At 39.1% G+C, this 72,089-nt stretch overlaps 2 protein-coding genes and 1 pseudogene across 2 annotated transcripts in view; all 3 read left to right on the top strand.

Annotated features, from left to right (window-relative positions):
• Window positions 1-12,584: 12,584 nt before the first annotated feature.
• On the top strand, window positions 12,585-33,556 carry LOC122666327 (cytochrome P450 71AU50-like). Its single transcript, XM_043862526.1, has 2 exons — window positions 12,585-12,896; window positions 32,695-33,556. The coding sequence occupies exons 1-2, from the start codon at window positions 12,597-12,599 to the stop codon at window positions 33,544-33,546; spliced, it is 1,152 nt and encodes a 383-aa protein (XP_043718461.1). The 5' UTR covers window positions 12,585-12,596; the 3' UTR covers window positions 33,547-33,556.
• A 16,284-nt stretch (window positions 33,557-49,840) lies between these two features.
• Window positions 49,841-51,535, top strand: LOC122665731 (annotated as a pseudogene).
• Window positions 51,536-70,187: 18,652 nt separating this feature from the next.
• Window positions 70,188-72,089, top strand: part of LOC122665732 (cytochrome P450 71AU50-like) — a 3,800-nt gene continuing 1,898 nt past the window's right edge. The window contains exon 1 of the mRNA XM_043861878.1: window positions 70,188-70,856. Coding sequence (XP_043717813.1) covers window positions 70,188-70,856 — 669 coding nt within the window. The remainder of the gene's footprint in view (window positions 70,857-72,089) is intronic.

A 72,089-nucleotide genomic window follows, 5' to 3' on the forward strand; every position in this document is an offset into this window, starting at 1 on the left:
CAATACGCCCACTCCTCCCGTCTCTTATCACCTACGTACTTGTGTGTCAACCTAAATGCTAAAAAAGGAAGAAGAAAAAAATGAAGAGGGACTTCTGTGGTTTCACGATAGCCCATATCCAGATATATTTCATTAAGAAATGCAGCCACCATGCTCTGATAGGAATATAAAATTTGGCCACCATGATCCTCACAATCGATATGTAAAGTATAATATATCACTTCGCAATTCATCAGACCCATCATATCATATCATACTATCATATAAGTGCATGAACTCATGTTTCGTGGTTACTTTTTCACTTGACTATTTTATCCTTCTTATTTATTTAGATACTTTCAATCTCTTATTTTCTTTCAATTAATTTTCTCTTGATTTATCCAATTTCTTGGTACCCTTTCTTAGTATTTTTTCATATTTTTATTTTAATGTAATATATATACCATTTCTCCATCCATTGATATCAATCGAAAAAGCTTAACCAAAAAAATATATATATATCAATCGAAAAAGGGTTTACCCAAAAAATATATATATATATCAATCGAAAAAGGAAAAGAAAAATGGAATCCTGGTAACAACCTCTTTCTTGCCCCCTTCCAAGCCGTTCTGCTTCCAAAAATAAAAAATAAAAAATCCTTGGTGATGGCTGCCAAGGATTTGGAAGTAGAGGATCTGGATCCTCTCTCTCGCCCCTTCCATGCCGGTGTTTTGCTTTTCCAAAAAAAAAAAAGGGTAAAGTACACGTACCCCCCTATAATGCACCCAATATTCCTTGTACCCCCCTAAGCTTTTGATAAGTCCACGTACCACCCCTGTTTTACCCCCCTAATGCCATTTAAGTCCACACTAGGTATAAAATGCTAAAAAATTACCAAACTACCCTTTCTTCTACCTTTTCTAAATTTTGAAAAGACCTAATTGCCCTGACCTATTTGCTAAATTTTGAAAAGACCAAAATGCCCTCATCTCCCCAAATCATCATCTTCTTTTACAATGTAAATACCCATCACCACCATCACCGCCGCCACCCACCATTCATCAAAGGCTTCTTCACTATATGACTGCACTTATCGTTTTTTTAAGTAAAGCAAACCATTGAAAATTAGGGTTTTTTTTGCAATAAATTACTAAAAGGATCCAATTACATTGTAGATTAGGGTTTGGAATGAATTTCTAGATTATCGCGACCTCGATCAGGTTCTCGTATCCGATCCTAAAATCTCCTCTTCATCTGATTATTCTAATTTATTGACAACTGAATCGAGAATCATCGTGAGTTGCTCTCGATCATAAAATCTCTTTATCTAATTATTCTAATTTATCGAGAACTGAAGGGGGAAGAAGTGCAAGATTTTATCTTGTTAATATGCGGGGATCGCAGAAATCAAAAAGGGTGTCTTGGGCCTCAGATGTTAACCTTTGTCAGGTAAAACGCCGATATCTTTATGGAAATGAGTTTTTCTTCTGCAATAAAGTCCTTAAATCTGCTTTGCATGTTCTGTATTTTTTTTCCTTGCCATTGATGTTTATTCTGTTTCAGTTTCCTTGCCATTGATGCATTAAGAAGTATGCAATACGAATCCTTTTCGAGAAAAAAAATCTGTTATTAAAACTGATCTAACTGTGGGAAAGGAATTCTGTGGTTCGTACATTTTATTCGACATTTTCCATGTCTTACATGAGCAGGTGAAGAAGATGGAGAAGAAGCCTTGATGATGAATGGTGGGTGGCGGCGGCAGTGGTGATGGTGGGTATTTGGATATGTAAAAGAAGATGATGATTTGGGGAAGATGAGGGCATTTTGGTTTTTTCCAAATTTTATGAAATAGGTCAGGACAATTAAGTCTTTTCAAATTTTAAAAAAGATAGAAGAAATGGTAGTTTGGTCATCTTTTGGCATTTAATACCTGGTGTGGACTTCAATGGCATTAGGGGGTAAAACAAGAGTGGTACGTGAAATATTGAGTGGTGATACGTGGACTTATCAGAAGCTTAGGGGGTACGAGGAATATTGGGTGCATTATAGGGGGACACGTGTACTTTACCCAAAAAAAAAATATCGAATTCATGTAATCTCTCTCTCTCCAAAACGGTATTATTCTTTCTTTCAAGGAAAAACGCTACCGAATCCTGTAATCTCTCCCTCTCTATTGTTCTTCTTTTCAAGAAAAACCCTTCGGAACCCCTTGCAATCTCTCTCTAATTAAAATGATTCATTGGAGTTGGTAAGAATGGGTATGGGCAAAACTCTCCAACGTCTTTTCTATCGAATTTGTTATCCAGACCGGTGATAGCAGGCAGAAGAAGTATAAACAGGTCTGTACAATCTTATTCTGTTTTCCTTTTTATTCAAATGGTTCTCTCTTGTTTTGGTTAGATTCTGCATTTTAGTTAATTTTTCTGTGTTTGAACCAAGGTTCGAGAACTCGCGAGATCTCGCCGAGTTTCTCGGTTTTGGGCAAAACCGAGTCGAGATGCTAGTCGGTTCTCAAAAGTGCACTTTCTCGACCGAGATCTCGGTGATATCTCGAAGGTGAAAATCAAGATTTTTTTAGTACAAAAAAAACAATATCTCGCCGAGATCTCGGCGATATCTCGGTTGGGCCCAAAGGTGCTATTTACTTGTATTCAGCCCAATTTTCACCCAAAAACCCATTTCCAACATAAGAGAGAGCAGGAACAGAAGTTCTTAGGCTCTAAACCAAGGGGAAAAACACCTCTCCTTCAAATTTCTTCTTCTTTCTTTCGATTGTTGGATGGAATGCACTGTTTGGAGTTAGATTGAAGTGCCAAAGTGAAAATTCAAGTGCCAATTTGGAGCATCATCACCTATTTGCAAGATTTCAAAGGTGTTTTCTATTTCTTCCCCAATTCTATTTTTTCCAAAAAAAAAATTTGTAATCCTTGTTAGATTCATGTGGTTTTAATATATGTTGAACATCTTTGCCCGATCTATCACTTCATGGAGTCGGATTTTTTTTTCAGTTAATAAATTATTTATTATAATTTTTGGAAAAATAAATGATTTATTTGAAAAAAGAAAATGAAAAAAATAGGAAGAATAGTGATTGTTTGAAAATGATTTTGATATATATTAAACTACTTGGGATGCTCTACAGCCCCATGGATTAATTTTTTATTTTCACCCATTAAAAAAATTATTTTATTTTTCAGATTTAATAAATATATTATAAAAATTAAAAAAATATATATAATATTAAGGAAAAATACTTATTGCTTATGAAAAATTATGTACAACATATGTACATAATATTCAATTTCAAATGGTGTCAAATTCATCATTACATTATATTTTTCTTATACTTTAAGGTATAAATAGTTTTAAAAAAAATTCAAAATATTATTTTTAATTAACAAATAAATACTAGGGTTAGGGGATAAATAAGAGATAGTTATTTCATAGTTCTAGTAGCTTGACATTACGTTTAAGAGTTATGAATAGCATACTTTAAGTCTTGAATACCTTACTTTAAGTGATCCATGGTTATTAATACATGCTTTTTTATGTAACAGTGTAAAACATAAGACATTTTGTATACAATGTCTGATATAGCATAGCAACATGGAGTTCCCATGTCCGCAGACAAAAAGAAGTCTAAATGCAATTATTGTGGGAAGTTGCTATCTGGAGAAGCCACCAGGTTAAAGCAACACTTGTCTGGTACAGGCAAGGATGTTTCATCATGCCCAAATGTTCCTATCCAAGTGAAAGTGGCAATGACACAACATTTGAAAGGAGGAAGATTAAAAAAATCTGAGAGGGAAAGAATGCAACAAGAGTTTAATGAGGCAATACTAGAGAGGGCTGGTGCAGAGGTCCCTGGCGAAGATGATACTGACATTGGGCCTCCACCTGGTGAGTTTCAATCAAAGGCTGAATGGAGAATTTACCAGCAGACTTTGGCTGATAGTAGACAAAGTTTTCATTTTGATAATATAAGAGCATATGAGCAAGCAAGAGGAGTGGTGGATCGCTCATTGCACTGATGCAAGAAGATGAGAGGAGGAGAAGCACTGGGACAAGAAATATACCACGACCCCAAACCCGACCACGAGTACAAGGTCCAGAACCCATTTTTGAGCAGGATCCCACCACTTTTAGGCAACAAGATGCCTACCAGCCAACCATCCCACAAGTATTTGGTGGTAAACAAGAGAAAGCACGAAAAGCCTTTAGCAAGTTCATGCTTTACCATGGCATTCCAGCCAATGTAGCACAAGGAACATACTATAATGCATTCCTTGATGCTGCAGGGAGGGCTGGTGCAGGATGGAAGGGACCTTCACCATTTGAATTATACAATGTATATTTACCTCAGGAGGTAGAGGAGCTAAAAGAATACATTGATGGTTTGAAGCCAATGTGGGAGACATATGGGGTTACTCTTATGGCTGATGGTTGGACTGGACCTACTAGGCTGTCCATCATAAATTTCATGGTGAGTTGCAATGGAAAGGCTATATTCTTAAAGTCTATCGATGCATCAAAGCATATAAAGGATGCATCATACTTGTATAAGGAGTTGAAGCAAGTGGTGGAGGAGGTAGCACCAAGGAACGTTATCCAAATTGTGACGGATAACGGTTCCAACTATAAAAAGGCTGGAGAGAAATTGATGAATAAGAAGAGTAAGAGGATCCGGATCTTTTGGACCCCATGTGCAGCCCATTCTATTGATTTAATGCTGAAGGACATGGGGAAAAAGACTTTGGTGGCGGGTGTGGTAAATATGGCAAGACAAGTGACAACTTTTGTGTACAACCATTCTTATGCTTTAGCCTTGATGAGGGAGAAATGTAATGGAGATTTAGTGAGGCCTGGTGTCACTCGATTTGCCACCAATTACATTGCATTGAAGAGCTTTCAGAGTAAGGCGATAGGTCTAAGGTGTATGTTTGCAAGTCATGAATGGTTTGGTTGGCAAGGTTCTAAGTCAGAAGAAGCAAAGGTAGCACAACAGACCATTGCAAATGATGGATTTTGGAAGGACTTGGGAAAAGTGGTTGGCATATTAGAGCCAGTGGTGGCAGTACTGAAGATGGTTGATACAGAGAAGAAGCCTACTTTGGGCCACATTTATGCTGCCATCCAAAAAATGAAGGAAATGGTTAGAGCTGCTATACCTCGAAGTGCAAAGTCCTACACTAACATCATTGATGAGCGGTGGGAGAAGCACTTGAGTCATCCATTGCATAAGGCTGGTGAGTTCAACATACTTTATACTTTAAATGTTATAACTTTTTTACATTTATATATTCAAAACCCTAAAGGCATTAAAGCGATTAAGTTACTAACAAATCATATTTGTGGCGTTTACTTTACTAGCATACTATTTGAATCCAAAGTATCACTACTCCCATGATCTTGGGCTAGACATAGAATTGTTAGAGGCAGTTCAAGCTGTTACTCAAAAGTTGGAACCCCATCCAAAGACACAAGCTGCTTGCAATGATGAGGTGAGAGTATGGGACTTTGGCACTTTGGTAGTTAGTTTATGAATGTAATTACTAAATAGGAAATACTAATGCCTCAAATTGAAAATAGATCAAATACTTCAGAGAGGCCTCAGCAAGTTTCGGTCGACTAGCTGCAGTGGAGGGTAGACAAAAGTCAGACCCTAGTAGGTGGCATGATATTACATTTATGAATTATAATTTTATCTCTTTAGAATGTACATATTCTTACTATTCTATATTTGTAATGCAGCCGACTGGTGGGTGCTTTATGGTACAAGTTCACCCAACCTGAGGAAGGTAGCAGTGAGAGTGCTCTCACAAACTTGTTCATCCTCCGGATGTGAGCGCAACTGGAGTACATTCTCATTGATACATTCAAAGAGGCGGAGTAGGTTGGGTAGCGAACGACTGGAGCAGCTTGTGTATGTGCACTACAATATGAGATTAAGGATGAGGCACATACGTGAAGGAATTGAGGCCAATGATAAAGAACCCATTGAACTGTCCAACATTTTTCAAGAGGACTCTGATGACGATGAGGATCCCCTATTCCAGTGGGTGAGGGATCGTGGTACACCTGATATGGATCAATGCGGGGTAGGCCCGACCCCACCATTGCGTCTGTAACCGGCAAGCGATGTTGATGAATATATGTCGACGCAAGAGGGGCGTGCACATGCAGAGTCACCGAAACCTTTTGAGCCTGCTGTAGGAAGTCCTGCTGATGATGATGATGGTGGTGGTGATGACACTGGTGATGCTAGTGATGGTGATGGTGATGGTGATGGTGGTGAAGCTGCTGCTGCTAGTGGCATGCGGAGTGGCGGTTATTATGATGATCGTCATGAGGGGATGCGCGAGCAGTACGAGCAAGAAGTTGGAATGCAGGAGGACCCTGTGCGTTTCACTGGTGAGTCTCAGTTTACGCATGCCACTCAAGATCAAGACCATGGTGGCCACCCTAAAACATACAACAGAAAGAAGGGTCGCAAACACTCACATCAGTCATATGCTCAGGAGGAGGACAACAGCAGTATGAACACCATGCTTACAAGTTTCGGAAGCATGAGTATAGATACTACTAGTGAGCATCAGTCATGGCAATCATCTCAGCATCATCATGGCTATGACTATGGCCAGCAGAGCACCGGTTCTGATTATAGTGCCTATGGTCAGTATGGGCAGTCAGCAGCTGAGTATGACAGTCAAAGCTCTAGGTCAGGTGTTGGGTATACATTCCTAGTCCCAAACCAGTCATACATGCCTCAAACTCAATATGACGATGAGCAGTGGATCTTACACCTCATACCAACAACCTCCCATGTACCCTAAGATAGGGAGATTGGTATATGTTGATCGAAGACTTATATGGAAGTCGTGTCACACTATTTGCAACACTATAGCAATTCCATGACATGGGAATTCTATATGGATCGATATAGGGATGAATTTCTTGTTCAATCTCATTTTATGTAACAAATTAAGTGAACATTGATGTAATGTACATTTTATTTGAATGTTTTGATTGATGTGTGCTAATTAGAATGTTTTGATTGCTAATTTGCTATGTTTTACTAAATTATATATTGATTATGTTGTTTTAGTACGACTCGTCGCCTACCAACCTATGGTCCAAAGTGAAACTCATATTTGGACTTGTTTTTTGACAAATCTGGGCATGCCATTGTGTTTAAATGGCCTGAAATAGGCTGGATACCAAGTTTCAAACCCAAAATATGTGTACAACCCACCGAGTTGGGGGTCCGAGTCCAAAAAAAAAAAAATGCATCAACTCGCCGAGATCTCGGCTCGACTCAATTTCTGGCCTGACCGAGATGCCACCGAGACCCGAGTTCTCGAACCTTAGTTTGAACTAGGGAAGCATCCAATGAAGTAGCTTGGGTTCTGCAAATGGCTATTTTTATTCATTTTGTACCTTTTTGTTCTCTTTTTGGAACCTCAGGGGTCGTTCACACCCAAGAAGTGGGTGCAAGTACTTCAAAAACAAGATCCGAATGACATCTGTCATTGAATTAATGATTTGGAGAATTAATTAATTCCAGGGTTGAAAGCATCTGTTCTTATTTCTTTTTGTTACTCTTTTATCTTTAATTTTAGGGAAATTTATGAAACACCCCCTGTAAATGGATCGATACTCAGATCACCCCCTCATATTTGAAAATACTCAGATCACCCCCTGTATTAAAGCCCTATACTCAAATTAGACTCTACCATTAGTTAACTGATGATGAAATCAGCTAGTTAAATTTTTTGAAAACCCTAAACTACCCTTGAGAAAAGTATAATTACCATTTTACCCTTAGATCTAAAAACTCAATATATACTCTTTTTTTTTTTTTTAATTAAAATAAAGAATCGGAGAGGGAATATTCCCTCTCCTCTACAACTACCATTGCCCCAGCCACCGCCGCCACCACCACCACCACCCCCAAAGACCCAGACTTGGCCCAACCTCATCCGCTAGGCATTCCTTAAAATTGTTTGCCACTTTCCTCCTCCCTCCCACCCTTCCTCCGCCGTCACGGTCAGAGGCTCAGGCAGGACCCGAAACCTTCGACGCGCCACCTCCTTAACCCATTGAACTCTGATAGGGACTCCCATATAGCTAGCTGCCCTCTCAATTCTTAAACTCAATCCATACATTCTCCTATCACTCTCCCCTCTCTCAGGCAACAATAAGAACAAGAAGAAGAAGCTATATACCTCTTCTCGAGTTTTTTCTCCTTTCAATCTTTTTCTTCAGAATCCGGAAAACTAAACACACAGACAGTCCCCTTCATTCATTCTTTCAATTTTTGAGTGAATTTTTTTTGCCCTTTCTTCCCGTCTCCTCTTTTATTTGATTTGGTATTGGATTTGATCGTTGATCTCCTTGGGTTTGGGAGTTTGGGTCGTTCGGGACCGCTGCGGCCATGGCGGACATCATGAAGCAGATCCTGGCGAAGCCGATTCAATTGGCGGATCAGGTGACCAAGTTCGTCGACGATGCCCAAACCTTCAAGCAGGAGTGCGCCGAACTTAAATCCAAACAGAAAAACTCGCTGCTCTCCTCCGCCAGGCTGCCCGTGCTAGCTCCGACCTATACGAGCGCCCAACTCGCCATATAGGTCAGAAATTATGAGGTCTGAGCTTGGCCGCCGGCCGCCGTTAAATCGCAACAGATAAGAAGAATAGAGAGTGGAGAGTGGAGAGTGGAGGGTGGAGAGTCTCGGCAGAGAAGAAGAAGGGGCGGCAGACACAGCAGTTAGGGTAGGGGTGAAGCCGTGAAGGGCGAGGGTTTGGGCCTGCAATCACCCCCTGGCCACCCGGTGGCCGCCACCGTGAATGGAGACGGAGATGGGGTTGAGCAATGGGGCAGGGGTATCACCATCGGGCATCGGCTAGGGTTCGAAGAAACACAAGATGAGAAGAAGAAGAAATGGTAGTATTGTAAATTTAATTCTAATGATTTAGTACAAGGGTAAAATAGCCTTTTTACATCAATAACTAACAGCAGACTAACACCATTAGTGTAGAGGGAGTGATCTGAGTATTTTCAAATATGAGGGGGTGATCTGAGCATCGACCCATTTTCAAGGGGTATATCATAAATTTCCCTTAATTTTATTGCGAATATTACCCCACTCCTTGCAACCCACCCAAAAAATAAAAGTGTGAGCAAGAGTGATGAATTTCTGGGGTTGTCCATTTATGTTGTACTCAACAGTTTAATGTTTGGATCCAGGCAATCCTAAACATGGTTATGGCACTTGCCGGTAATAAAGCTGATCTGGAGACAAAAGGAAGGTGACAGCTGAGGTAAGCAATCGCCTAATTGAATTCTCCAATCTCTGGATGTGCTTAAAATTGGATTACGGATATAGAGTAGAGGGGTTTTGGAATTTCTGGCTGTAATTTGAATTTCAATTAGTTTCCTGTTGAATTGTTTATTTACAGTACTAAGCTGTTTGGACAGTAGTAGTCGTATTTCTCCAAAAATGACATAACCTATGCAAAAGAACCATAAGGCCCTTAAAAGTTAGGCAAATGACAGGATTGTCTTTGTCTTCAAGCTCTAGCGTGGACCGAACAGACCCTGTAATTAAGGGTTTCTGTCCAGTTTCTGATTCTGTTCTTAACAACACCCCTCCCCATTAGAGTTTAGACTAAATCATGTTGGTGTTGTCCGATTGACTGTTTTTGTTACTGATTTCTTGATCAATTTAATCTCCGGGGTTTCAATTACTTATATGATTGAGGGGTTCTCCCTAGTCTACCCAGATAGGGAATTTGTTGTTGAATTGAAATTCTGAACTTGAGAATGGAACAGATATGAGGGGATCAAAGAGGTAAGGTTGGAAGGTGCTAAAGGAGAGGGGTGGGGACAAGTGGGTTGCAGGAGGAAGAAGAAGACAAAGAAGTGAGGGTTTTCACGTTTGGAGGAGAAGAATGGGAATAAAGGTAAAATGGTACATAAAATAACTCATTAAAATAAAAGGTAAAATGATCTTTTTACTTACAAAATTAACAGTTTACTAATACCATGAGAAATTAGGGATTTTTTTGAAATAGTAAAATAAGGGGAAGTTGTTTTGATATTGTTTTAAACTACAACAACGGGTGTATGTAATTTACTCAAAGGAAAAACTTTTGAAAAATTTATACATATCACTCCTGAGGTTTGATTAAAGAATATTTTCACCTCATAGTTTTGGAAAAGTCTGTGTACCCTTCTGAGGTTTGTAAACGGTAACAAATAAGTCCATTCCGTCAATTCATGACTAACATTGTTAAAAATAAAAGGTGAAATAACAAAATTACCCTTATAAAAAATGAAAAAAAAAGACATTGATAGTAATAAATTCTGAAAGGCACAAATAAGTCCATTACGTCAGTTTAAGACTAACAATGTTAAAAATAAAAGATGAAATGATAAAATTATCCTTATAAAAAATGCAAAAAAAAAAAACATGGATAGTAATAAATTCTGAAAGGCTAAATCAGGAATTTCCGAACTAGGTTATTCTATTTTTCGGGAGACACCAAACAGAAGATAGTAAAATGAAACAACGGTCACAGTTGATTAGACGTGAAGGTGGCTTTAAAAAGCATTGACTGTCACACAGTCCCATGCGTCTTTTCAACTTAAAAAATTTCTTAATCTTTTCTTTAACCAACCAACCACAGCCAAACTCCACGTTATATCATTTTTGTGTACAATCTCTCTTTCTTTCGTTTTTTTTTTTTTTTTGTTTTTTTTTTGGAGGGTGAAATTGCTTGCACAGCTGCAATTTACTTTACTGTTTGATGCATCACTCTACTCACGAGCCTAATTCGCTTGTTGGAACCGCCATATATGCTATCCACCTCCGCCCACCGCCCACGGCAAGTAAGGAAGACCAGTTGAAAAGGGTGGAGGGTGGAGGGTGGAGAATTTTTATTCTATGTTGTAACTATACGATGCTGTACTGTATTGTGCGACAACTGTAAAGATCATGTGCACTATATAGGGTCTATTGTGCCACATGATCTGTGTAATATTGCTCGATACAATTCAGTACCGTGCTATAATAGGAGAAGATAACGATTCAGGGAGTGGGGTGATTAGGGGTAGGGGGTGGGGGTGGGGGTGGGGGTGGGGAGAGGTAGTGAGTGAAGGACGAGAGAAGGCCAACTGGCTGGCGAAGAACGAAGAAGTTAGGTCTGAATCACTGAGGAGGGCCATCTGCCTGTACCTGCATTCACACAGCTGGACCATCATTCAAGACTCTCTCTCTCTCTCTCTCTCTCCATAATTAACAAGGGTTTCAAGGGAAAGTTAAAATACAAAAAAAGGGGTAGAGAAAGCAAGCCGGGATATGATTAAACACAGTTATACTTGAAATAGAATTCTGCTGTGCATCCAACACGCCACCACCCTGTCATGCCGCACTATATCACAATCCTCTCTCTGTCCAGACTCTCCCTTTGACCCTCCTTCCTACCTCACTCACTAGCTGTAATAGTAGTTGGAGTAGCAGTACTTACTGCCCCCCACCTCTCACCCTACTCTCTACCTATATCTGTTTCATAGCTGTTCTTTTTCTCTCTTCCTCTCAAAAGCAACCCCACGGGTAACTCATCGAGTACGGATGCTCCTAAACGAATACGGATGCGGATCGAATTTGGATTTTCGATTATCCATTTACAGTTCTACATAAAACCTGCAACTCATCTTCCCCAATCGATTGGGGAAGATGAGTTGCAGGTGTTTTTTTTTTTTTCTTGTAAAGGCAATTCCGTCAGTTCAAGTCTTATTTTTAACAGTGTTAGTCATGAACTGACGGAATTGGCTTATTTGTTACTGTTTGCAAACCTCAAGGGGGTACGCAGAATTTTCCAAAACTGGGGGGTAAAAATATCCTTTAGTCAAACCTCAGGGATGGTATGTGTAAATTTCCAAAAACTTTTTAGGAGGGTGAGACAAAAGTACAAAACCACAGTGCGGCATGCACATGTTTGAGAACACATCAGCATAGTCCGATCATTAACATTAATCATGCATTCTTTACGAGAGTCCAATCATAAATCCAAATTATAATATATCTCTTCATAATTCACCCATGTCTACTTCTATATATATCTATATTTGTTCAATACTACTTCCAAGAGGAGAATCTGAGAAAAGATTTTATGTCCAACAATAAGTGGCAGTATCCTTTACTCTCCCCTTTCCTAATGTCTTCTTGGACCATTGCAGTTCTCTTAGCAGCACTACTTGGAGGGCTCAGGTATTTATTGATCCATCTCCGGCATGGATCAAGGGCCAAGCAACGAAGTGATGATCATCGATTACCGCCGGGCCCTTGGGGGATTCCGATTCTCGGCAATCTTCTCATGTTGGGTGATCTCCCTCACCATACCCTCCATCAAATGGCCCAGAAATATGGACCCATCATGTCATCAAGCTTGGCCTCGTACCAACTGTGGTGGTATCATCTGCTCAGGCAGCGGAGTTGTTCCTCAAGACCCATGACAACGTCTTTGCTAGTCGACCTTACACTATGGGTCCCTAGTATGTAAATTATGGGAACAAAGGCTTGGTTTTCGCACAATATGGTACATATTGGCGTAGCATGCGCAAGCTGTGCACCATAGTGCTGCTAAGTGCAGCAAAGGTTGATTCATTCAAGAAGATGAGAAGGGAGGAGGTGGGCCTTTTTGTTGGATCTCTTAAGGAGGCTGCCGAAGCTGGTGCAATGGTTGATATGACTGCCAAGGTGGGATCACTGATTGATGATATCACCTTCCGAATGCTGATTGGTAGCAAGGTCGATAATGTCCACCTAAACTCAGTTGTTGAGGAATACCACAATCTTCTTGGGACTTTTAACCTGGCTGATTTCTTTCCCTATATCGGAACACTTGACCTTCAGGTAAGCAAGTCTCTTTAATTAGCACTACAGTAAACATAAGAGCTCATTTTTTACACTAAGGTAATGAAAATTTTCCTATTGGCATGAAGCTAGGTATGTAATTTTTTCTATTGCATAGTATTTTTTTTTTCGAAAGAGAATTTACTAATGATGATAAACATGTGTATAATTACCTATGGCTTCAGACTTACAAAGTTTAGAGAGCCACGAAATAGAATGCGGTCATTCTATCCTGCACATGACAGACAAGGCCTTCCTAGCTAACAAGTAGAGGAAATAGAATGAAAACGGATAATATTACTAAATATATACTAAAGTAGTGGAATATATAGATGGACATGGTATGGATTTGTGATAGGGTCAAATTCCAGCCTGTAACTAGTTTCATCACCTGGCGTGCTTTGACAAGTACTCTATCTACCCAGGAATCCCTTTTGCCCTTGAATCTGTCCATCCTCAATTGCTGCCTATGCTGGAATGCGTTTGAAAATATTGACTACGTATTTTTTAGTGGCCATGTTGCCCTCACTCCCCCTTCCTTTAAAAGAGAATTGAGATGGATCAGACAAGAATTCAAAGGAAAGTCGATTTACAATCGGGTTGTTAAGATAATTTTTTGTGTCTCGATCTACCACATCTGGTAGGAAAGAAACAAACGTAGTGCTATTAGGTTTGATGTTAGATCTAACGTTAACAACCTTCATGCCTCGGATAATGATTTCCCCAAGAATCGGCATATTGTTTCTTCTTGGGGTTTTTAAATTATGCATTGTTAGCTATCCTTTGATGTATTTTGTCCAGGCTCGGCCTCTTGTTCCCTTTGGGCTGTTGTATTTAATTTCTCTTCTCTCTTTTTATAAATTCTTTATTAAAAATAAAAAACAAAAAAGAAGAAGAACAGGAGGTGGTTGTTAAAAGCATATTTAAACTTTTATACATTAAACTACAAGAATGAAATTTCATTGTCTTAAGGGAATCTAATAGCATTGATGTGTTTAATTACTTCATTGTTTTGGGTTGCCATGCATTCTAACACAGTATTCTTAATCTTTATAAATATATTAATTAGGGATTGGGTCGACACTTGAAGGAAATTAGCAGAGTCTTTGATGGGTTTTTGGAGAAGATCATTGATGAGCACATAACCAATCCTAAAGAGCGTAACGAGAACCAGAAGGACTTCATTGATGTGATGTTGTCTTTGATGGTGGAATCAGAACATATGCAGGCAGAAGAACAACGCTACATGATCGATCGGGCTAGTATAAAAGGAATCATTTTAGACATGATTTTGGCTGCAATAGATACGTCGGCTGTCACAATTGAATCGGCCTTCTAAGAACTCTTAAAGAATCCTAAGGTGATGGAAAGACTCAAGGAGGAGTTAAAGAATAATGTTGGCATAGACCGACTAGTGGAGGAAGAGGATTTAGTTAAACTAGAGTACTTGGACATGGTGGTGAAGGAAGCCATGAGGATTCATCCTGTTGCTCCGTTGCTAGCTCCCCGTGAGTCCTTGGAAGACATAACAATTAATGGATATCATATATGCAAGAAGTCTCGTGTAATTATAAATGCTTGGCCAATTCAAAGGGACCCTAATGTGTGGTCGACTTATGATGATGCTGAAAAATTCTTGCCTGAAAAATTTAAAGAAACTAATATTGACATCCATGGACGTGACTTCCAACTTATCCCATTTGGATCAGGTCGTAGAGGATGTCCTGGTATAAATCTAGGCCTAACAGTTGTGAAACTAGTACTTGGACAATTGGTACATAGCTTCAATTGGGAGTTAGCCAATGGCATGTCACCTGACGACTTGGACATGACTGAGAAGTTTGGCCTAACTGTTCCAAGAGCCAAGCATCTACTTGCTGTTCCAAGTTAACGTCTTTGCCTTTGTGGCAACAATTTGTAAGGAGTGTGCTGGCCAGGTAGTATTGTGAACCTATTTAGATTTGTGTGTGATTTTGCTTTATGTTGTCTCTATTGGCGTATAGCTTATATTTCCTAGTCACAATCTGATTTCATGTAATGTGTTTTCCTAGTAGTAGTATATATGTGTCTTGATTAGGGTTACTTGTGTTGCTATATAGATAAATCTCTTGTAAACAATATACATGTACAATAAAAAGAATTCTGTTCTAGAATGGTGTTATTCCTAGATTGACACTGAGAAGGGGGTAAATTAGTGTTTTTAAAAAATTTCTCCCACTAACAACCTTCAACCCTGATGCAGCCCAAGTGCATCCATCTATGTTATATTTTGGGCTTTCTTTTCTTCTTTTAATCTCAACCGTTGATACATCATTAAGATCGAGGGTTATGATGTTGCAGTCACTTTTAGGGTTTTCTTTACTTACCTATAAAAGGCCTATCTATGTTGCTTGTAAGGCATCCTATTGTTGAATAAAATTGTCCATTGTTATTTCAAGTACTCTTGTGAACCAAGTTGAGTTCCTCCACCTGAAACCAAGTTGAATTTCCAGCCTTTAATCTTGAAGAATTGAAGAAATCTCCGATGACTTCGAAGTGTTGCCTTCATCAACCTTGAAGAGTTGATAAGTCTACCTCTACCAAAGGACCTAGAAGAGTACTTTCTTGGAGTTATTCTCATCTTCATGATGTAACACTTTATTAGATGTCACAAACTCAGGTCATGAGAGAATAACAGTTACAAGAGTGAAATCTCAAATCCTGACAGATTGACACTACTGTAGTAAAATAAGGATAACTTTCAGTATATAACTCGGTTTGAGTGATTCAAGTTGGGGATGAAATATAACAAATAGGGCTAAAACTTTTGTTCTGTGGGCTTTTTGAAATTAGAAATAAAAGAGGGTGATATGGGATTGTGAAGTTGAGGTCACTGCATAGATCCGAATCTGGGAAACTTATAGAATGAGTTCCCAAACTTGGTGTGCAATATAGAAATGAAAAGGGGTTATTATGAGCTCGGTTTTAGGTTGAAAATGATGATATAGATGAAACAAAAATATCAGAAATTGAGAGGAAAAGGTACAGGATAGGTAGGGATGATAGTAACTCCAAGAAAGTACTCTTCTAGGTCTTTTGGTGGAGGAATACTTATCAACTCTTCAAGGTTGATGAAGGTACAGTTCTTCAAGGCTAGATGAAAGACCAACTCTTTAAGAAAAAGAGAAACTCAGCTTGGTTTCTATGGAGAACTCATCATGGTTCAAATGTGCACTCAATAGAGCAACAATGATTTAAACATTCAACTTCTCTTATAAACAAGATAGGCACTACAAGAAATCCTATTTTTGCCGACGGTAAGAAATATGATCCGTAGCCAAAAATGATTTTCAACGACGGATAATAAAGTAACATAGCAAAATATTATTTTCCGTGTCGGTTCTTAAGTAACCGTCGTGGAAAATATAATTGGGCGACATATTATAATTTTTCGTCATGAAAAATGTATTTAAAACGACGGTAATAAAATTTTCGTTGCAAAAAATGAATTTTAACGATAGTCCTAATATTGCGTCGTCGATTATTATTTATAACGATAATTTTATATTACCGTCGCAGAAAATGGAATATATAACGGCAGTATAAATATTATCGTCGCGGTAAATGGTATTTTACGACAGTACAGTATTACTGTCGTTGAAAATGAAATGTATAACGACAGTATTAAAAGTTCCATTGCGAAAAATGGAATCTTTAAGGACAATAATAATATTTCGTCGTGAATTAAATATTTATAACGATGATATAGTTGTTACCGTCGTGGAAAATATATATATTTAACGATAGTAGTATAAATACCGTTGTAGAAAATATCATCGTAACGACGGTTGTAATGATACCGTCGCTATATTGCCTTAAATTTTTAGCGGGTTACCTTAGTTTTCAACTTCTCACTTTCTTCTTTCCGATTCCGCCATCAAACATCTCTCTCTCTCTCCTCCTCTCTACCCCATTCCCGCACGATGGAGAAGATCGAGATCCTCTCTCATGGTGAAACCCTAACCCCCAATCGTACTCACACCTCTTTGATTACCTAGCCCCAACCCCCTTCTCTGCAACCCCTCTCCCACGACCTTCTCTACTGTCCGCCTCCTCCCCTTTGAGCATTTGCCTACGGTGGTACTCATGTCACACTTGCAGGGAGAGAAACCATTTTAGATTTTTAGGTTTTTTTTTTTTTTTTCTGGTTTTCCTGTTGGTCTCCGATGGGCGATGGATAAACGATGATGTTGCCTCCTCATCAGAAGTAGTCCCCTGCTGCTGCCAAGTCCCAACATATATATCAAAGGTAAATTTGGGTCTTCCTGTTTCAGCTTTTCTTTTCTTGCTTTTCTCCACATATTTTTTGGGTCACTCTCCGCTCCCCATGGGACCTTGGTGCTTTTTTGGTTTTTGAGTTTTTGAGAGAGAGAGAGAGAGAGAGAGAGAGAGAGAGAGAGAGAGAGAAAGAGAGAAACGTAAGGAATGGATATTAATGGTGGGACCTTAATATGTGTTTCTATTCGGTTGTGGATGGTTTCTGAGCTCCTGTGATCTAAACATTTCAGATTTGTTTGCCTTTTGTTTTTATATATGTCTGAGCTCTAATAAAGTATTTCCTAATTATTTTCTAAAATAGGATATGATTAAATTTTTGTTGTTGTTAATTTACCCTACATTTGCAATTAGATTCTGAGCCCTACTCTAATTAGGATTCCCTTGAAATGTCCGATTCCAATTGGTTTTCCAATAAAATCAAGTAATCCTACAGCAAGACTACACAAAATTGCTTGGTTTGGTTGAACCTGTTCATTGGTTGATCAGTCCAGTCAAATTCTTAAAGCTACATGGAACCAACAGTCAAGAATCAAACAACCATGCCAACAACCGTATCAAAGGAGATTATGCCATAAGAAATGAGCCTCTAATGCAGTGAGTGCATTTTATGGTCAAGAATAGGAGGGGAATTTAGTCTCACATAGGTTGGGTAGGTAGTGTAAGAAAGTCTATTTGAGCTATAGTGGTACTCATGTCACACTTGTAGGGAGACAAATCATTTTCAGTACGTCAATGAAGAACAGGGTTAGATTGTTTTTGTTTTATCTGGAACAATTTCTTTGTCAATATGATTTTGGAATCTCTGGGTGCAACCTTCTGAATCATTTGTGCCTCCGAACTCAGGGTCTGGATCTATGTTCATGGAGGTTTTCATATGGCAATGTACTAGTCTGTAAATGGGAATTCATCCATAAACACAACCTTCCAGGATTTCTTGTGTTTACTATAGGATCTTTCCATTACAATAATCTGAAAATTTCTAGTTACTCATGCAAACAGAGTCAGTTAAAAAATTCTTAGCTTGTGTATTTCTACATAACTGCAGATAAATGTTTAACAAGATGTCCATAGCATGTACAGAGTATAGAATAGCAAATGACCACCAGAAGTTAAATTTAATAGATGCATAAAATTGTGCCTGTAGTTCATATTTCATTTTTATGTCAGCATAGATGCAACCTCCTGAAAGGACTCACAAACTAAAGAAACCACAGAAATATCTAGTCTAAGAAGCGTATGAATTCCTAGAAGAACTTGGGTTTTCTCTTTTGCTTCCATGAACATACATTTACATCAGTTCCAATAACACAGGGAGAGAGCTTACTTGTCGTAGTACTGTTTAAACCAAACATATTTGCATGTAACACTTTGCTCCACAAGAAGCAGGAATAATGCTTGTAAATGGCTCAAGAGTCTTCCATCTAGTGAAGCTCTAATGGGTCTATGATAAGAAAGAGAAACCTCCTAGTACCTTATAACAAAAGAATGTTCATTTAAGGTTTTATGGTTGCAAAGAGAAGTACAGAATGGAAGAAAGAGGGAGAGAGGGAGGGGACAGATTCTGATAGTGATGGTTTTAAGGTATGAAAGGCCTTTTCAAGGTTTGGATTTTAACAATACTTTCGAGCCTGAAATTCTTTTTCAAGGTATATATGAAGAAGCTATTAAATAAAGAATAAACTGATTGATTTGAAACATTAGAGCATGACAAAATATCAAATTTCAAATTACTGACTCCAACAGAGGAGCCTCATGCATTGGGTGCTCCTCTTTTTTTTTTTTTTTAAACTCCAAAGAGGAAAGGTTGTTAAGATGAATGGGTAGCAAGATCATGAAAGAGATTCAAAAACAAATCCTACTAAGGAATTAAGTGTAGCACTCATTCAAATTTTAATCTGATCATGTTCAATGAAGGCCAGTGGCTGCAACTCTGGAATGGAGCACAATGGTGAAGATCTGAGCTTTAAAATAGAATGGCAAACAAAGATGTCAATGAGGTATTCAGAATTGATTAGAGAGCTTACACTGTAGTACAGAATATGGCTTTGCATGGGAATGGACTGGCCTTGAGAACTCCTAATGTCTCTAAATCTGGATATGCCCTTTCTCAAAAACATGTTAATGATCTATGATTTATTGGTGGTAGACGGTGGTTGTGGAAAAATGAGGCTTGATTAAATTGAAGTGTTATCATTGCTTGTGGGAAGTGTTATACATGGTGGAATATAAAGCTGAGATGCACACTTTATTGCTTTTCCACATGGCTAATCTCAAGGGGACCTTATGGGATGGACAGGGCTGCTTTTGCATTTCAGGGGTAAAACCCATCTATTTTTTTTTTCTTCTTCTTTCAATTGTGGTAAAGTCCTTCCTACAGGCTTACTTTGAGGAATGAGCACTATTATATTTAATAGGTTTTTTTAAGATGAAAAACACCTACTCTATTTAAGGTTGTGTGCAATGTTTCCATTTCAGGATTTTGTTGAGCATTTTTTTCTGGGTTTAAAGCCTTGAAGATCGTTACAAGGTATGGCTCTCTCGATCTCACTCACTCTAAGAATAGCTTTTAATCCGATGCTGAAATAGGAAAATACCTCTATTTCAGTTGTAGGAACTCCACCCATAAAGATCTTCTTCATCCAAAAATCCTTAAGAGTTAATGGCTCCCTTTGGTATGGTCCTCTTGATTTCAACCTAAATATTTCAAACAAAAAATACCTACCTGTTTCCCATTGATAATTTAAGTGTTTTGACTGACTTTATCTACCACAAAAGAACCTGCATAAGTCACAAATCCAAACCCATATCCTTATCATTTATCTCTTTCAATTATCAGATGTATTTAGAGAAGGTTAGCAACATAAATATTTTGTACATGCCCTACGATGCTTGTTTCATTTTGGATTTGCAGACAGCAGTAGTAGAAGTATATGAAACTTATTGGATATTTCAGCTAAGAGACAGAGTTGCTAGCTATCTGCTCTCTACAGAGTTTCTTCGTTCACTCCGAAAAATTTAACCATGTTATTGATGATTTACAAACTATCCTATCACCATTAAGTTCAAATATTAGGTAAAAGCATCTAAAATTCAAAATACAGTACTTTGAAAGTTGAATTCACTCACTACCTGATTTAGTTTATACATCAAAATAAGGCACTGGACTGTAGATTTTTAGAGGAAATTTGAATTGGAAAAAGTGATTCTCTTGAAATAGCAATTACATCTTATAAAAAAAAAATTACACTGGCCTCCACCTTTCGAATACAAATATATTTTTAGGTTAGCATAAAAGATAAGCCCCCACCAAGAGAGGGGTTATGCACTGCTCAATTCAAGAACTACTTGAACATGAACAGAAATCTTGGGGTGTTAAGGGCTTAGGGTTGTTGTTAGCTATTATCACATTAGATTGATTGTATTCTTCCATCTCCTTTTTGTAAGCCTCCATTGCTTCTGTTGCTTTAACATTCCAAAGCTGTTTATCCGCTTCATTGAGCTCCTGTATTACACAATCCACATTATCAATGAAAAATGCAGAATGTAAAGCATGGAAAGAAACCATATCCAATCACATCTATCCTGACTATACCTTCCATTTTACTGAAATTAGAGTATTAAGAGTGGAGTAGCTGATGCCTGGTCTTTCCAGCAGAAGTTCCTTCCTCATTTCTTTGCTGTGGCCACAAAATAAGAACACCTCATTTTGTTGAAGAGTTTCTAGAACACAGATTTTAAGTGGATAGAAAACCAAACCACACCTGATGACTTTAAAAGGTTAGGTGCCATTCCACAATCCCTTGCTTTCATGGCAAATCCACCAACTACATACACAACCCATAAAACTGTCCTTGTTATTTTCCTTTCTTTTTTCTTCCTTTCTTTTTTCTTTTCTTTTCTTTCTTTCTATAGCTATGGCTGAGACCACATGGACCTCAACCAAGCACCTTCACCCCACACACACACACATACAACACAGTCACATACACACACCCAACCACACACACATATCCACAAACACCTGGACAACAAATAAACACAAATACAAGCACCATCATCATTTACCTCTTCTTCTTTTTCGTTTTTTCTTTTCTTTTCTTTTTCTTTAGTCTTCTCTTTTACTTGGTAATGGCTGGGGCCACAAAGCACCCCAACCACCACCGAATCACAACACACATGGAGAGCAAAGAGGGAAGTCGACCTCCAGCCCTGCTGCAATAGGGCAGCAGCTCCTAGTCTCCATCTCTTCTGCAACACTTCTTATATTTTGTCTCCTTCAACTTCTTCTTCCCATTCTACTCTTCTTCTTTCATTTTCTTCTTTACTTTTTCTCTTCCCTTTGATTGCTATGGTTGAGACCACATGGATCTGAACCAAGCACACTCGTAGCCACATGGCCAGCAACCCATGCAATAACAACATTATAAAGAAATACACACAAACCATACCTACTCCTTGCTGCCCCTACACATACTCACACACTCACTCACCCCCACCCCTTAGGCACATCTTCTAATCCTTTCCACAAACCAGGGCCAGTTCATGGGGGTGGGAGGAGAAGGGAACAATTGTTAGGGACTTGGGTAGAACTCATCCTTAAAAGCTCTAGCTAGTCAATCTCATAACAGAGGAACTGTGGGGGTGAGGGGAGGAGGGAGGGGGGAGAGTAAAAATCAATTCTATACAAGGATCCTTACTTCTACAATATCACTTGCACAATTGCAATAAGGGACTAGAGGTTCAGACACCAAAAAATTGTATGTTAAATTACCTGTCCTCAACTAGACCTACTTAATGATTTTCAACTATTTAGATAGATAGGAAGAAATTTGAAGACTGATCAAAGGGAAGGTTGGGTTATCTTTTGGTCTTTTTTTTTTCTTTTTCTTTTTCTTTCTCTCTTTAGGGACTTGGAGGATTTACGGGTAATGTATATGGAGTTGTTGGATTATTCTACATCTTTTTGAGCTTTGATAAGAAGATGAGATAAGTTTGTACTTGGAAGTTGTTATTGTGTATGTAAGTGTGTCACTGTGCCTCCTCATGACTACAGGCAATTAATCCAACAAGCAACCTACATGCCCCTGTTCTCAAATCCCTAAACTCCTCCTTCATTGCCTATGTTTATTCCCATCCTCATTGGAATATACAATTGCTTTGATGTTACAGGATCCTCATAGTATTTCAATACCATATTATTGCTATGTGGACAAATTGCTAATTAATTTACTATTTGATTCAGTACTGCAGTGTGTCATAGTTTTTTAGATTTGTGGGAAATTCGGATCTGTAGTGCATCTCTTAAGTGATTGCCTATTTGGTTCACATGCATCTGTTGTTGGAAATCTCTGTTAGCTTAGTTGCAGAATCAGGGAAAGGCTCCTTATGTTCCAATTCCTGGTATTTCTTAAAGAGAGATTCTTTTAGAGGAAATAAAATTCCAAACACTTCTCTATTCCACTGCTTAAAGTACATCATAACTACTCCATTTAGCTGAACAATCAAATTTTGGTTACCAAGACCTTACCATTTATAAACTAGAAACTCATGAAATTGAGGATTAAACCAAGTTGCCTGAAAATGAACTTCTTTTTCAAAGCCCAAAGAAGGGAGAGACTGAAGAGCTGCTTCCCTCCACAAGGAGATCCAAGTTGGATTACTAAAACCCCCCATCCAAGAGCATCCTTGATGAGATTTGGGGGATTTTGTCTATTTGAAAAGTAGAATAGGACACTAACAAAGGCAGTTCAGGTGTGTGCTCAGGTATTGGGCAGCAAGGGGGGGGGGGTGCTCAGTTGTAGGGCAGCAAGGGGGTAGGCTCAGGTATTGGGTAGCAGGGGGGTGTATGCTCAGGTATTGGGCAGGAAGGGGGCTGTGTGTGCTCAGGTATTGGGCAGCAAGGGCGGGGTGTGCTCAGTTGTAGGACAGCAAGGGGGGGTATGCTCAGGTATTGGGTAGCAGGGGGGTGTATGCTCAGGTATTGGGCAGGAAGGGGGGTGTGTGTGCTCAGGTGTAGGGCAGCAAGGGGGTGTGTGCTCAAGTATTGGGCAGCAAGGGGTGTGTGTGTGCTCAGGTGTAGGGCAGCAAGGGGGGATGTGTGTTCAGGTCAAATTGGGCAGCAAGGGGTGTGTGTGTGCTCAGGTGTAGGGCAGCAAGGGGGGATGTGTGTTCAGGTCAAATTGGGCAGCAAGGGGTGTGTGTGCTCAGGTATTGGGCAGCAAAGGGGGGGGGGGTGTGCTCAGTTATAGGGCTTAGTAGCACTCCCTTTTCTTGGGGTCCTACCTGTTCTCTTATCGTCCCAACAGGGAATTGATCAGCTTAGAAAATCTGATGTACTACTTTTATTAAGAGAGTTCCTCACCCTTCTTGAAATCCATGAATGAGTTCTTTAACAGTTTTAAGCAATTGGCATTAATAGTGTATGGATTTGGCATTATATAATTGATTATCACATGAAAGAGGAAGAAAGAAAGAGATTAATATGAAAATTTTGAATTTTTCTTTGATGATTAAACATATGGCCCTTTTGTGAGCTCCACTCCTTGGATGGAGGATGCAAGCTTGCAATGACACTATCTGAAAGTGAAAAGAAGACAATCATGCTCCCCTTCTCCCCCATTAGTTTCTTTTTATGGGATCCAAGTGGGGGAATGTGAGTTGGAAAGCTTTCAATTGGGGTATAAATCCATGCACTAAATCCGTTTGAGAAAGTGAAATTGAGTATCAGTATCTTTGTAGGCCTACTTTAGTTTTTATTCAACATTTCATATTCTCCTCAGCAGCCTTAGTACCCACTGAGTTAGCTTGAGAGAGGTTAGTTAAGATATTATTAGTTTTGAATGGGATGCAATAGCTATCTCAGCAGCTGTTGGAGTCTTCCTTGGTAAGTTGGTTTTGAATCTTACTCCTTGGAGTCTTCCTTGGTAAGTAGGTTTTCGCACTTGTACAGAAGTGTTTGTTTCCTTTCTACTGTTGGAATATATATCATGATTCCTTTTTTTTCATTTTTCTGGTTATATTGTTTGAACTTTATGGAATTGATGTCGGAAATACCACCTATATTTACTTAAATGTGGTGTTAGTGATTAATAATGGTAGTTTAGTTTGGTTTGGCATTATCAATGAAATTAAAGTGTCAAGATGATGACTTGGCAAGTTGGATATAGTTTGCCACTTCTTAGTGTGAAGATGATGACTTGTCAAGATGATCCCTTTTTGTTTCTTTTAGTCCTTCAAAGGATTTTTACTTATGTGTAATTTGTTCATCTATGTTTCCTTCAGGTCCAATGAAGTTAGAAGCTAGAAAGTTCCAACTATGAAATTCGAAAGGATGGAAATTGGAAGGAGGACTAGATTATGATGTTCCTGATCTGCAATATGGAGAGCAACGGTGATGAAGTATTTTATTGGAAGGAGTACTAGATTATGATGTTCCTTTGGCTAGAAACTTTTTCTCTCTGGGTTTTTTTTATTGGTGTTTTGGTTAACAACATTGGTGGAGAGTTGATTGAAAGTGAATTTTAAGGGAATACTAGCCTTTTGAGTTTTTTGTGTTAATGGAAAGCAATGAATTAATGCAATGTTTATACGGATTTTGTAGTTAATAGTTTTTCTTTTATGGAATGAATATTATATATAGATGTAAATTGCAGGTGAAAATATCCTTTTCTGAATTACAAACAATGAATACCATATAAATGAAAAAAACAAAAAAAGAATTTTTGCCGACGGTAAACTTATTACCGTCGCTAAAGATTTATTTTTACCGACAGTTATTTAATTGTCCGTCGTATAAATTAGATTTTCCCTGACGGTATACAAAAGACCGTCATCTAATATTTACATTTGTAGTGACGATTAAAACCGTCGCTAAAAATACTTTTTTCACGACGCTTTATGTTTCCGTCGCTAAAAATATATTTATGGCGATGGAAGCATAAATGTCGCCATAAATATATTTTTAGCGACGGAAACATAAAGCGTCGTGAAAATGTATTTTTAGCGACGGTAATATAAAACGTCGCCAAAAATGATTTTGCTAGACGGTAGCAGTTTTACCGTCGCGATTTGCCCCGATGCCAGTTTAGCCGACGGACTGGCGACGGTTAAATTTACTGTCGCCTATATTTTTAGCGACAGATATCTATTTTTGGCGACGGTTTATTACCGTCGCGAAAAATCATATTTCTTGTAGTGAGGTAGGCTTTTTAAACATTCAACTTCTCTGGCTCAAAACTTATTTTTAAACTTTGGGAAGTGGTTCTATGTCCGAGAGTGCGGCCTACGCCAGTGCTCCAAGTGTGTGTGTCTCTCTCTCTTTCCCAAAATAAATGAGGGCAAGTCCTTTCACATGAGGAGAAGAGAAACAGAAACATGGGACCGCTGGCATACAGACAGAGTTCTTTTTCACTGAAAACTTTTATGAAGCTACAAGAATGCCATTTCACTGTATTAAAGGAATATAATTGCATTGGTCTATTTACTTCACTATGTTTTGGGTTGCAATCTCAATATTGCCATGGAATTTAAAAGAAAAGCAAATCTAACTATTTCCCCCAATTTCTTCGGTTTGGAGATTGTTGTTGGCTAAAGAAACTATTCTGATTTGCTCTAGGCAATGATGGATTCTAGCAGTGCCTTGGTAATCCAATGACTTTTAAAATGTGAAAATTGCAATGCCAAGAAGAAGAAAAAGAAATCAAATTGCATACTTTACAGAATGTATTTGTTGAAGTCTTTACAACTAGCCAAGTCCGAACTGATGAGGCTTACGACTTGATAATAATAGGTGTCTTTTGAAACAAGCCAAAAGACATATTGCTGGATAAAAGTCTATATTACACTACTCCTAAAAAAAAAAAAAGATAAAAAATAAAGACATGTTGTGTTGATTTGTTGGATCTCTTCTTTTGTTTTGAATTTCTTCTTTCGTAGGCATCCTTGGTGTGGTGGTTTCTGTAGTTACCAAATAGTTTTACAATTACCCACTTATTTGAGAATTAGTTATAACCACCTAACTGACCGTTCGTGTGTCACTGACCGTTTATCAGTCACTGCCAATCTGTCAGTCTCTGACTGTTCGTCGGTCATTAACCCTTTTTGGTCAGTGATAGTTTTCAATCATTGACCACTTTCTAACAATTTTCGGTCATTGACTAATTTTTGACCGTTTTTGGTAACTGACAGTTTTCCATTTACTGACTAATAGGTCAGTCTTGATTGAAATAGATTTCGGCCTATTTCTCTATTGATCGAAATTGATCGAAAATATGGTGTAAACACTAACACAATATTTTTTTTTATTTTCTTTAAGTTTTAGGAAAATTTACTTTTACCAACCCTGTGTTTTCAAACAATTACATCTACCATCCCTGAAATTTCATCTATTTCATAAACCTCTCCTATATTTTGAAAGATTCTTACAAATGTACCCCTATCGTTAGATGAGAACAGTTAAATGATGATGTCATTGCCCAAATATAACTTAAATACCCATAATACCCTTACAAACAATACCCCTACCGTAGCAATTTTTTTTAATCCTAAAACTAACCCCGGGTCGTCCCTTCTTCTTCCTCTCTTCTTCCCGCGACCCCTTTCTTGCAATTGAGCAGGGAAAAAAAAAGATTGAGACAACTATGTCCATGGATTCGACATATCTGTGAAGCGAAGCATTTCATCTAGGGTATTGGCACGGAGCAAGTTCTGGTTTATCGAAAGGGTTTGATTAGATACAGGGATTCTCAACTGGTTTTCGATTAGGGCTTTAAGCTCCGAGACAGTGATTTGAGGACTATCAACTGTCACTCGCCAGGGATAAATCAGCCACCCCACCCCTGCTGATAAGGATAAATCAAACCCAAAAAATCATTTGGATTAAAGTGATGAGAAATGACAAAGATGCTCATGAGTTAAGAACAGATATGGCGAGAATAGAGAATAATGGGAGGAACATCACTTCCATTTTCACATCTCCAATTTAATCCATCCCAGTGATTTGAGTAGTTGCCTAACCCCTATCTTTTATCATATTCATAATTTATTTCTCTTCTTTAAACAGTTCAGTTCAGTTCAGTTCAGCCTATAAAAAAAGAAACTTCCATTTTTCTCTCTCCCCTCAACCCCTCACCTTCTCTTTTTTTTTTTTTTTTTTTGGTCCCTCGGGAATAAACTGGTCTGAAAAATTAAAAGACTGCTTCAACGAAATCTAGAATTCCCAGGTGATACTGGCCCAGTTTCAATATCGTCAGTGAAGAAAAAGGAAAAACCAAATGAGAAATTACAAGCCATGAAACACTTAAATCATCCAACATAGAAAACCCATTTCGCTTGAATATCAAAGTTTGATAACCACATAGAATCGGTATAAGTCAAATCACAAAGAAACAATAGAAATGCCAGATGCTCACCTTCCTGAACTTCCTCCCCAGCCGCTCGTTCTCCGAAAACCTGAGAGAATTCCACTCCATAGGTGGGGCCCCTGTTTCTCCATTCTCCATAGTGATCATCTTCGACTGTAAATCAGAGCACTTGGCTAGGGATGGTCAGCATGGAGGCGGAAGGTATGGCGGTGGTGGTGGTGGCTGCTACAATTGTGGGGAAGATGAACAATAACAGGGGTGGGGTGGAGTGGATTTAGTTCTTTAAAAAATTAGAAAGGGCAAAACTGTCATTTCATTTTAAAACTAACCGAGTTAGTATTTAAGGGTACAGAAGTAATTTTTTAAATTTCAAAGATAATAGACATAATTATTTTAAACCCTAAGGGTGATAGACATACATTTCCCTAATTTTTATAATTTAACACATAGTTGTTAATCATTGTATATATTGGTTAGGGATTGAGTCGACAGATGAAGGAAATTAGCAAAGTCTTGGATGGGTTTTTGAAGAAGATCATTGATGATCACATAAACAATCCTAAAGACTATGAAGACAACAAGAAGTACTTCATTAATGTGATGCTGCTTCGGATGATGGAATCAGAACATATGCAAATTGCAAAAGAAGAACAGAGCTGCAACATGATCAATCACATTAATATAAAAGCAATCATTTTAGACATGATTGTGTGATATGATCATAGGTTTTAGGGTATTCTAATAGTTGTTAAGGGTAGATGGGTAAATTAATAGTTAAGGGTAGATGGGTAATTTTAATTAGATAGGGTTTTATATAGTGTAAGGGGATCATTGTAAAGGCATTAAGAAATATATCAAATCTCTTTTCCTGTCTATCTTCTTCTTCTTCTTCCCTTGTTTTTAGGAGGTTGCCCCCTCGAAGTGGTATTTTTCCTTTTTCTGTTATTGGGTTCGTATCATTGGTGCTTTCGTTGAGAGAAATCGGCGACCAATCATGGCCGACGGACTCCGCCTCAGCCCATCGTTCATCCTTGCTCAGGAATTGAAGGATATTTGTGCCTTTTTGCTCGATTGGGGTGTGGAATGAATGGAAGTGTCAATGTTGCTTTGAATCTCTTTGATCTAACGTGCAGCGAAGGATTTGAGCCAAACGATGACACCTTTCTTGGTGCTTTATCAGCATGTGCACTTGCTGGTATGGTGCAACAAGCACATGTGCTTTTTAATATGGAGACAGATGCTGATTTTCCTTTGGAACTTGAAAAGGTGTTCATGAGATCATTTATTGAGACTATTTGGACATGGTGGTGAAGAAGCCATAAGGCTTCATCCTGCAGCTGTTACTCCGTTTCTATTGGCCCATGAATCTTTGGAAGACAACAATCAATGGATACCAAATACCCAAGAAGTGTGTGTGATTATAAATGCTTAGGCAATTCAAAGGCACCCTAATGTGTGGTCAACTTATGATGATGCTGAAAAATTCTTGCCTGAAAGATTTATAGGAAGTAATATTGACCTAAGAGGACATGACTTCCAACTTATTCCATTTGGATCAGGTCCTAAAGGATGTCCTGGTTTATATCTAGGCCTATAAAAAGTGAAACTAGTACTTGGAAAATTGGTACATGTTTTCAACTAGGAGTTACCCAATGGCATGTTACCTGAGGACTTGGACATGACTGAGAAGTTTGGCATAACTATTCCAAGAGCTAACCATCTACTTGTTCCGAGTTATCGCCTTCACCTTTGCTGCAACAATTTGTACGGAGAGTTATGCTACGTGTAGATGGGAGTGGGTGGTTAAATGTGATATATGTTGTGGATAGTTATATATGGTATATGGTAGGATTAGTTTTTCTTTTTTTTTTTTGGTAGAACAAAATAGGATTAGTTATTGGAAGTGGGGTTAGTTACTAGGAGAAATGATTAGTTATTTTAATTTGTAGGTAATTTGTATGAATGTGGGGTTCAGTGTTCAGAGTAGTGTGAGTTGGTTATGTAGGTGACTATGTAACCCCTATTGTACTTCCTATTTAAAGACAAGACAACAAATGGAAAGTAAGAAGAGGAAAGAAGGTATTGGAATTTCATAATTTATCTCTTTGGATATCTATTTTGAGAAGAGTTTAGGATTCCTAGATTAAGCCAAGAGGCCCAGCTTCGTTAGTAAAGCAAACCCCTTTCCCCTCTACATTTTTTCTCCCATCCGTTATCTTGCTTCTTTTTTATTTTTTGGGGTGAATAAATTATATTAAGGAGCAAAGAAAAGAAGGATAATACACAAAAGAAAGGGGCAGGAAAGCCAAAAGTACCCCCAAACAAGAAAGCAACAAAGACAACTAAACAAGCCTTATGTGCAAACCCTAGGAAGACCCAATTTGTCTATTCTCAGCACAATCCAAATACAAAGTCTGTAGATGATTAATCTGGTCTTCACTTCAAACTCAATGGAACTCAATATTTGGCTGCAGGAGCAAGAAGAAGAAGTCCATCTGCACTTGTCCCTTTCCCACCAAATGTTATAGATCAAGGCACAAAACACCAGTATAACAGCCAGATTATAGATTGACTTACTCTTGAATTCTGTTTGATCCATTTCCATTCACTGTCAAAAGAAGAGAGTAGAGAATGAGAGGGGCAGCATTTCTGAATCACGCTAATCCAAATACCGTTGGAGAAATGACAATTGAAGAAAAAGTAGTCAATATTTTCCAAAGCATTCCAGCAAAAACAACAATTTGAGATGCTAAGATTCCTATGCATGAGGAATTCCTGGTTAGGAAGAGAGCCCGTCAAAGCACACCAGGAAATGAAGCTATGTCTTGGGATGTGATGGTTGAACTCAGCCACTTTCCACCAGGCACTTCATTACTTCATTTCCCTTAAACTGAATGAGATCCCAAGCAGAAGCAAAAGAAAATCTATAATTGGAGGGAGGATCCCTCACAACAAAATCACCACTAGGAGGAGGCCGGTCTTTGAGGGATATATTGCAGCTGGCCCAGATAAAGGTAAGATTTTGAGAAACATGATGACTATAGCACCAAGAATCATTAACAATAATAGAGGAAACAAGAGCCATCTTGTCAGAGCCCGCATCATACCTGATCCTGTCACCAAATACTGGAAGGAGAACACCACAAGGGTACCAATTACCAAGCCAAAGCCTAGTGGAAGAGCCATCATCAAGATGAGAAATAATAACTCCCTGAACAAGATGCCTGAGGTTTAAGATTTTCCTCCAGGCCCCCAAAACATTAGAGGAACACTTCACGTTCCAAATATAGTCTTTTTTTGAGATATTTAATAGATATCCATTGGATCCATAAGCCCTCTTTCATCTTAGCAACTCTCCAAATTAACTTAATTAACCCATTCTTATTAACATCTTTAAGTCTTTTCAAGCCAAGACCATCCTCCCTCTTAGGAAGGCAAACAGAAGCCCAACTGATAGTATACAGAAACTTGTTATTATCACTTTCCTTCCATAGAAAAACACTCATAATGGCCTCAATCTTATTGATGATGTAACTAGTGATACCATAAACTCCAGTCTAATAGATAAGAGGCTTGCAAAACAGCCTTAACCAACTCCAATTGGCCTGCGAAAGAAAGAAGTTTACTCTTCCACAACTGGAACTTCTTCTTGAGCCTATCCAAGATAGGGGAGCAATGATGCAAGGACAACCTAGAGGAAATTAAAGGAAGCCCTAGATAAGAGATCGGTAGGTGGCCAATCTCACAACCCATAATATTCTTTAGTACCTCTTTGGCATCAGAAGAAACCCCAGAGATAAAATTAAGAGATTTTTGAGGATTAATCACGAACCCCGATAAATCTGTAAAGAGTTGCAAGGCATCCATAATAACTTGATAGAAGGTTGAATAGGCTTTAGAGAAAATAAATATATCATCAACATAAATCAAATGAGTCAGGTTCAGGGCTTTGCATTTAGGAATAGGAGCAAACAAGTTCTGATCAAACTTCCAATTAAAAGAACAGGTGAGGCCTTCCATCACTAAAGTGAACAAGAGAGGAGATAGGGGACAACCCAGTCTAACACCCCTCCGAGGGGAGAATAATCCCACTGGAGATCCATTCACTAAAATAGACATGTGAAGAGTAGATATGCAAGGAAAAAATATCGGTTGTGAGGGAAGGAAGAGTACTGTAAGAGAGGTGTGTGATAGTGATGCGTTAGAGTAGGGGGGACCCTGACTCGCGGTGCAGAGAATCTCAGGGAGAAGTGGATGCTTTTAAAGGAGGGGATCATGTGAATGTCGGAGTTAGAGGTGAGTGTGATCAGCCACCAATGGTAAACAGGAGAATTTATGTGGCTGCAGTGGGTGTTTCTGCTCTACCTAATCTTGAGACCTTACCTGAACCCATTTAGTCAGGTAATGTCACTCGTATTATTATTCTACAAAAAGCCTATGAAATTTCGTTTTGCATAAATTGGTAGAGTGAGCTTTCGCTTGGCATCTTTGGATGACCTTCGTAAGTCTGCGAAGGAGTCGTGGAATCTTAAAAAATGGGTGTCTATGATTTCGATCGGGAAAGGGTATGAGATTTTTCATTTCTCCTCAGAGAACGATATGGCCCTTAATTATATGGTGGAGAAGCCCAAAGAAGTTTGAAAGCCAGTATATCAGATTTCAGAAATGGAAGCCAGATTTCAACATAACAAGCTAAGAGTTAAACAAGAGTGCGGGTCGGAGTTGGCTCCCAGTTAGACTCTCTGATGCTAAAGTCAATTAACCGAGCAACAATAGTGAGAGCTAGGAACTGCGTGAGTAGTTAGGTGACAGTAATAAGTGTGATTAAGTAGTATCTCTTATATTAGGTAAGTAGTTTCTCTTACCTAATATATGGGTGAAGAAATCCACATGTTGGAAACTCAATCACCTATTATACACATTCTAAATATAAAGGATTACAATATGATATTTACCATTTATGGAAGATTGAGAGAGATACATTGAAGATTGCATAAGATTATGAATTTCATTCCTAATATAACTAAACTACTTACTTAAAATGTTGTTGAGATAAGGATGGAAGATCCTTCTCTTATTCTAATACTAATATTCCTAATATATCTCTAATAGTTAATTAGAGATTGGGTCGACGCATGAAGGAAATTAGCAAACTCTTTGATGGGTTTTTGGAAAAGATCATTGATGAGCACATAAACAATCCTAAAGACCGTAACAACAACCAGAAGGACTTTATTGATGTGATGCTGTCTTTGATGACGGAATCAAAACATATGCAGGCAGAAGAACAACGCTACATGATCGATCGAACTAGTATAAAAGGAATCATTTTAGACATGATTTTGGCTGCAATAGACACATCGGCTGTCACAATTGAATGGATCCTCTCAGAACTCCTAAGGAATCCTAAGGTGATGGAAGGGCTCCAAGAGGAGTTGAGGAATAAAGTTGGCATAGATCTGCTAGTTGAGGAAGAGGATTTAGTTAAACTAGAGTACTTGGACATGGTTGTGAAGGAAACCATGAGGATTCATCCTGTTGCTCCGTTGCTAGCTCCCCATGAGTCCTTCGAAGACATAACAATCAATGGATACCATATACCCAAGAAGTCTCGTGTGATTATAAATGCTTGGGCAATTCAAAGGGACCCTAATGTGTGGTCAACTTATGGTGATGCTGAAAAATTCTTGCCCGAAAGATTCATAGAAAATAATATTGACATCCGTGGACGTGACTTCCAACGTATCCCATTTGGATCAGGTCGTAGAGGATGTCCTGGTATACATCTGGGCCTAACAGCTGTGAAACTAGTACTTGGACAATTGGTACATGGCTTCGATTGGGAATTACCCAATGGCATGTCACCTGACGACTTGGACATGACTGAGACGTTTGGCCTATCTGTTCCAAGAGCCAACCATCTACTTGCTGTTCCAAGTTATCGACTTTGCCTTTGTGGCAACAATTTGTAAGGAGTGTGCTGGCCTAGTAGTAGGGGTGCAAGTTTGGCCCTGTCTGCCCAAACCCGCCCTGGCCCGCCCTGAGCCCGAACAGGGTCTGGGTTGAGATATTTGGCCCTGAGGGCGGGTTAGGGTTGGAAATTTCTGACCCTGAGTCAGGGTCGGGTCGGGTTAGGGTTGAGGCTTCAGGCTAAGCTTAGCCTGGCCCGGCCCGACCCTGATTTAAGTTATACTATAAAATATATATTGATATAATATATACATTATAAACTTTAAATGTCACCTACATTTTTTTATATAATATATTATATATGACGACAATAAGTGATATAATACTTTTTATTATAGTATTATTTTATGTAAATTTGATTATGTTCTCCCCGGTCCATTCCAGCCCATGCATTTCTTTCCCCTTCCCCATGATCAGGGCCAATCAAGGTCAGCCCGGCCCGACCCTGAGGGCGGGTCAGGGTTGGATTTTTCTGGCCCTGAGTCAGGGTCGGGTCGGGCCTAGGCCCAGCTAAGGGGACTTAGGGTTGGGCTAGGGTTCTATAAAGCCCGGCCCAACCCGACCCTGTTGCAGCCCTACCTGGTAGTATTGTAATCCTATTTATATTTATGTGTGTTTTCGCTTTGTGTTGTCTCTATTGACGTATCTTATGTTTCCTAGTCGCAGTCTGATTTTATGTAATGTGTTTTCCTAATAGAAGTCTATGTCTTGATTAGGGTTACTTGTGCTGCTATATATATAGTTTCTTTTAAAAAATATACATTTACAATAAAAAGAGTTTTGTTCTAGAATGGTGTTATTCCCAGGCCGACACTGAGAGGGGGTGAATCATTGTTCTTAAAAAATTTCTCCCACTAACAACCTCTGACCAACAACACACACTATCACTGTACTGAGTTCTTCTCATCTTCTTGGATTCCTTTCATTCTAGATGTAAAGAGCGATCAGAATGAAGCCAGCCATCCATACACACTTGAGGGAACAAAATCAGATTTCCTCTTCCACCATATGAAGAGCTCATCAATAGAAGAATAGCAACATAGCCAAGATTGTTTAAAATATTCCAAGAAATGTTGCATTATTTAATTGGGAAAGAGCACTCCATAAAAGGTTAGCTAATTAAACTTTTACACGCATAAAGACATAGATTACAATGAGATGCCATTGAAACCCCTTTCAGAGCAACTATCTCATCTGTAAGCAATCTTCGATGCGTAAGCCTCCAACCGAAATGGATTGCCTAGGTCGAAGGTAGACAGTCCAAATAACAGAAGACCAAATAGGATTTTGAGTGGTAATGCGAATTCCATTCCATGATGATTTGACTAACAGATTACCTAATTGAGAAAGCCTCCAAATCCACTTATCTTCTTGAATCATATAAGAAAGCATAATCTGTGAAATAGATTAAAAATTATCTATAATAAGAGGAAGATACAGGAGGGTTTAATGAGCTATCAACATTTAACTACCTAAAACATATAATACAAAAGATGATGAGTCATTTTATATAGATCAATACAGTTTGCAAAGAATCTTGGAGAAATGCCCACACATGTTCGTTGGAAATTCCACTATCCTATGTTGGTCACAACTTGGTTTTGATGATAACAAACACTTGAAGCTATTTAACAATTGTCTTCATTGTACCATGCCTTGTAGTGATCTAAATTGGATAAACAAAGCCAAAAAATGGAACACCATTGAACATATCCATTGAATAAGTATTTCCACGAAAGTGTGAAGATTGATCACCTCCATTGTGAAGAAGATAGAAGCTTGAAGATTAAAGTCAATTGAAGCTCAAGGAAGCGAAAAGAGAGAAGACAAGCTCAAGGAAGATGATCGAGTGCACTTAGCTTATAATAGGATGCTCGCATTGTATCACATTACATGACATTTTTGCATTCATCCTAAGCCTAGAAGGACCTTAGGTGTTGATGCCTAGTTCAACAGCAAAATGACCCAAGTAAGGTAGGAGGTCATTGGCCAAGAGCCCAAAAATATCTGACTTAAGGATTGCCAAAATAAGGCAACCGGATCTGGAGAGCCCGAATCCGGCTTGATGGTTAGACACCCAAGAGCAGATGCCCAATCCGTTGGAGACAAACTCCATCAATCCATTTTGATTTTATGTAACCTCATCAGTTATTCCCACTAAACTTAAGTGATTTAGTGGATAGAATTACATACAAAAGTTACAATTACATATGGAAATAATAATAAAAAATTCATTTTTATCTCTCGTCACTTCTGGTCTTCTCTCAATCAAATAAAATTAAAAGTCCTAATTCTATTTTATATCCCAAATAAGCAACTTCGATAAACCAACCCATCAATTGGGCTGCCCGAGGGGAGTACATTTGTTTGTAGAGAGAGAGAGAGAGAGTTCACGAGAATTCAGTTTTTGAGCAAGATGGTATGGCAGATCCAAATCAAATAATGTAATGGCACCCTACTTGGAGCAAGCTAAAGAACCTCATCTCACAAAGGTCTGGATTGAGTGTGATTCTACAGAGGTGGTGATCATGGTTTCTAAGTTTATGGTCTGGTGGTTTATTCCACAAAGGTGGACACCTCTTCAAAGCTTCCTCGATATCTCTGAATGGAAAATAACTCACTGCTATAGAGAGGCTAACCCGGTGGCTGATTTCCTTGCTAAATAAGCTGTGAAATTTGAAGTATCAACTCAATTTCCTTCTTTGGCTAGTTCGATTAAAGAGGACCTCAAAATGGATGCTCAGGGAAGACCTAGATTTTGGTCATTTTAGTCTCCTCTTGTCGTGTTTATGTTTCTATTTTAGTCTGTTGGTGGTTTCCCTACTATTGGCTTAGTTGGTGGTGGGGGTTGCATATGTTGCATTAGTGGTTTTGTTTTTGTCTCTGGGTTTCCCATTATTTGTTCATTTTCTGTAATACAAAAAAATAATCATTCATATCACACATATGCCATCCTTATGGTTCATTTAATATCTCATAACCACTAAACAATGCATAAAATTGATCCTTTAATTAATTCATTTATGTAGAAATTAACATTTACAAAACCACGTATCAATTCTACCAATATTTAATAAACAATCACATGGTATGGGATAACATGTGAACATCTCATGTTTAGTTAGCCCAAAATCCCAATTCAAAAAATCTTCAACTAGGGGTGAAACTGAGCCAGATTTTTTAAAACCCTAGCCCAACCTTGAGTCCTCTTAGCTCAACCCAAGCCCAACCTAGGCCTAGGTTGGGCTAAGATATCTCAGCCTATGCCCAACCCTGCCGGGCTCAGCGCAGCCCAGCCTAGCCCTAATTGACCTTGATCGGGCCTGGTTGGCCTTGATTGACCCTGATTTTTGCCATTTATATCATCATATGCATTAAAAAAATGAGACACAAGTGACTGGGTATTGGTTTGTTTCATACTCAATTGACTATTAGACTTTTCTTTGGGTTAAGAAACTTAGCCTAATCTTAAAATTATAAATAGTTTTGTTCAATAAATAAGTAACCTTTTTTGGTAAACCATCAAATAATTAGATACTAAACAAAAAATGCAAAATGTAAACAATAAATTGTATAGCATAACCTAACACAGGGCTGGGATGGGTTGGGCTTAGCCAAGACCTCAACCCTGGCCTAGCCAAACCTTGACCCAGGGCCTGAAAATTTCAACCCTAACCTTCCCTCTGGGTTGAAAAATCCAGCCCAGGCCCTATTCGGGTTCAGGGCGGGCTCGGGCTGACTAGGCCAAACTTACACCCCTATCCTCAACATTAAACACTTTAATGTGCCTCCCATTAAGTCCTAGTAAGGTAAAATAGGGATCTAATGAAGTTGTTGTAAATCACAACATCCCTTAATGTGGTTGGGCTAAGAAACAATTTCTATGAGCCCCAATGCATCATGTACAAGCAAGGCTGACACAAAATCCCTAATAAGAAGTGATTGTTGCCAAAAAATAGCTAGTCATACTTGTTGTACCCACAAAGAATACCCTAGAATAAGCCATGTTTTTATTTAGTTGGGTTTAAATCAGTGGGTTGGACCAACCTGGGTCGGGTTGGCCCCGAAGAGCCTAAACATTTAAGTTCTTAAAACATTAGTTTAAATACAAATGGGCTTAAGCCCATAGCATTTGAACACAAACCTTTTAAAACTTTTTTTTTTTGCTAAAGGTCAGCAAAGTATGTATTGATAAAATTGGAGTATGGTTACATTATGGCATAGTTATAAATATATACCCAAAACAGAGAGCTACTAGAACCTGTAATGTGGGCGCCCCATTGCTTCCCAGGAGACAGAATGCGAAATGAACGTTGGGGTTTCATTCCAGGTCCAAGATGATTTGGTGGTTGCTGTGTGATTTGCCGGCTTGTCAGCTAGCTCATTTCCTTCCCTGAAACAATGGGTCAATCTCCATTGTATGGTATGTAGAAAATCAGTTGCAGCCCACCAAGCCTGAAGGAAGTTCCATGGAAGCTGGGATGTCAGGATAGCTGAAACCACAGAAGCCGAATCACTTTCCACCCATAATTTATCAATCTTAAGTTTCTTAGCCTCTTTGACGCCAATAAAGAATGCTTCCATTTCAGCATTGAAGTTTGTTCCAATTCCTTGATAAGCTACAAAACACTTGATCACTGCTCCAATATGATTTCGGAAAATTCCTCCAGACCTTGATGATCCTAGGTTTCCTAGGGATGATCCATCAATATTTAATGTACTCCAACCCACTGGCGGTTCTCTCCAGATCACTTCAATTATTTTTTTTTCATGGGATGGCGATTGCAGCATGCATTGAACGAGCCAATATCAGGTCCTACACCGTCTTTATGTGAATTTCTTTATTTCTGGTGCCTTTAGAAATTTCTCTTAAGCATTTCATTATAAGATGCTTAGGAGGGGTTATTAAGCTGTCATACCTTCTTTTATTTCTCTCCAACCAGATTTGTCGACATGCTATTATTAACATGGCCCTCCAGATCATCGGAATCGGAACTATCTTTGATTTCCTTCTCCACCATGAGAAAAACAATTCCATAGAAGGGAAGCCACCCCAACCCTCTTTAAAAAGAGCCAAGATCTCACTCCAAACTTCTTGTGAAAACCCGCAATCTATAAAAATATGTTGCCCTGACTTTGATGCAGCGTGACATAGCTCACATCTAGATACTAGAGGGACTGCTCGTCGACACACTTTGTCATCAGTGGGGAGAGCATTATGCATCAATCTCCACCCAAATATATTTGTGCGAGGGAGCAACTGCTGCTGCCATACATCCTTCGCCCACCCTGGTGGAGTAGCTTTCATTCTTAACTCATCCCATGCCGATTTCACAGTGCACTGACCATTTATTGAGTATGCCTAAAACTGAACATCACTTCTATTTGTTTTGGTGAAACCTTTTAAAACTTAATAGATAAGGGTCATATTTTATCATTTTACCTTTGTGATCACAAACCTTAAGATTTCAACTACATCTTCCTACTTCAGTAGCCAACTTGTAACTCCTTGGGGGCTGGGTTTTATCTCTGTATGGCATGCAACCTAGGGTACGAGATGCCAACAGCCGTGGCCGCCAGTGGCCTATAGCCATGGTCGTAGGTGGCCTGCTGCCCATGGCTGAGGGGAAAGGGATCAAAGCAATGAGGAGGGCTAGTGGTCTACCTCGCGCGGGCCTGCTGGGCTTGGTGAGCTACTGGCCTATTGCAATGTGTGGGCTTGGCTAGGCCTACCTGTGGTGATGTCTAGTGCTTGTTAGTTTTTAACAACCATTCACATAATAACATGATTGCTTTGATCTTCACATGGCTAGAATACAACATCAATGATAGCAATAGAAGATGGAACAATGCTCATACATATTCCTCTCGTTTGTAGAAGATCCTAGCTTTCACAACAAGATCTCCAAAGATCAATCCTACTTCTGATTAAGAGTCACATGTTCTATCACGCCTTAGATTACTCCTGTCTTTCCCAAAACAATAATATCCCTCTATAATTCCGTGAGTAAAGTTACAAAGATGAATTAGGTGACGACAGGGACCCAGGGTGGCTACAAATAAACCCCAAACCTAATCCATTCCAACAATGGACGGTGTGGATTAAATCCCCTTTAAGTGATTAATATGGGCCCAATAAATCAAATCATAATAATTGGGCCCAAAACCCAACAATCTCCCACTTGGGTCAAATTATTATAACTATCTCTTTATTGGTATAGGCCATAATAAATCCTCATATTGTTCCATCACTTATAACATCTTTGATATGACTAATAAGCTGCTCACATCAAATATCAGCAGAAAATATGCCTCAATAAACGGCATACCACTATCGAACTATTACAGATGCAACCAACTCATTAATACAAATCACCTTGGGATATAGGTGTAGACACTGAATTTTGTCACCCCCTGGCGATGATGACGACGGGACACGAACAATGGACATCACACCCCTTTTCCTTTCTTAAGGCCAAAAAAATAGGGCCCATGGGCCCAAATACATCCAAAACCCAAAGAAAGCCCATTTAAGGCTTAAAAAGTAGGAAGAGGGGGACCACATTGTCCATGGCGCCGTGGACAGTGCCCCACGAACCCGTGGAGGCCTCCCACGGAAGTGGTGTACGGATCCACGCCGCCACAGAGGGTTATGACATCAGCGAGATGACGTCATCCATAGCGCCATGGAAAAGTCCTCCACGGACTTCCACGGCGCCGTGAAAATGGGACACCTCCTATAAATAGGAGGGTCCCCCTCCCCTCATTTAAAGCAATCCCAAGCCTAGGGAGACCCTCCCAGTCCAATTTTTGCCCTCTTTCAGGCCTTTGTGAGCGAGTTTTGGACGGTGTTCTGAGTTGTGGGTAGATCCATCGATTACCCACTCGAGTTGTGGGTAGATTCGTTGATTACCCACACATCCGAAGAGCGATCCCATTCCGGTCAAGTCATTATTCCGTCTGTATACGGATAACAAAAGTTCCTTTTTATAGTCGTTATTCTGTCCGCTTACAGATAACGAAACTTCCCCCTTATTAGCCATTATTCTGTCCAAAAGACACATCCAGAGAGTCATTACCTTGTTCAAAGAACTGGTGTTGGTCCATTCGTCCGTCATCCGCTGAGCCAGGGGATCGTTAAGATCTGAGGTATACCCCTATGAAGGTATAACTATTGCATTTTAGTCATTACAATGTAGTCTTTTGTGTTTTCCCATTTTAATGTATATATTGTAAATATAGGTATAATGTACATTATATAGCCTCATTGTCATAGAAAGAGAGAATATTCATCCTTTTAGCATCTATAACAGAAAAACCGGTTTTTGCCAGGCAAGATGGGTGTCTAACACCTTCCCATGCTTGTAACCTGACCCCTTACCCGAATCTCTAACCAGACCATATGGAATCATGTAGCCCATTTCCCTTCATAATGGATAGGGCTACACCCATTGGGTCCTAGGCCCTAACCCTAGGTGGCGACTCCTTATTTTATTTTAATATTTATGAAGTATGACCCTTACCCCATGATAATGTATCAAAATGATACCCCCATAATTCAAGACAGACAGTTTGTCACCAATAAGGCTGAGGAAACCCCGTCACCGAGAACCGAGGTACTTACAGTGGTGACTCCACTGGGGATTAAGTGGATAAACATCCACTTGAGGTCAAGCTTTCTAAAATAAATGATACCAATAAATGCAAGAATATTCTCTCCAATTTTGTATGAAAGCCTGTGTGGCTAACTTTTCTGTTTACTAACTGCATCATGCATAGTACTCGAAGTGAAATCAAACGACGAGGGTACTCCCTGTCGTACCTTTACCCCCGAGGAGGTGAGGTACGTCATACTAAGTACTCTGAGATCGGATGATAGCCGCTTCCTGTACCACTTTCATGCACACACACACGGCATGGGAACACATTTACCTCGTGGTCAGTCGTTGGACCCCATGAGTAGGCATGGGTAATTCACGGTGAAGCCACAGCCTTTGATATTTACTATACAAGTTTAGAATCACCAGCGAGGGTAATCACTAGTGCGTTGTGGGGTGCTTTAGCCACTCAAAAAAGGCACTAGCACGGTTACTCTGAGATTGTGTGACCTGCTCTTCAGGTATATTAAAAGAACCACGTACTCGTAATTCGCGACTACGAGCAATAGGTATATCGGTTCTGTTAAGAGTGACATTTTTATGTCCTATTAGCCTACCCATTGCATGCATCATGTAGGAAAATAGACCATATATGATTAGGGTATGACACAAATTAACCCTTGCTAGCTTTAAGAAGGACCAAGTTTAAGGTCATCTGATGATTAATCTGGTCTCAATATGAGACGTCACCCTGAGTAGGGAATTCCACTCTCGTCTAATGGATTCCTACATGTCCCTCGAAAATGGGGCACCTCGTATTGATTCAAGATATAATCATCAGGAACTTGAAACTAGGCTTTCTTCTTTGTTTGTTTATTTTTTTTCCTTTTAAGAAATGTTTGGGCGACGATGGCATTTGAAGTATGGTCTGAGGGAGTTTCTACAATATTAAAAATTCTGATGACAACTTCGATTACTTGAGCCAAAAAAAATACCAAAAAAATAAAAAAATTTACACACTCAAATAGATTCCTAGTGGCCTGAAATAATTCTCTCTGACTTATGAAAAGCACAATTCACATCAAAAGACTTCTTGTTACCCGCGTGAGCCCGTTATGACAATAGGCTAACCTGAATTGGTCTGATCCAATCCAGAGGTGTTCAAAACTTTTCCTTCTCCACTCAACATCGTGAGGCAGAGTTCGGTCAGGCTTTTCCTGGATAGAATCACCATGGATTCGTTAGGCAGTGATCCACCCGAAGTATAGTTAGGTCAACAAATGGACCAATTACAGGCTGAGATGGCAGAGATGAAGCAACTTATGGTGCAAATCTTGTAAACAGTATAAGGCACGTCCCAAGGAGGCACAACTCCTACTCTTGGGGAGTCGGAGTGTGCTCAACCAATGACCCCCAGGTTAGCCTCTACAATGTCTAGGGTACCTGCCAGGATTGTGATGGAAGAAGAAGACGCCATAATCAACGCACCTCAAGAGTATCCCAAAACTAAAAGGGAGTGTATGATGAGGGAGAAAGTTGAAAAGCTTGAAATTGCTGTCAAGGACCTGGTTCGCGAGGAGCCTGAAGATGACTTGGTGTTTTTCCTTGAAGGAAAGATACCCGAAGACTTCAAATGGAAATTGGATAAATTTGATGGTTCAGGTGATCCTAAAGCTCACCTCAAAATCTTTGCTACAGTGGCTAAATCTTGGGACCTCACAAAAAATCAAATGGGGCAGGCTTTTATCTACTCACTTGTACGACCTGCTTTGTGATGGTTGACGCAGTTGGATCAGGCACAGACTCAGACTTGGTCAACGGAAGTGAAAGCCTTCACCCAGCAGTACTCATACAACACTGAAGTGGATGTCACATGGAGAGAATTGGAGACACTAAGGCAAGGCCCGACTGAGGGATTCTCCCATTTCATTATGAGGTTTAGAGAGAAGGCCGTAAAGATGTGGAATCGTCCGACAGAAGCGAAACAGGTGGAGATAATCCTGGAGAATCTGCACGAAGAATATCACGATTGCCTTTACTACCAACACCTCAAGACTTTTGAAGAGCTAATGGCCATAGGGAAGCGCATTGAAGACAAGTTGTTCAGAAAGGCATATGACCAGTATAGCCACACAATGCAATATCAGAGCCAAAATTCAGAGGTGAATATGGTAAATTCAAGACAACATGAGTTCACCGATTTAGGTGTGGCTAGGTCTCTTGCATATGCTGAATTAAAGAAACTAGGAATTTTGGGCACGATTTCTTTGCAACCGGTCAAGGATCCCCCACCATCTTGGTATGACCCAGATCAATATTGTGACTATCACACCCAAGAGGGGGCACCCCACTGATGAATGCATTGCATTCGGGCATTCTATTAAGACCTACTGGAAGCAGGACAGTTCAAGCCAAGGGTAAAACAACAGTCTATTAATCAGACAATCAACGCCCTTGAAGAAGATTTAGAAGGGTTTAACCCCACCCCCTTGATCCAAGCTTTGTCGGTTCCTTCAGAAGAGGTAGTGACAGGTCAAAAGTTTCCTTCAATGATGTTCGCCCAAGATGTCCATGAATCTTCTTTTCCTTCAGCAACCGATATAACCAAGTTGAATGAGTCTGAAGGCAATGAAGAGATCAAGGAAAAAGAGGTTTTGGCAGGATTGCAATCTCGGATTGACCTTTTGCCTTTCCATCTCCAAGAACAGATCATGCATCGGGTCTTACAATTGAGAAGTTAAGATTGCCTGGATTTGTTTCATGAAATTATTCTCCTCAACCATGGGAATGATGATCTCCAAGGACTTCTTGTCCATCCAGATTATCCTTTCTTCAATATCTTCAGGATAAGAGACATCTACCAGTTGTCCACTGAAGTCCTTTGTTTTCTCTGGTACCTTTACGAAAGATACGTGGTAGCATTCAGCTTCCGTGTTCCAGACTTGTTGATCTATATGAGCCAGGATAAATTGCATCCAAAATTTGTTCCCCCTCGGTCAAACACAATGAAATTCCTTCTCCGATTTCAGACGCAGACTCAATGGCTCGAGCAATTATTCAACTATGCAAAATGAAATGTCCTCTATACCCTCCACAATCCTCATTGGATACAGGAGTCACAAGAAGAACCAAATGCGAATCTGATCATGCATCGACCTCACTGCACCTTTCATTTTGGTACAACATTCAGTTTGGTAGATTTCTTTAATAGAGGATACAGAAATGATGATTGGGAGAAGATAAGGAATCATTTATGTGAGATTAACGGAGTCCCTAAGGAGCAGATTCCTCCAAGTTTATGGGAAAATCCTTTTGATGCTACCACTAGTTTTAAAAGGGAATACTTCTTTTACATTGCCAGCCTGCAAAGTGGTAGAATCGCCGAAGAAAGTTCTCTGTATTCCTCTGACGGAACGAGGGTAGACACTGATTGAGGACATCACTGTCGCCTGAAGGCGTTAAACTACGGTCATTAACTTGATGAGTATTAGTTTCATTGGCCAACTTAAAATGGATCCAAAACCCAGCTTTAGGCATTTTTAATGGTACAAACTGCATAGTCCCGTGACAAAGCAGTGACAGTGCTTCACTCTTGTGTAGACAGGATTGCACTAAAGACATCATTGGGTCTGCATCCCTTAGGTCTTTAGGTCTTTTCATTCAGTCGAATCTCCTTCTGTAAACTCATCCACTGTGTTTTTCATAGTTATCAATGAATATGTTTCTTTTCCATCTATCCAATCTCTTTCTTTTTTTAATTCATCCAAATAGCAGTTTGTGATGATTTCATGACTGTTGGTAAAGAAAAAAAAAAAAAAACTACTACCCATTCTTAAAATATCAAAGTCTTGATGGTTAAAGATCTGGAGCTTGTCATACATTTGATCCCTTTCCAACGAGCTGGAAGCCTAGATGAAGATTTCATCTCATAAAGCCTGTTAAAGGAGGCCCCCTTTAGCCGCTAGTCATCTAAAAAAAAAAACCCTGAGATAGCAAAATCCACTAGTAACCCAGTTGTGCCTTAGCCTTTTCCTTTAAAAAATAAAGCTCACTTTGGCCCACCTACACCTCATTATCCATATATCCTCTTGCTCATCAAAATGTCCCATTAGCTTCTAGGGTCTAACCGGAAATGGTCTCTCGGTGAAGTAAGATGTCACAAGGGCAGTACGTTTTCGAAGGATTTAAGGAAGAAAAAAAAAAAAGAGTAGCTCCATCTCTACAACCAAAATTGGGCCAATCTCAAAAAGAAAAAATGAGAGCTCAAAAGAAAAGAGAGCAAAAAAAAAAAATTTGATTAGAGCAAAAAAGAAATAAGAGTTAAAAAAAAAAAAAATAAAAGATAAAAGCAAAAAGAAAAGGAGTGAAAAAAAAAGGAGAGAGCAAAAAAAATAAGAGTTAAAAAATAAAAAAAAAAGAAGAAGAAGAAGAGAGGATGCATTGGCTCAAGACATTGCAAATAATTGGGAGCACTTGGACCATGGGGCAAAAATAGCCACTTTTCCTTCGAAGATAATATTGGCACACGAGAGGGATTGCCAAACTTCTCGATTGCATTACTAAAGAGAAGAAGTTCCCCAACAAGTTCAGTTACCAGACTCTTGGTAGAATTTTGGGAGCAGAAGTATCAAGTCATGGTTGGACCCTAGAGGCACATTTGAGCCTCTACCATCCTTCGGAACCCAGTCCTAAGCCCCATTACAACCTAGTAAAGCCCTCTCGGGCCAAATGATGATGAGACTCTTGTCCACAGCTTCGAGCTCACCCGGCTATGATGGAACTTAATTATCAAGGCTTTGACGTTAAGGCATCTTTGTCCTGAACTACGTTCGACCTGATCCCTATCTGGGGTACGTAGGCAACTTGATGAAGTAATAATCAAGTTTGGTCCTCCCACATGTACAGTTTTCCATTCATCCATGTTTGCTCACTTGCATCACATCTATCATATTTCTACTTTTCCCCTTTTCTACGGTATCTCTCTCTCTTTGATGCGACTTGATGGTGTAAAGAAAAGAAGCACGTCTGCCAAGATCACAAAGACTTATGGCTTATGAAGAGATGATTAGGGGATTAAATATCAGCAGCTTTGTACTCACCCTCTATACTAGTAAGATGACCAGAAGAATCAACATGTCGTTGGGGCAATCTCTATCCAAGATAAGAAGGATAAAGGAGCATGAGGAAAAAGATTTGTTTCCTTGGGGCAATCCAACAGGCAAGAGCATGTTGTCTATGAGGATCGACTCCTAATCATTGAAGAGGCTCAGCCTAAAAGGCGAAATGACGGTACAAGCGGAGAAGGATGATACTGTCTGAAATAAAATGCCATGACTCTCCATTAATGGAAGGGAAGAGTGACCTATCCACCCATCTTGTTCATACACATTCCCCCAATTTACCCCTTTGACTCGTTTTGTCAAAAATTCACCCCACACCCATTCGATGTTGGCCAATCGATGTTTGTCGAGCCTACGTGTGTAACAGGATGTGAATAATATGCCTGTGTGGAATTGTGCATTACTGAGTCAGAATGTGAATAACCATAGGTTTTCAAAATAAATTTCTCTAACAAACAAAGTTTTTTAAAAAAAAGAAAAGAAAATTGTTTGAGTAAATCCCAGATTTCTCTACCAAGGTTTCTTTTGGTGATGTTGTAACATATAATTGTTCACTAAGCTTTTGTGAAGGACAAGTGTTGTGCAACACAAAAATGGAGAATATTGGTAAGTATCTACGGTTGTATGTGATTGCTTTGTTTGTGTCATAAACATTTGCATAAAATTGATTACGTGCATGAGATTGTGTTTTCCTTTTTGCATGACATAATTTGCATTAGGACTGTGATTCCCTTTGCATGCAAAAATAAAATAAAATAAAATAAAAACATGAAAAATATATAAAAATATGAAAAATTGCTTGCATAAGATTGTTTTTTTGTTGCATTTTGGATCATAATGCAACTACCTGAGTTTTAATGGTAGACTTCCTTTCCATTGTCATCATAGATCCATGTGCATAGGATTGCATTTTCCTTTAAGCATTTTAGTACTCTAATTATGACAGCACTCATGTACTATCTAATTTGCATCATTATAGTGCCCATGCACTACCTGGCATCTAATGGTATACATGTTGGATTGCTTTTCCATTTTCATCATGACTACACATGCATAAGATTGCATTTTCCTGACCAATGTCTTAATCATATACCATCTGAATTCTTATTTCCGTTGTACTCACGTGCAACCTACTCATCCGATCATGGCAGAGCTCATATATAGTCTGGTCTCTAATCATTTAGTTCCATCAGACCCTCGTACGGTTTGACCAAACCCTCAATCATTCCTACACTCATGTGCGATTGGACTATCTGATCACTGATGAATTCATGTACAACTCGATCTCCAATCATTTAACCAAGTCCTTAATCACTTCTGCATTCATAAGCACTTGGTTTTTCGGATCACTGTTGATTTGATCTTTCGATCATACCAGATTCAACCATACCTTTTAATGAATTCTGCACTCTCGTTCAGTCTTGATCTTACTTACACTCGTGTACAGCTTGATCAGTCATTAATTCTTTTGATCCCACTATACTCACGTATAGTTTAACGACTTTGCAGATCTTCTAATCCTCACTATACTCGTGTGTAGTTTGATCACCCCCATGAATCTTTTGGTCTCCGATTGTCTTATCATCTAGTTCTCCTTGTACTCGTGTACAAGTTAATCACTGACTCTTTTGATCCTCACCATACTCGTGTGAAGTTTGATCACCCCGTGAATCTTTGGCCTCTATTGTACTTGTGTACAGATTGACCCATCATCCTGATCCCCTTTGTACTCGCGTAAAAGTTAATCATTGAATTTTCTGATCCTCACTATACACACGTGTAGTTCGATCATCCCATAAGTCTTTCGGTCTCCGATCTGCCTATCATTTGATCCTCATTGTACTCGCGTGCAAGATTGATCCATTATATGATCTTCCTTGTACTTGTGTACAAGTTAATTGTTGAACTTTCTGATCCTTACTATACTCGCGTGTAGTTCAATCATCCCATGAATCTTTCAGTCTCCATTGTACTGGTGTACAGAATGACCCATCATTTGATCCTCATTGTACTCGCATACAAAATTGATCCATTATATGATTCTCCTTGTACTCGTGTACAAGTTAATCATTGAACTTTTTGATCCTCACTATACTCGCGTGTAGTTCAATCATCCTATGAATCTTTCGGTCTCCATTGTACTCATGTACAGATTGACCCAGCATTTGATCCAGTATCTGATCTTCCTTGCACTCGTGTGCAAGTTAATCATTGACATTTCTAATCCTCGCTATACTCATGTATAGTTCAATCATCCCGTGAATCTTCAGTCTCTGTTGTACTCATGTATAGATTGACCCATCATCCTGATCCTCTTTGTACTTGCGTACAAGGTAATCATTGAATTTCCTAATCCTCGCTATACTCATGTATAGTTCAATCATCTCGTGAATCTTCGGTCTCTGTTGTACTCGTGTACAGATTGACCCATCATCCTGATCCTCTTTGTACTCACGTACAAGGTAATCATTGAATTTCCTGATCCTCACTATACTCGCATGTAGTTTGATAATCCCATGAATCTTTCGGTCTTCGACTGGCCTATCATCATGATCCTCCTTGTACTTGTGTACAAATTAATTATTGAACTTTCTGATCCTCACTATACTCGCATGTAGTTCGATCATCTCATGAATCTTCAGTCTCTATTGTACTCGTGTGCAAATTGACCTATCATTTGATCCTCATGGTACTCGCGTACAAGATTGATCCATTATATGATCCTCCTTGTACTCGTGTACAAGTTAATCATTAAACTTTCTGATCCTCACTATACTCGCGTGCAGTTCGATCATCCCATGAATCTTTCGGTCTCCATTGTACTCATGCACAAATTGATCATTTTTAATCTAAACCCATGGACAATTTATCATCCAAATCATTATTTTATCCAACCACTACCAGACTCATGTATGGCCTGATCATCGTGATCTCTTGACCACTTCTGCACTTGCGTGTTGTCATCCAACCATTGTCAAAACTCGTGAATGGCTCATTCCCCAGTAAGCCTTTCAGATGAGACCCGTCCCTCACTGAAATCATATCTTTCCTTCGGAACGAATGGAGTGTGTCATTACATAGATCAGCCAGATCGGCTATAAGTACGTTATACCATTGTCTTGGATTGACCAAAGAGTGGCTTTCCACGTGCCATCATCGACAGAATGATGTCTATACCATGCGAGCACCTTCTCCGCACCGCAATACTTCTTCGACATTGGGAGGGTCTTACCCTGCAGAACAAAGAAAAAAAAACCTAAAGGAAAAATATTTTCAAGATGCCCTGAAAGTCAAGGGGAAAAACCCCAACATACCCTGAAAGTCAAAGGGAAAAACCCCAAGACGCCCTGAAAAGGGGAAAAACCCCAATATACCCTGAAAGTCGAGAGGAAAAACCCCAATATGCCCTGTCAAGGGGAAAAACCCTAAGACGCCCTGAAAAGGGGAAAAACCCCAATGCGCCCTGAAAGTCGAGGGGAAAAACCCCAAGATGCCCTGTTGAGGGGAAAAACCCCAAGATGCCCTAAAAAGGGGAAAAACCCCAATAGGCCCTGAAAGTCGAGGGGAAAAACCCCAAGATGCCCTGTCAAGGGGAAAAACCCCAAGAAGCCCTGAAAGTTGATTCACTCAAGCATATGAGGAAAGAGGAAGTTGGTTTCTTTGTTCGGTCGCTCAAAGATCACTCTGGTGCAGTGGTTGATGTGAGTGCCAAGGAGGGTTCCCTGTTAGAAGATATGACTTACCGGTTGTTGATAGGCAACAAGGTCGACAGATTCAACCTCAAACCAGTTGTACAGGAAGCATTTATCCTTATTGGAGCTTTCAACTTGGCCGATTACATTCTCTGCCTCGGCTCATTCGACCTCCAAGTAAGTCTCCGTAATCTCTATGAATCACCTACTTTTTTATTTATTTTTTTGTTTCAATTAAAAGATTATAATTTTAAAACCCATCATTATCAAGGAGATGTGTAGCTGCTATTAGGGGTGCCAAATGGGGACATTTATGAACCCAAAGGGAAAGTGAATTATTCCATTTCCTTGGCTGCCAGTCTTGTAGCAGCAACATCACCAAAAAAAATTTTGCCGATCGGTTGGTCTCGATTGGAACATCAAATTGATAGATGATTTGGTCATTCCAATTATTGGATAAATGGAAAATGCCTTGGGCAAATCATATATCAAATTGGTGGTTAATCTCACTTGTATGGCCGCAACAGTACAATGATTTTTTCCATTAGTCCTTGTCACCCATAACATCTTTATCCAAGTAGTTTGCTGGCCCTAGAGCCTATTCAATAGGCGTCAGCTTGAAGCCTTGTTTCCTCTTCTTTCATTGCTATTTTTTTTTAAAATTTCCTTCTTGAATAAAAGTTCTTTACCTGCAAAAAAATTACATTAATTATCATTGTTCAAGGGTTTGGCTCGTCACATGAAGGCAATAAGCAAAGTGTTTGATGAGTTCCTTGAGAAGATCATTGATGAACACATACAAGATGCTAAAAATCGCCAAAACAACCACAAGGATGACTTCATCGATGTAATGTTACTATTACTGAAGGAATCTCAAAATACAACAGATGAACAATGCTATATGATCGATCGAACCAATATTAAAGCAATCATTTTAGACATACTTGTGGCTGCGATGGACACATCAACTGTGACAGTTGAATGGGCCCTTTCCGAACTGTTAAGGCATCCAAAGGTGTTGGAAAAGCTCCAAGAAGAATTGAGGGATAAAGTAGGCATGGATCGGGTAGTTGAAGAAGAGGATTTATTGAAGCTGAATTACTTGGACATGGTAGTGAAGGAAGTCATGAAGCTTCACCCTGTTGCTCCATTTCTTGTTCCTCGTGAGTCCATGGAAGATATAACAATCAACGGATACCATATACCCAAGAAATCTCGTGTCATTATAAATGCATGGGCAATACAACGAGATCCGATTGTGTGGTCGGATAATGCTGAGGAATTCTTGCTTGAAAGATTCATTGACAATAATATTGACATTCGGGGACATGATTTCCAATTTATCCCATTTGGATCAGGTCGTAGAGGGTGTCCGGGCTTTCATTTGGGCCTTGTTGTAGTTAAATTGGTACTTGCACAAATGGTACATTGCTTTGATTGGGAGCTACCCAGTGGCATGACTTGGACATGACTGAGAAGTTTAGCCTAACCAGTTGCAAGGGCCAGTCATTTACTTGCTATTCCAACTTATCGACTTTGAGTGGCACCAATTAATTGTAAGGAGACTCTAATGTATCGTTCCCTACTTAAGCCATATTCCATTTAAGACATTTTCTTTACTCTACCTTATTAGATCATAGGATGTTGTCTAAGAAAGGTTCTCTCATCATCGATGGTATTTGTTATGTTCATCCACTTTCAAAACGGATGATTTGTTGTAGGGTTACATAGGCTCTCTTTGTTTCTGCTACTTAAAAATTTTTACTTCGAAAAATTTGACATGTTGAAAAGTGTTCCAATGTTTTTTTTTTTTTTATGGAAAAAAACATTGAAAATTTTTTCAACATGTAAAATTGTACATTTACAAAGTAAAATTTACCAAGGAAAATTTTACGCTGAAACAAACGGAGCCATAGCATTCTCTACTTTCTATTTGATATTAGGCTTGGGTTTCTTGGCTTTAGAGCTGAGATTACAAGGTTCCACGAGTGTATCAGATGGCCAATCGATTCTGATTTGTTCATTAATTTATGGGTTGAGTCGATAGAATTTAGGTTTGATGTTATCTTTGTTTCTTGCTGCGGTTGCCAAATCGATCTTTTTTTATCTTTAGCAAAAAAAAAAAATGTGAATATTTGTTATTCTCCCCTCTAAATCTAGAAATTTGTCTAATCATTTGGAGATAATGTCTTTAATTAAACAAAATTTGGGAGCATATCTATTGTGAAAAATGAAGATATGGTATCTCCTATGAAGTTAAGGATTCACCCTTGATTTAAGGAATTCTTTGGAGGGTTTAATTGATGGTCTTGCCACATATAATAAACTTGTTAAATTTGTTTCAACTGACACTATATGTGCTTTATGGAGATTTTTTTATGTTTTAATCTCGAATATTATCTGGGACCCGGGGAAGCCCCTAGAATTTTATTAATTGAAATGGAAGCATACCAAAACAAGTACAAGGGGGGACATTGCCGCTTTACCCCAATCCAAAGGAGAAACATCTCTCAAAAACACTCGAAAACCCCAACCCTTACAGCAGAGGATTCAATCAAAAAGAAAACCTACTTTCTAAGAACTAGAAGACTGGTTTTGTCCTCCCAAAGGATTTGATGAAGCTCCCTTGGTGTCTCTTCCCCAAAGTAGATAGTCTTATTAGCAGATGTTTCACAAGCTAACTTTGCAAGCCAGTCTGCCGCCCGATTACTTTGAAGTGTCAATTCCAGGCCCAGCCCGACAGACCCGACTGAGCCGGCCTGGATAAAGCCCGTCCTGGCCCAGCCCGTTTACTAAACGTGTCGGGCTTAAGCCCGACCAGACCGATCGGACTGACCGATTACAGGCCCGACCTAGCCTGACCCTTTAACTTGTAAACTTCCCCTCCCCTTCCCTCTCCCGATCTCTTATGGGTGGCTATCAATATTGCTCTGTGGGATTTGAGCTGCAAATGAAAATTAAGTTCTTTGTGATTTAAACATGTACTAAATAAGAAAGAATCACAGTGAGCAGCTCACTTATGAGTACCTTATCAACTTTGTTTTGAAAGTGCCCTGATATTTTTTTCACTGGGTTTAATGGACTCTAATTTTACAAACTTTTAATCCATTGGGTGGGTTCTTGTTATGGAGGACTTACTAGAATCCATAAGATTACAAACTTAATTCATGAAAGATCCATTTAGCTAGATTTTAAATAGGCCAGAATGACTATCCAAATAACCCACAAAGAAATACTTGGAAGGTGAGCCATCCATGTTAACTTTGGTCTTTTATTTCTACAAGAACAGATTAATAATCTCATCATATATACAATTGAGTAAGTAGATGATCTGAGGAAATAAACAGTAAGAATCGGATGTTGGTGGAAAGAATATGAGAGAGAGAGAGAGAGAGGAACCAGATTTGGAAAGGAACGAAATCGGGCGTCACACTACTCGGAAATGGCTGCACCGTTTAAAGCCCATTTAGATTTAAACAAGCCCATACCCTGGTTTTACACCGTTTAAGACCTGGTTAAGGGCCGATTACAGTAGCCCGATTGTAGCCCAAAACCTGACCTAGCCCGACCAAGCCCAACCAGGCCCTGCCCAATGACTTAAACGGGCAGTCACAGTGCAGGCTTTAAGCACCGTGAGGCCCAGTTAGGCCAGACTGAACCCGACCGCGCCCGACCGGTTGACACCCCTACGATTGCTTTCCCTGAATGCAAACGTGACTCAAGCCCGAGAAGAGTTATACAATTCCATGTGCTCTTTGTAGATTGAGTGAATCCTTTTCCCAAACATATTTGGGTGACCCGAAACTCTTTTCTTCAACACCGTTCCATGGGTCATTGGAGTTCCTCCAATCTTCTTCGATTTGTGAATTATTTGATTCCTTGGTTCGATCTTCAATTTTATCTTCCTCTAACTTACATCATGTGTTAGTTGTGGCTACAATAATTATGTATGCTCTTTGGTTACAACGTAAAAGATATGTGTTTCAAGGCATTCAGCCTTCGCCTTATGTCGCTGTTTTTTTGTTTACAAATGTGTTGTGGATTTATATTTTTTCTCTGCTCCCCCTAGCATTGATTGTGAAACTTTGTTGTCCATGTCCCTCGTTGAATATCAAACTTTTCTCTCTGGGGATCATCCAATTCTAATATGTGATGGTTGTTTTGACCCAGTCACCTTTCACAGTGGTTGGCCATGTGTGTTTCTTTTTAACTACAAATTTCAATTTGTTGCTTTGAGTTCTGGTATTAATTCTGGTATTAATTACAGGGAAATGTTGGGATCAAAAGTCAGAGGGATCTTGTAGGGACTGCAACAAGCTATGGCAAAAGGATATTGGGAAGTAGAGGGAGTTGGGCTCACGTTCACGTATGAGAACGGCTCCCAACTGTTCAGATGGAATCCACTCCATGTGGGTCCCACAGAGTGGATTCCATCTGAACAGCTGGGAGCCGTTCTCATTGTACATGAACGTGAGTTGTTCAGATGGAATCCTGTTTTAAAATTTTTGCCATGTTCTTTTTTTATACCAAATTTTGAACCCAAAATTTTGATGTTTTCTTTTTTTAACGTAAGTCAAATATACTCCGAATGTTGTGTTCTGAATTAATCCCAAATCTGAGTGTACTAATTGTGCTCCATGGTATTAAGAAGGCAACCCATATCATTTGAGAACTGTAGTGATTTTCACCATTTTCGTTTTTTGTTTGGCCCATCTTCGCCAATCTCAAAGTCAGCTACTGCAAGAGAAATCTAATAAACATTAGGGAGCAATTTTCCTGGATGGCATGTTCACTATCGGCATTTGCAGATAGCACCATTAGATCTTCCACGTGATAGGCCAACTAGTGCTGATTTTTTGTAGAAGACAAGTAGACCCCAAGTCCCTAAATGGGGGTGAAAAAGCTGAAGAGGATAGTTGGAAAACTAAGTTTTGACTTGGAAGAGTCATCTGAGTCAAGTCAAAAAATCATAAACTTGGATCGGAATTGAGCCAAACCATTGAACACGTCACCGATAGAACCCTCTTTGCCAGAGAGTCAGTCAAGTTGTTAATCTCTCTTGGAATAAAACAGAAATTAGATGAATAAAAAAGAGAGAAAACATGAATAATGTCCTCTAATATGCTTCTCAACCTCAGTGGAGATGATGTGATTCCATTTTGCAGATAGAAAATGTAATACCCCGAATTTTAGTTTTTGAGATATTCTTATATATATAAATGCATTATATGAAATTTTCATAGTTATATATATTTAATACATTCAAATAGGGTTTTCAACAAAAGGGGAGGATGGGTCACGTAGCTGAATAGTTGAATAGGTAGATATATTAATGAATATGGTTCAAAAGTCAAGATTATCAACTTCAACATCCAAATCTAAATTCACTTCTCTTTATCTCCACCTGTAGTTGCCAGTAGTTGCCACATGGGTGTGTCCCTTCATTGTTTTCTGCTTCTTTAAAACTTCAACAATATTTCTGTCGAGAAAATCTCGCAACCACGATCCTCTCTGTTGAGAGAACTTCTCCAACCACTGCGCATGATTATCTCTACTATACTTGTCTATTCTTCGTAAATATACACTTTATACAGTAAACTCCTATTCTGAAACCAATTCTCTGCAGAACCAAAGTCATCCGGGATTCACGCGAGTTCTACACCTCATTTTTTCCCGTTTGCGTCGGCATTATGTGATAGGTAGGTGGCGGGTAGGATCCCTCTGTTTTGATTTTCTTCAATCAACTGGCACTCGCATTAATACCTTAGCCGTTTAAATTATGGCCGGAGCATCCTTTCTTGACTTCCCATTCCGAATTCCATCATCCTCCTCCAACGTACAGGAGTAAGATCGGGTCTATAAAGCTAAGGCAGGGAAGGGAATGATCTTCATGCCATTAGCAGAGAGAGTGGGTCGTGAGAATGAGATGGTGAGAAGAGGTAGTTTGTGAGAAAGTGAGACAAAATAGAGAGACGACGGTGAGAGGTGGAATAGGGTCAAAGTGTAAAAGAATTTGAGGGAGCTGAGTTGCTTTTGGAATAAGAAGAGGAGGTGTTGTTGCCCACGTAGCAGCTGCGGTGCAAGACTCCACCATCCAGAACCAGCTTCGCCGTGGAAGACAAAATCACCTGTTAACGTTTCAGGTATCCTTAGCCTCTGTAGTCCTCAACCTTGAGCATGAAATACCCCTGCCCATATGATCATAATGGACTAGATATATATAAACCCACTAGTTTTATTCCCATTCTTTTCACCTTGGTCATGACTCCGGTCATCTTCCCAAGCCGCGGTGACTAAGTCACCAACCCTAAACAACCGAATGCTTTCCGTCTTGAATATTATTGGTTTCAACATATTTATTAATTTTATATATTATAAAGCTAGTAGTGGATACTTTTCAATCTATTATATATATATATATATATATATATATATATATATATATATTTATTTATTTATTTATTTATGATGAATAGTATTACATGACCTCACTACGTTATATTTACATTGGTTTCATTTAATGTTTGTTGGATGGTAATTACATCACCCCATTATTTTTAAATGAATATAGCCCAACACCCTGTATGTACAATACTCAATAATCCAGACCAACTTCCGTGCTAAGCACAGGCTAAACCGATCTCCGACTTGAATCCATGTTTGAACCAGAGACCCCTGATTATTCCATGTACCCCATGGTTATAAGAGGAACACTTGAGTCGCATACCCATCCTAAACAGCTTTGGCATTCCAGAAGGGTCCATGAGAAGCTTACGTCCCATCTACCTCAGCACTAAGCTTCCTATTATATTATTGCTGCTCCTATCTAACTCCCTGTTATGTTATTGCTGATTGCATGTCTAGTAATTATTTTATGTTAGTTGCTTTATCTAGTTATTATTTTATGTATCTTTCCTATTCTTCTTGTATTCTCGTGAGCTCAATAGCTAGTTAATGGCTATTCTATTGGAATGAGAAGACAGAGAGAATATGATATTGATTTCTATTTTGGAGAAGACTCCATTAATGAACCTTGATGAGTCCTTGGGCAAGCCTTGAAGGGCTTCTCTGCTTCTTACTAGCGACCTAGAAGAGTTGCTACCCCCTTCAACCTTCTTCTCTATCGATCTTGCACTACAAGTAAACAAACAAAATAATGGTTCTTTGATTAGGTGAACCAGAGTCAAAATCGGGGAAGTTGGTAGAACCTAAAATTAGGACTGTCTACGTTCTTAAATCATTAAAATTGAAGTAATAAAATGTTTAGATTTTAAATTAAGGAAGGATACCCATGTAGGTGACGTGGACGAATTCACAAGAAACGAGACAGAAAGGGTTTTCATAGAACCGACAGACACAGTGCAATGTGAGTGGAATATCGTCATATTATTGAGTTTTATTGCATTTTATGGTTAAGCATGTTTCATTGCATCATGATTTATGTGTAAGTGAAATGTAATATATTATATGTCTTAGAATGTTTTAATTGATATATATATACATGACCTTATTTATGATGAGATTTTAAGACTAATATGAATTACATGAAAGAAAGATTGAAATAAATGTTAGACTCATGAAAATGAAATGAAAGGAATTGAATGGTAAAGAACCCATGTGACTACCACCCCTTTCCAGTAGGGGGTTAGGTACTGGATGAGGTGTACAGATACTAGAGTGTGATCCTTCCCGGGGTTATGATGCCCGGAATCAGGAGTAGATCATGCCTAGTGTGACAGATGTCCTCCCCGGGGTTACGATGCCCGGAACCAGAAGTAGACATAGTATATTCTGAGATAGCCCTTCCCGGGGTTACGATGCCCGGAATTAGGAGTAGACTATCCCTTATATACCGATGAGATTAGTCCCTCCCAGGGTTACAATGCCTGGAACTAGGGGTAGACTATCCATTGTTCAGTGATATGGCGGTCCTCCCCGGGGTTACGATGCCTAGAATCAGGAGTAGACCTTAAGTTTATGGTAGTTATGACGACCTCACTTTCTACGTATGAGAGGTAGTTCACAATGACCAGACCAAATTGATTAAATGATTTACCTTAAGAATTAAAAGATGTACTATATTTTCATTTAGCATGTTTTTAGTGTTATTTTCAAATGCCATGCATGATTATATATCTATGATCAAATGTATAATATGTTCAAATTCTATCATCCATGTTTCTTGCATCATAATATGACTGTATTCTTCTCACGGGCTAGTTGAGCTCACCCCTCAATATTTTACAGTTGCAGAGCAGACTCACATGGAGTGTCACTGTACGGAGTGCGTTAAGAAAGCTAGGGGAAAATACTTGATAATTCCTGAGTAGTGGATCCTTGATTTAATAACGCTTAGAGTTATTTCTTTTCTTTTTATGATTCAAGACAGTTGGTGAATTTCAGTGTGACAGTAGGTGGTCAGTAGCATTAATGTAATTTGAATAATAGAATGGGATGTAATGCTTTATGATGATACAAGTTGTGTGATGACTCAAGTAAGAGGTTTTTAGACTATGGTTATGTGAATAAAGTTCTTTTTAGATTTCGGTCATTGACAGAATTACTTAGAATGAATAACTTCCACTGTGCATTGAGGTGATATAGGCTTAGTTTCCGCTGCAATTCAATGATATTTGAGTGATTGATTATCCGCTGCCAATGAATTAAATGTAAGTGAGATGGAAAACCGGCCATTATCACACGGCGGCCCGCGAGGGCCAGCACCCATATCTCACCCGGATTTGGGGGCGCTACAGAAAATCACATCTTTGTTATTCGATTCCAAAACCATGCTTCCAAAGCTTTCTGAAACAACCTCACAGCTTTGTTATCTGATTCCAGAATCATGCTTCCGAAGCCTTTTGAAACAGCCTCAAGTAGTGACGATAAAAAATGGACAACACTATTTTTGGAAAGAGATCACAATCAAGGAGCAGCCCTTCGCCTTAGACGATTTTTATTGCCACCTTGCCTCAAGTAGGCTTGAGACATTACGGTTTTATTTTCTTTTAAATATGTAAGAGCTATGCTCATTAAGCCTTATGTCTTTGTAATTTATTTTTCGTTCTTATTTTTTTAAAAAAGTTTCTCCGCTGATCTTTAGCCCAAAAAAAAACTCATTGTGATGGTGCAGAGAAGTTGAATAAAAAATGAAACTTTTAGTCTTTGGATCTCAAGAGAGTATCCCCATGGAAAAAAAATCCTCTTCAATTCTCTAAAAGTGTAGTGTGGTGTAGTTCGAGGTGGAGAGGTCGATACCTGGCAGGCACAAAAAGCTTGGATTGTTGGATGTCGCACCTGCCAGGTGTCGACCTCTCCACCTCGAACTGTACCGTACTGCACCATTGGGGAATTAGAGAGGACTTAAATCCATCCTGCAATTGATTTGTTTTTGTTCGATTGATCAACTCTGTGACACAATTGAGTGTTCTCGATTCTCCCGATTCGCAGCTTCTTCCATGTTGCTCCATTACCCGATAGAACCGCCTATCTTACAAAAATTTCCCCCAGTAGTGCGGCCCAAGCTACCCATATTTGGAAACACAATATTCTTTTCTCTTGTAATGCAACCGTATCACATGTGATATAGGTGCAGCTCTTCAATCTCCACTTTCCTATTTCATGTGATTCTCTAAGATCACATTATTGTGATATATTTAAATTCCACTTTTGGAGATCAATGAATCAAGGATGAAAATATTATTCAATAAGTTTGGACGCAGTGTTTCATCATATCTAAAAATTATATCTATGTATCCTATATAAAAGTATGTACTCAAAACTTTTTGTTAAAATTTTCAACTACCCAAAATACCCCTGAGATCTCTCCCAAAGACAAACAAGATCACATTCTTCCCGATATCTCTTTTGTATTTTTGTACTTTTCTTTTTGAAGACCGACATCTCTTTCTCACACAAGCTCTCTTTCGCGAACAGACACACCTCTGCCCAAAAGAGAGTAACCTGGAGAAGTAACCTGGAGAAGGTAGGTCGCTACGTCACTCTCTGTTACTCCCTGGCTCTCCCTCTCTTTCACGACCTTTCGCCTCGCTCTCCTTCTCTAACATTCTGTGGAACCTGGAGAAGTATTGGTGGCAAACGCAGAGGTGAGAAAGGTAATGAATGCAAAAGTGACAGACTGCCTGATGGGTTTCGCAGTCGACCATTTGATAGCCTGTTCCTGTCTTGATTTTATTATGTCTTCTTTGTTTGCAAATCAGGGTTTCTATTTTATTCGAACAATTTTCCTTCTCATTGAAATTTATGGGAATGAAAAATTTCCATATTTTTAATCTGAAGCGTTATATATTGATTGCAATTGGATGGAAGCAATTACTTGAAAGGGATCGGCTTTGTTATGGTTTTTGACTCCCTACCCGCCTCCGCCATGAGGCTTCCCTAAGTACAAAATGCATTTCGTTGGACGGAAAATTCCCTATCGATTTCTCTTTCGTTATTGCCGTCTCCCTTCGATTTATGAAACAATCGTTTTCCATGGATCTGATTTTTTTTCCCTTAATTTATTGAGATCTTCGGATTTTCAGGCGATTATATCGGTTAATTTCTTCGATTTCCTTTTTTAATCAGTTCTAATTTTTAAAGGGTTTTCCAGCCATTGATACAGCAGCAAGGAAGGTGTTTCCGCCTGTTGTTTTCCTTCTTGCTTTGAATTATTATCTTTCTTTATCTGGTCAATTACTCTTCTTCCGCTTAAAAAGTTTTCCAACCTGGAAAGTAAAGATGCTTAGGTTCTGTTACTTTTGTCCGCTTACGTATCTACGAATAATTCCAACTTAGCTCAAAAACCGCACCTTTTTCTGGCTTTAACGTTTTGTACTTCCAACGTTCTCAAGACCCAAAATCTAGAAAGCAGGAAATTGCTGAAGCTCTCACTTGTTTTTCTTTGGTGGTAGTTCCTGAGGTCGTCCCTCGGATTGAGATCCTCTCCCGCGCGGGATGATGTCCAGCGCACATCGTCCGGCTGGGGAGGCCTCGATCTGCATGTCATTGCATTGGAATGTATGCAGTGATGTTGATTGAAGCCCCCAGCCGTACGGTGTCCAGCGCACAACTGCGCTGAAGAGGATCTCGATCGTCGTCCCTCTGCTATTATTGTATAGCGTCTCTATTTTCCTTAAGCGAGGAAATCCCTCCTTTTGCGCCTTTTCTTGGGGACATTGGCTATAGTAGGTTTTTTTTTTTTTTGTTTTTTTGTTTTTTTTGTTTTTTTGTTTTTTTTGGAGGGGGTGTAGGGGTGGGAAGTGACTGCCTTACGTTTTTTATTTATTTGTTCTTGGCGTTTTGCTCTTCTTAATGCTCTGAAGGCCTTTTCGAAAGATGTTACCATTAAGTGGAAGAAAATGCAGCCGCAGTTTTGGGTCTAAGGCTTCTTGTATGAAAAATGATCATTTTCTTGAAAAGGGATTTCCTTATCTCAAAACTAATGTATTATCTAAACAAGGCCTTAAAGGAAATTGGGGGCATCCGTTCATAATTTCCATTTTTTTTGGGTACAATATTAATGATGTGAGTGTTGTATGTAAAAGATCTACGTGATTAAGATAATTATGTAGTGATCCTACTTTTCTTTACTTTCCTTTTGCTCTAGTTGTAGAATACTTATGGGCTTACATTATGATTTCAAGTTATTGACAGTGTTCGATCTTGTGTCTCGGAAGAAGAAATAGTTTTGGGTATATGTTCTACTCCTTGTTCATTTCAAATCTTGAAGAGAAACACATTGTACTTTTTTCTTGAGAATTTTATAATATTATTGATTTTGCATTATGATTGATCTCAAATTCAAGCAACAGACTTCATTTCTGATTTGTTGTTGGACTCCTCTCTCCAAATATTTGTACTTCCATGCTTCAAGACAACAGATATGATATGGAAAAAATGGGTCCATTATCTTCAATGAACATATAGAGTTTCTTCTTTGCAATTGCAGTAATTATGCATTCCATGCTTCTATCTTTTGGATATTTATTCTTACGTAAGTGCAAAGGAAGAACTTCTTGAAATAGAGAAAAAAACACTTGGGATTTATAAGTACCGAAAGATTCATAATTATAAGACAGCATTGTTGATCGCAAGACATAATCTCCTTAAAAACTCTCCATGAACTCCCATCTCTTATCTACTCATTCTCCAAAATTCATTCAATGCTCTCTCTCTCTCTCTCTCTCTCTCTCTCTCTCCTCCCAAGTAACTTCTCTCTTCCAAGGTTACAAGCAGAATTTGTAACCGGACATTTTTGCCCATCATATGTAGATGTAGCATTAAATTAGAAAGCCTAATATTGTAATTTTAAAATTTGGTACAACCTCTCCCTCTCCCTCTCCATCTTCCTCTTCCCCGGTTCTGACAGCACCCACCTCACCACCATCTCTGGCTCCCTCTCCCGATCCCTTCCTCTCAACCTCTGGATTTCCCGAACTGAACCCTCTATATTCTTCTGCGGTGTCAACAAGTGCCTCTGGTTTCGAACTTCAACTGTTGTTTTCGGTCCACAATCCACTGCAAAGTGCTACAATTAATGCTTAGGGTTTTACTGGTCCTTGTATATCACAATGAATTTCGAAATGATGAGGAAATCAAATCGGAATCCCAGAATTAATTAGAGAAATCCCACTCTCCACTCTCCCCATTTGAGCTTGCAATTCCAATCTACATCTCCTCGATCATGGTGATGGTAGTGGGCAGTGGTGCCCGCTTGTTCCACTCCGATGTTTATGCTAATGCTAATGCCTCATCATGAATTGCCATTGCATCAATCACTTCATCGAAGCTTATCAAAACCACGTTTGTATCCGGTGCTTCCTCATCCGTCACAGCCGCAGCTCAGCTAGGATTCAATTGATAAAATTGAAAATCAGAAGAAAAAGAGAAAGCACCGAATACAAACGTTTGATTTTAAGAACAAAGATTTCTGGATTCGTACATGAGATTTTGGTGCTTTGAAAGCTCATTCTTCATAGTTTGTGAGAATTGGATCACTCTGCAACTTCTGATTTTTAGAAACAAATATTTTTGGTTTGTGAGGAGTTTGGGCTAGATACGTAAAGTCTAGCAATTTCTTTTTCAGGGCTTTAAAGATCTGATTTAGCTGAAATGGTGTGGAGATGGAAACGGTGGGTTGCTGCCTTTGAAAACTGTGAGAAGTGGGCTGGGCGGGGGTGTTGCGGGAAATGGGGGCAAGGCTGAGTGCAGGGAGTGGTAGTGGAGGGGAGACCGAGACGGAGAAGAAGGGGAACATTGGGAGAAGAGTGAGGAGGGGGAAATTACGAAAATTACCCTGCCTTTAAAAGGTGGCAAGTGATATGGGATGGACAAATAAGTCCGGCTACAAAACTTGGTTGTAGCCGGACTTGTTACAAACAGCTTTACCCTGTTTTGTAATCGGACTCGTTACAAACAGCTTTACCCATATATATATATACATATCATACTATTATATAAAAGCACATTGTGGCAAATCTTTCAGTTACCTATTCTACCCTTCATTCTTATCTAAAATTTCATTCTTCAATTCTTAATCTTTATGTCATTCTTTCTTATAAGTTCATAATTTTAGATACCCTTAGTATTAGTTATTAATTTTTTCAATTAGTGACAAATCAGAATCTGGAGACCAAAATCTTTAGTGATCGAATAACAGGTATATCTATATCTATATCTATATCTATATATATATATATATATATATATATATATTATTTCTCCATTCATCGGGTCACGAGATCAATCGAAAAAGGTTAAAAAAAAATGGAATCCTAGAAACACCCTCTCTCTCGACCCTCCCGAGCCGTTCTGCTTTCCAAAAATAAAAAATAAAAAATCCTGGTAACACCCTCTCTCTCTCTCTGTTTTTTATTTTTTCCCACAACCTTAACCGGTGGCCCTCCAAATCCATGGAGAACGAAGCTCCTCCGCAGTCCCGGACTCCCTTGGCGGTTTCACAGAGGAGAAGATCGATCCAAGCTTTTCTTTGCAAAACTTTTCTCACTCTCGATTGCACTCTCATACTCTCGACACTCTTTGCTTCGTTTTCTGCTCTTCCCAAAACCTAACTGCCCTTCCAGATCCACAGAGGACAAAACGCTTTCATTGTTCATGGTTTGAGGATTTACAGTACAAAGGGCAAAAGTAGAAAGCCAAGGCTCTCTGATCTGAGAAGACTCCGTTTTGTTAACAAGGACAAACATGTGGAGTTGTCTTTATCATCTATAGAATCCCATTTGATTGTTTCTCAATCCCAATAGAAGATCCTGTAGTAGTTAATCAAGTTTGATCTTAAACTGTTGCCATCTCTTATGACGCTGTCAAGCATGCCAAGGCATTAGTTGCCTCCTCATTGAATCATGTAACACCTTCAGTTCAGCTCTGCTTGCTTGCTTTCTTGGAGTTGTCACTAATTTGTTATGACACTGGTTTGTTTGTAATGGGAGACTTGAATTAACAAAATAAAAGTGGTGGTTGCTTATCTGTAAGAAACCTCAAAGTTACTAATGCAATGCTAATCTAGGACCAGTGAGATTCATTGAGAGACCAGCTTGCGTCAGGATTGCAGGTAAGGAATGAAACTAGATTTCAAAAGATTTTTAATTACATAGAATCAAAGGTTCAGCCAAATTCTGGTCAAAGGCTTTAATTGGATGGAAGAATATAACATACAAAATCAGGCTTAATACAATGGTCAGATTCTTAGATTCGAAGATTTCTTCTTGAAGAAGGTGTTCCCAAATCTGAGAATCGATGGAAGGTTTAGGCAAACCCCTGTTTGATTTTTACAATCTCATTACTCTCTCCCATTCATATTCATATGACATATATTAAGTAACTTAAGTTCGAAATGTTGTATCTATAGACTTTTTAGTATAGCAGAAAGATCAAGTATTTGCTTTTCATGATTAATGTCTTTCAGGTATCTGATATGGTTATTGTACATAACGTATTCAGTTGTTGGAGTTACTGATCTGTAGCATCTTCATATACCCTTACATATCCCTCTTGCCTCCTCCATCCCACTCTCTCCTCTCTCCTCTCTCCCACCGTAACAATATTAACAGGATTTGTGGTCCCATTGCTTTGGCTACATAGTGTCGTGTCGAAGAATTACACATCTTCACCATCGATAATGACTTCTTTTAAGTAGAGTCTTTTCCTGTAGTTTCAATTTTTCATTGGATCTTGGCTGTCCTGGATAAGTTTTCAGGAGCCTAGAATAGTGATTAGTTATTGACCATTATTAAGAGACAGCTATTTCTCAGGCCCATTCTTCAATCCACAATAAAAAACTTCATGCATCAGATTGCCCTTGAAACAGATTCCATTGTTATGTTGACACTTTTGGGAATTCTGTACATACTCTCTAAAGGTCTATTCTATTGCTAACTATCAGTGTCATTTTTGTGGGTTTTTTTTTGTTTAAGTATGCAATTGAGAGATCATGTTGGATTATTTTTATTCAGGTCTATGGTATAACTCTAATTTCTCTCATATTTGTGGGGAAGAGAATATGTGTCTAGGGTTTATTGTCCTGTTTTTCTCTGTTCTAATTTACATATCTAAATATTGGTTCCGTCGGTAGTAGTTGAAAATATGAGTCTTGAGTTGTTCTGTTCTAATTTATATTTTTCCAATCTACTCGTTTGTTCCACTTAGTTAGAAACCTGATATCTTGGGAAGTGAATTAGGTGAGGCAGAAGGTATGTCAGAATATTTTTAGCTTTTGACAACTCCAATATTGCCAATGGATAATGTATTGACCTAAAAATTAGGGGCACTATCCAAGGTGGCATGTGAGATTGGCATGGTGGGATTCGTATATAAAGAGAGCGTGGGTGGGATTTGCATTGAAACCTCCTTCATGTGAGGTTTGGGTTAGAAGGAATTTCCGGTCAAATTCATCTCCCACCCTCCTTCATCCTATTTTGGTTGATGGAGCAATAGAGGACTAATTTAAGTGCTCAAGGGGAAGTTAGAAGTTAGATCATCACGAAGCTTCTTTTTTCCATTTGGGGAAATTGAGCAGCGAAGGTCCTCTTTAAGGATTCAATGGAACAACAATACAGGAGTTCGGTCAACATTTCTATTTACCAATAACCACAACTTAATGCAACTTAAATTCAATAAGAAAGAAGGATAAATTTTCTTGGTCTCAGTAGGGTATTATTAGGTATTTGGTCTCTGCTTTAATTAGGGTTGTATAGTTTCTTAGTTTTTATTAATCTTGGTGTCTAATTCCAAACATTAGTTGTTAAAGCTTTTTAGGTTTTCACATTCAAAGTATTTGGGCTTTGTTAAGCAATTGAAAGTATGGTTTTAGCAATTTTGTGACCATGTAAGTAAATCATCCAAGAAATATTGGATTCCTTCCTTTTGCAGTTATACTCATGAACTTGTCTCTTGAGCTATACTAAGAGAAAATTCTACTAAATTTGGATAGTGGAATTTTACGGCTCTCATGTCTCTTAGTTTAAATTTGGTCACTATATTTCTAGGGTTATTTTATTGTTCAATATTTCAATCATAAAATCTCAAATGGTTACATACAACCTATAACGTTGAAATCCTTTTGGATTTGCATACTTTGACTTTTATTACATAGTTATTGTTGTTTATTCTATTATTTCACGATTTCCCTTAGTTAACAACTACAATATCTGAACTATTTACACTGTACAAGGTAAAAAGAAAATATTAGTCTTCCTTGGAAGCAAAGAAATTGTGCTAATAATTTAGACATCAAAGTTGTATTTAAATGGTCAAGGTCCTTTTGCAATTCCCTCAGGTTTCCCACTTCCTATAGCAGCAAGATCCAGAAGCTGATGGTAGAAGGAAAGGACTCAAAAGTTTCTTGGATAAGTCTGCCCTTAGTTCCAAGTAGATCAGAGGCATTTGAGCTTGTTGCAAATTTCTTTATAGTGTAACATTGAGATCGCATCATCAAATTCTGCAATGCTAAGGTGTGTGGCTCATAACCTCGAAATGACAAAGGAGTTGGCAGAAAACTGAAAAGAACTTGCAAATCAAAACTGAAATCAATGAGAGATGGTGCTCCAAAGGCATGAAACTTCACACTGGTGTTGCAGGAGCAACCCCCCCCCCCCCCCCAAAAAAAATATATATATATATATATATGAAAGAAATTCCTGTATAGATTTTATTGTAAATAGTTGACCAGTAATCCACAATTAAGCGTTTCATTATTGTAACTGGTTGCATTGAGGGTTATCTTTCTTAAGTATATTGTTTATCTAACCTCCTCAACCATCCATATTCTGGTTAGACCATTTCCTTCCCATAATTTTGTCGTAATCTTTCTTGAAATAAATCATTGATTTAACGGTGTGCCTATATAGAACAAATCCAGTAATTCAAGGAGTATTCAGTCCTTGGCTTTGAATTACTAGAGTTATTTTTCTAAATGCAATAACCAGTTTGTTTTGATGCATCAAAATGGTTTGAAAAAAATCCTGGAATACCTCGTCTTTAGAAGAACAATTTGCTCATTGTCCTTTACTTCTTTTCCAGATCTGCAAATGAATCATTAAGTACCCTGAAGAAATTCTCAGTGTGCCAAAATTATGCAAAACAAATTTACCCAAAAAAAAAAAAATTTTTCAAAACAATGTATGAAATATTATATTACTCTGTGTTGTGATAAAAATCATATTTCAAACATATGGATAACAATTTGCCGATTAATCAAACAAAATTTAACAAATTAATCATGAGAAATTTTTTGGGTCAAATTCACCCTCTCCGTTGCATTGATCTCTCACATCCGCTGCCTCTCTCTCTCTCTCATTCATATACAATCTCTCACAAACATGCACATACATTAGTGTCTACATTTGCGATTTTACTAGTATATGGGAAAAGGTTATTTGAACTGACTGCTTAAAAACTAGAATCTCCCACACCCATTCACAACAGCACTTTAATGATCGTTGGATGTAAAAAAAAAGATCCCAGTCATTCAATACGAACGCCCCTGCATTTCTCTTTCTCAACCGCTGCAGCACTCTCTCTCTCTCTATCTCTCTCCCCTGCTCCCTCAATCGCTGCATCCACCGCCCTTCTCTCTATCTCTCTCTCTCCCCCCGCCACGGTGCCCAAGCGCCACACATTGCCCATTCCCAATTAAGAGGGACTAGACAGCTTCGTGGCCGGACAGTGAATTATTACTCAATTATATTCACCACATCCTTTCCGAGAATCCAATGACAAAATTATATTATCCCACCTCGCAATTCACGAGAGCCCATAGCTTCCATATACATATTTTTCTATTTTTCAGCTACTGTTTCCAAAGAAGAGAAACTAAGAAGAGATTATAATGCCCAACAATAACTGGCAGCTTCCTGCACTTCCTCCCCTAATGTCTTCTTGGATCATTGCAGTTCTCTTAGCAGTACTTGGAGGTGTCTGGTCTTTATCCATCCATCTCCGGCATGCATAAAAAAATGGTGATCTGCGACTACCGCCGGGTCCTGGGGGGTTTCCAATTCTCGATAATCTTCTCATGTTGGTTGATCTCCCTCACCGTAACCTCCATCAAATGGCCCAGAAGTATGGACCCGTTATGTACTCCAGGCTAAGCCTTGTGCCAACTGTGGTGGTATCATCAGCTCAAGCAGCTGAGTTGTTCCTCAAGATCATAGAGCTGCTAATTAAGTGCAGCAAAGGTTGATTCATTCAAGCAGATGAGAAGGGCGGAGGTTGGCCTCCTTGTTGGATCTCTTAGGTAGACTGCCAAAACTGGTGCTGTGGTTGATATTAGTGCCAAAGTGGGATTGTTGATTGAGGATATGACCTTTCGGATGCTAATTGGTAACAAGTTTGACAATATGACCTGCCACCTAAAATTAGTTGTTGAAAAATATCACAAGCTTATCGGGGCTTTTAACTTGGCCGATTTCATTCCCTATATCGGAACACTTGACCTTCAGGTAATTATTGGGTGCATTTTTTTTAATGCAATTATTGGGTGCATCTTGTTGTCACCAAATAGGTGAACTAAGGTGTAACTTTATTATATTGTACACTCAATTATATAATTTTTGGGGCGATGTTCTATGTTGGGAGCGCACGAGACTCCTGAAAGGAAAGAAGGGCAGCACCAACACTCAATTCTATTCATGACAAAATTATATTGTACCATTTACGTGGCAATTCACGGGAGCCCATATCCATATATATAATTATTGGGGGGATGTTCGTTGTTTGGGAGCTCACGAGGGTGCAGGCTGCGCACAGACACATGGGGTATGAAGCGGTGGTTATTGCGGCCTTTCAGGGTGTGGGGCGGTCATTTCAACCCCCCCCATGTGTCTAGACGCATCCTATGCCCCTAGTGTAGAGAACATTTCTCCATTTTTTTTTTTTTACTTTAAAAGAAAAGAAAGAAGATAAATGATAAATCATTTGAAATACAAATACTATTATTTGGTAAACAAATACTATGACTTTTGGACTCTAGCGGATAGACGAATAGGGTGCTAGCTTAAGATATACCGCTAGTATACCCATTTCTTTCTCTTTCTATTTTTCAATACTACTTCCAAAGAGTAGAGAACCTAAGAAAAGATTCAACGATATAATTTTTACGAGTTCGGTTCCTCTGCACGTACCAACAGGTAAACGTACATGTGAGAGCCAACCCACCTATCCTATTTTTGTCATTTACAAGGGAAGGAGGGGTTTTTATGGAAACAAAATTAAAATATGATTAGCTCTGAGATGTACGTTCACCTATTGGTACATGCAACAGTGGAACCAAACTCAATTTTTACCGACCGCTCCTCTCTTGGGAGCACCCCTCCTAAAGAATGGATGTCTCACTGGGCACTCACTAGGCGGGGTGCTCCCTAGAGAGGTGCCCGATCCAAAGAAACAATTATCTTCAGCACCGTCTGTACGTCACAGCTGGTATCGTTTAAAGTGAGGAAAACTATTCAAGGACCGACACTGAATGTCGTAATGCATACTTATTTTCTATATATCATGCGAACCATGACAAAATTGTAGTCAAGTACATGTTGGACACACGAGCTGCCACTCAATTATACTGTACCACCTTGCAATTCAAGGGAGCCCATATCCATCCATATAAATATATCCCATATACATATTTCTATGCTTCACTACTACTTCCAAAGAGAAGAGAACCGACAGAAAGATTCTGTCCAACAATAATTGTGAGCTTCCTTCACATTATTCCCTAATGTCTTCTTGGACCATTGCAGTTCTCTTAGCAGTGCTTGGAGGGCTCTGGTCTTTATTGATCCATTTTTGGCATGATCGCCGACTACCGTCGGGACCTTGGGGGTTTCCGGTGCTCGGCAATCTTCTCATGTTGGGTGATCTCCCTCACCGTACCATCCATCGAATGGCCCAGAAATATGGATCCATTATGTATATCAGGCTAGGCCTTGTGCCAACTGTGGTGGTATCACCGGCTCAGGCAGCAGAATTGTTCCTCAAGACCCATGACAATGTCTTTGCTAGTCGACCTTACACTATGGGTGCCCAGTATATGTCTTATGGGAACAAAGGCATGGCTTTCTCAAAATACGGTACATATTGGCGCAACATGCGAAAGCTGTGCACCATAAAGCTGCAAAGTGCAGCAAAAGTTGATTCATTCAAGCAAATGAGAAGGGAAGAGGTGCGCCTCCTTGTTGGATCTCTTAGGGAGGCTGCCGAAGCTGGTGCAGTGGTTGATGTGAGTGCCAAGGTGGGATCCCTGATTGAAGATATGACCTTTCGGATGCTGATCGGTAGCAAGGTCGATAATTTCCGCCTAAAGTCAGTTGTTGAGGAATTCTTAAAGCTTCTTGGGGCTTTCAACCTGGCCGATTTCATTCCCTATATCGGTGCACTTGATCTTCAGGTAAGTCTCTTTAATTAACACTACAGATAAGAGCTCATTTTTTATATTAGAGAAATGAAAATTTTTTTTTGGAATTGGGAGCTTTATATATACATATATATATATATATATTGAATAGAGGGGGGGTCGAACCAGGGAGGGGATAAGGTACCAGCCAGGAGACTCGAACTCGAGACCTCTTGGTGAGCATGGGCATGAAGCGCACCACGGCTCACCAACTGAGCTAGGCAGTTGTTGGTGTAATGAAAATTTTCCTAGGCTTGCAGGATCGATCTGTGATTTTATCGAGGTTCAGTGTTCTCTGCGTGGGAGCTAATGAGAGTGCATATGTTGGCATCATGGGGGATGGGATTTTTACCTTTCATGGGGCGGGGTGGTCATTTTGCCCCCTTCTGTGTTTGGGCATGGGTGGACTGTTGGGTTTTGGGTTCAATTATTATGACTTGATTTATTAGGCCCATATTAATCACTTAAAGGGGATTTAATCCAGACCGTCCATTGTGGGGATGGATTAGGTCTGGGGTTTATTTATAGCAACCCTGGGTCCCTGTTGTTGCTCATCGTATTCTTGTAACTCGACTCACAAAAGTTACAGAGGGAAAAATACTTGGGAGGAGACGGTAGAAGGCTTAGGGCATATTAGAGTGTGTGGCCGCTAACTACAAGGTGTAGATCTTTGGAGATCTTGTTGTGAAACCTAGGATCTTCTACAAATGGGAGGAACAGGTATGAAATACAGTACCATCTCCTTTATTATTCTAGTGGTTGTGTTCTAGTATATGAGAAGTGAAGATCCTTTTAGTGGGTTGATTAGTAAACCTGACATGGACACCTCTCCCCCAACAGAGAACTTTCTTCCTTTGTTAGATGCTGATTATTTTGAAGTGACTTTTCTTTTGTTAATTAGAGTGGTTTGGGGTTATTACCAAAAACAAAAAAGTGGTTTTGGGTTAGTATGGGTGTGGTCCTTTGTCATGTCCTCTCAGTTGACTAGGTTCTCTTGTGTAGGCCCTAGTGTATAACTATTTTGGGATTGCTATGTCCTTGTATCCTCTTTGGATTTCCCTCCTACCTCGGTTCGGCTGTAAGGATAGGTCGATGTTGTTTGTCGTGGAGTCCTCTTCATATGTATATTTTTTTGGGATAAAGAACACTAACCGGCTGTGTCCAAGGTGTGGACACTGCTCCTAGACACAGCTGGGAGTGGAATGACCGCCCAGCCCCCATTCAAGG

Source organism: Telopea speciosissima, chromosome 6 (assembly GCF_018873765.1).
Source record: "Telopea speciosissima isolate NSW1024214 ecotype Mountain lineage chromosome 6, Tspe_v1, whole genome shotgun sequence".
In the NCBI taxonomy this organism is placed as follows: domain Eukaryota; kingdom Viridiplantae; phylum Streptophyta; class Magnoliopsida; order Proteales; family Proteaceae; genus Telopea; species Telopea speciosissima.

Excerpts from the sequence above, each read along its gene's own strand:
- LOC122666327 (XM_043862526.1), top strand. The coding sequence starts at position 12,597 with ATGCGCAAGCTGTGCACCATAGTGCTGCTAAGTGCAGCAAAGGTTGAT. Across the intron at positions 12,897-32,694 it reads TCGGAACACTTGACCTTCAG|AGATTGGGTCGACGCATGAA; the intron begins GTAAGCAAGTCT and ends ATAGTTAATTAG.